Genomic DNA, 69171 nt, shown 5'->3' with positions numbered 1-69171 from the left:
AACCGAGCCATGAATTACTAAATCATTCAAATTGGTATCTTAAATGAACCTATATTTTCAGAAAATAAAATAAAAATGGGGGGTAAAATAAAATGAACAATGCTAATTCTATTTTATTGGATTTATTGTGCGTTGTTTATTGTGTTATTTAATATGAGTTCCGACGAAAATATTAAATGAATACCTGTTAATTATACTCCATGTTTAAGGCAACGATGTATGTGAAGCATAATATCAACATAAAAAACGATGTAATCTAAGTTATGTGGCTAAAACTACAGTCAGAAGGATGCAAGGCGAAAAATCAAAGATACATAAATATACCTTTGAACATTTGTGTAATAAATTGATTAACTACATGTGTAAAATATACGACACGTGTGATAAAGATAGGTACAAGTGGTAGTTATATTTTGTGCCTAGTTTACTTTTAGTTTCTTTAGAATTAAAACTTTGATTTCGTGGAGATTTCTTTATTTATTTCATTGCATGTTTGAGAAAAGCACTATAGTCATACTTGTTATGAACAAAATGCTGCACTTCATGATAAAAGCAAGCCGCTTTGCACAGTGATAGTAGGGACCAAACTGAGCGATTTGACCCGCAGCAGCGGCAGTTTCACCCCTTAGGAACAGAGATGGCGCCACTTCTTTAAAAAATATTTCAAAAAATTCTACAAGCTAAACCAATGAACCGATTTAAATGTTTAATATCTCAAATGAAAGCGCATTATATACATTACTTTTAAAAAAATACTCAAAAAATATATACTCAATACTTTTGATAAAAACGGGAATTTTAAGTTTGTTTTTTTACTCGATTGATAGTTTTTACTTGATTTCTCAAAAAAATTGTATGGAATATGAATAGTTTAATGCATGTATATATTACTGAATAAATAACAAGTATTATAGAAAAAACCCGACACCGATATCTCTCATACTTCTCGAAATATGAAAGTTTGAATGTGAGTGTAAATTTCTTCAAGATATATTCCAAATAATTCTACAAGCTAAACTATTCGACCGATTTTAATGTTTAATATCTCAAATAAAAGCTCATTATATATACTACTTATAAAAAAATATTCAAAAAACATATACTGAATACTTTTGGCAAAAAACGGCATCTTAAGTTTTTTTTCTTACTCGATTGATAGTTTTTACTTGATTTCATAAAAAAATATTATGGAACGAATAGTTTAATAAATACATATATAGTACTGAGTATAGTAAAGTATTACAAATAAACCCGACACCGATACCTTTCATTCTTCACGAAATATTTAAGTTCAATTATGCACGTTCTTACAAATAAATTCTTTAAAAGAAATCTTCAACCGCAGTAAGTGCACTGATTTTAATATGAAATGTGTCAGATGAAAAGAAATCACCCAATTTATTTTAATAAATAAAAAATTAATAAATAATACTGAATAAAGTTTTTTCCTGGTGCTGAATTACAAAAAAATATAACAAATCTAAAATTAGGAATTATTTTTATTTAAAGTGACTACATTTGTAAACAAAAAACTTAAATGTCCTCTTCGGGTTCACCGGTAGATGTAGAACTGAAAAAAAAAAGTCGTTTTGAGAAGTACTCGTACCATTTCAATACTACAAAATCACCGATCATACATGAACTGGTTGCTGTAGATTACTGTTGGATAATTTTTGTGCCTGAAGATTTACTGTTGAATTATTTTTGTGCCTAGTTGTTTACCATTAAACCTATAATTTTGTGCCAGACCTATAATCAGTGGTCAGCATGCAAAATAACTCTGGATTGAAAATTACATTAACTTACTTTTGATTTGTACAGGCACCTTTGCATGATTTACACTGGGCTGTGCATGCTAAGCTGACGCGACGACACTCACAACGCATAGTTTCGCAGCCAGATTTGCAGCCACAATGGTCCAAGAGGCTTAATTGAAACCAAATCGCTGAAACTGCCGACCATTCCGGAGTCCAACTCTCTTTTTCCTCAGTCCATCCCCAAGAAGATGGATATGGTATGGAAACTTCTGGTTTCATAGCGTTTCCCCAAATATGGCCCGCTTGGTAAGCCGCTCGAAGTTCATGTTTATAGAGAGCAGCTGATGTAGGTGGCAGGCTTGTCACAAGCTTGTTTTTTGAAGCAAACAAATATTTGTGAACTTCATTTACGTTTATGTGTTCCGTTTGGCCAAACAATAAGACAAATCTAGGGTTACTTTATACTAAAATTAAAATATGTAGTTACACACCTGACAACTGACAAAATCAAAAACTTAAAAGTTGACATACTCCTATTTTCCCGTCTTTTTATAGTGGCCAGAGAAAGGCAGCTTGATCTGAACGAATTCTTCCAGTACGAAAACCAAATTTGTCCACCTTCGTTGTCAGTCAATGGAGGGCGTCGTTCAGGGAACAAATCTGATTTGGCCGAGAAATTAGAACCTGCCAACCCTGCCACCTACATCAGCTGCTCTCTATAAACATGCACTTCGAGCAGCTTACCAAGAGGGCCATATATGGGGAAACGCTGTGAAACCAGAAGTTTCCATACCATGTACATCTTTTTGGGGATGGACTGAGGAAAAAGAGAGTTGGATTCCGGAATGGTCGGCAGTTTCAGCGATTTGGTTTCAATTAAGCCTCTTGGACTATTGTGGCTGCAAATCTGGCTGCGAAACTATGCATTGTGGGTGTCGTCGCGTCAGCTGGCCATGCACAGCCCAGTGTAAATCATGCAAATGTGGCTGTACAAATCAAAAGTAAGTTAATGTAATTTTCATTCCAGGGTTATTTTGCATGCTGACCACTAATTATAGGTCTGGCACAAAATTATAGGTTTAATGGTTATCAACTAGGCACAAAAATAATTCAACAGTAATCTACAGCAACCAGTTCATGTATGATCAGTGATTTTGTAGTATTGGAATGGTACGAGTACTTAACAAAACGACTTTTCTTTTTCAGTTTTACATCTACCGGTGAACCATATAATTTGACATCACCTAATAATAATTAGTTGCCCGTTTATTTTTGTATTTAATACACTGACAATTATCTGATTCAATTCGGCTTATATGTATAGAAACTTTACTACTAAATTGACCTACTTTTATATTATACACATAGATTTAAGATTAGATCCTAAGTATGCATGTAATATTGCTATGCCCCCACGGGGTCCATGTGGAACTACCAAGAATTTGTTATACCTATAAAACCATGGTTGCAATAAATAAATATGAAATATGAACCCAAAGAGGACATTTAAGTTTTTTGTTTACAAATGTAGTCACTTTAAATAAAAATAATTCCTAATTTTAGATTTGTTATATTTTTTTGTAATTCACCACCAGGAAAAAACTTTATTCAGTTTTTATTTATATTTTTTTATTTATTAAAATAAATTGGGTGATTTCTTTTCATATGAAACATTTCATATTAAAATCAGTGCACTTACTGCGATTGAAGATTTCTTTTAAAGGATTTATTTGTAAGAACGTGCATAATTGAACTTAAATATTTCGTGAAGAATGAAAGGTATCGGTGTCGGGTTTTTTTGTAATACTTTTATATACTTAGTACTATATATATATTTATTAAACTATTCATGTTCCATAATAATTTTTTTAAGAAATCAAGTAAAAACTATCAATCGAGTAAAAAAAAAACTTAAGATGCCGTTTTTTGCCAAAAGGGTTCAGTATATGTTTTATGAGTATTTTTCTATAAGTAATGTATATAATGAGCTTTTATTTGAGATATTAAACATTGAAATCAGTCAAATAGTTAAACTTGTAGAATTTTTTGAAATATATTTTGAAGAAATTTACACTCACATTAAAACTTTTATATTTCGTGAAGTATGAGAGGTATCGGTGTCGGGTTCTTTTTATAATACTTGTTATTTATTCAGTAATATATACATATATTAAGCTATTCATGTTCCATACATTTTTTTTGAGAAACCAACTAAAAACTATCAATCGAGTAAAAAAAAAACTTAAGATGCCGTTTTTTGTCGAAAATAATCAGTATATATTTTTTGAGTATTTTTTTAAAAGTAATGTATATAATGAGCTTTCATTTGAGATATTAAACATTTAAATCGGTTCATTGGTTTAGCTTGTAGAATTTTTTGAAATATTTTTTAAAGAAGTGGCGCCATCTCTGTTCCTAAGGGGTGAAACTTGCGCTGCTGCGGGTCAAATCACTCAGTTTGGTCCCTACTAGCACTGTGCAAAGCGGCTTGCTTTTATCATGAAGTGCAGCATCCGGGCAAAAAATGGCCATAACAAGTATGACTACTATACATACATCGGCGTGAAAAGGGGTTGTCGGCCTCATAACTATCCGGCCTCACTACGTTCGGCCGTATATATGCATTCGGCCGGCAACCCCTTACTTCCCGGCCTCTGTAGTAATGTACTATTCTTTCAAATATACACTTCATGCATGAGGCTAATTGCTCGGGCCGGTCGGGGGTGCGGGGCACGCCGGTCGGGAGCGCGCCGGTCGGGGGCGCGCTGGCAGGGCTGGCAGTTTGTATGCCAGATTTTGGACTTAATTGCTAAGGTAATAAGGGTCGTAATAGATGATTTTACTTTGTGCTCTAGAACATAATAAGCAACTTTATGTCGTCTACGCACGACTTAAAGTCGAACTTTACGAGCATGAGATGTGAAAACAATTAATTATTACTACTCCCACTTATTACTACTTAATATTAATACCCTTGAATGATCTCAAAATCCATTTTCAGATAAGTACCTATTAATGAAAATGTTAGAATTGTAATAAAGCAAACTAGTTATTTCCCCCGACACGTTTTTTGAATGGGAGTTCGCAATCTACTTAAATGCTATTCTACTATCTTGCAAATCCGAAGTGGAACCATCCTTCGTTGGCGTTCCTTCGGTCGGTGTCCGGATATATTTCCGAAGGCCAACTTTGAATACCCTTCGTTCGCGTTCGTTGGCTTGGTGTTTACGCGGCATCACGGTATTCGCTGCAATCGCTTTAGTATAATCTCACCTTTCACTATGCTCGTAGCCAATAGCGACCACGGATACTACGATCGATGTCCAACGGCTCAGCTACGACTTTGCGCAGCGGCGGTAGCAGGGAGCGGCTGCCATAGTTTCCCGGCCTTTCGTTCTGACTTATGGCTGCCACTCGCGCTGCCGTAGCCCGCGCTAAGTCTGCGCTCGTTTTTTGTGGAGGAATGCATTTACGCATGCCGCCTAGCCGGGGAAATAGGAACGGGTAGGTATATCGGACCCACAGGCCCTCGCCTGTGGGTGGGCACTTACACTTACATTTATGGTTCACACTACCGACTAAACCATCCACGGTATGCCCATCTTGCAACATTGGTGACGCTGAACCCGAGAGCGCGAGCATTCAACCGCGAACACCACCTGCTGCGACAGCCGAGGCTGTTCCCTCCCTAGGGCCGAAGCCCCCGGAAACGAAACCCCCCTCACGAAGATAGTGCCACCACACCACGCGATACCACACTTTAGTCTCTTATGACAACCTCTACGCCGAGAGCGAGGTGGAAAAACCCCGAGTTACACCCCCTCAGGTTGCCTTCATGATTTTTTATATATCTTCGCGGGCACCACGTTGTCAATCGTTAACAATATCAGTGCATATTCTATATCGACTATGCATTCAGATGCCTGAAGTGACGGCAGTGTAAGCCAATGCCTCGGAAAGCAGTTTTAAAACATTTATTTTACCTTGTTCTTAAAAAAGAAGAAAAGAGGCGAGGGTGGACAATTTACTCAACGATTCCATTTTCGCCTTGCACACCTCCCTACAGCACCAACACAATACTGGTCGTTAGATGCCACAAATGGTCGGAAATTACCTGAACAGTGATTTATAACGCTATGCTTTGTCGGGACTAACACAATACGGCTAACGGCCCCGACACAAACACGGATACCGTTAATCTGTTTAAGAAACAATTCAGAGGTAAATAAGACTAGTGAAAAAATAATAAAAATTAGCTACAAGTGCAAACAATAAGGTTAGTCAATGTTAGTGTCGAAAAGTGGGTAATTTTTTTAAATGAAAATACCAGTTTTTTTTTAATAAAATTATACTTCGAGCTTCAACCGAAGACGATTTAAAGTTTACAAGGCAGCAGTACTCGTTATGATGCTGTCTCCGTCACACATTTAGTGCCCAGAACAAAAACTAGATTTCTTATCTCACTCGCACAGTCGCACACTCCTGGTGGTAGTGGGAATCGAGGCTCGCGCCATTACATTTACGCGTTTTTGTGCGGTTGAAGTCACACGTATCTTAACGTATTCCTTATTTCGAATAAGCACAAAAAGATTTACACCATGGGAAAAGGAAAAGGTCGCGTTCTAGGGACGTCGATTACGACAGTTTATTAAGAAAGATAAAAGAAACTTAAAAAAGGTTAAAATATTGTCGACGAAGTAGTTCGCGCTCGACGTCTATAGAAAATGAAAATATAGATGAAAATATAGACGTGCATCAATCTGAAATGCAGACGCCGTTGCAGGATGTGGAACTTTCAGAACCGGGTAGGTCGTGTTTACTGCTTAGTGACCTAACGCTAGAAAAAACAATATTGTCGCCATAAAGTGAAAATACCTTCGCATCTGACTTTGATCCTTAACGTACTGGATTAAGGTCTCTTGCCTCCTGAGTGCAAGTTTAGCAATAATTTATTTTTCAAACTTCGCTGTACGTATTGGCTACGTATATCGTGTAGCTTAATACAAGTTAACTTCCTATATGGAATGTTAAATCTCCACTATAAGTGTCGAGTAACTGACCTAACATCCACCGGTTAACCATTTTCCAACGGTTAGCAATTTCGCGTGTTAGATTATGATAGGTACATTAACGGCATTCACAATATCATGTTGACATACATATCAAATACCCTTATAAGTTAGGACTTTCCAAAACAAGCAAAAACGCTTAAAAAATATATAGTGTACTTATTCAGTTTAGTGATAATTATGTTTTATAATGAATAACAGATTAAATTAAATTATGTGTTACAAAAAATAATATTGTGAGATTTGTGATTAAGCAGTATTTTTACTAGTCGCATAAGTCTTCAGCCACTTATATCCACATTATATATATCCATATTTTGCAATTGGTAAAAACTGTAGTAATAAAAGGCAGCTAATCGTTATTTTAATGCTTGCCTTAACTCTTTCTGACCACGCGTATAAATTTTCTTTAGAATGGAATCTCCTAAAAAGCACACTGCTCATTCTCATCATCATCATCATCCTGCTAGGCCTTGTTCCCATTTACTTGGGGTCGGCCTTCCCTGTTCTTTTCCTCCATTCTGCACGATTGAGTGCAATGTCGGCGTCTATATTAAGATTTTTCAGGTCTCGCTGAACCGTCGTCAGCCAGGTGGCATGTGGTCTTCCACTTCCTCGCTTCGTCGTTGGAATATCGAGGGCTACCTTAACGATGTAGTCTACTGGACGCCTCTGTACATGACCGTACCACCTCAGACGTTTTTCCGGCAGCTTTTCTGTTATTGGCGCTACTTTGAAACTACCCCGGATATGCACGTTTTTTATCTTGTCCATCATGGTGACACCCGCTGACTAGCGTAACATGCGCATCTCAGTGGTGTGGAGCTTGTTCAGGTGGGGTTTATTTGTAGCCCAGCACTCGGATCCGTACAGCATCGCTGGTCTTACTGCTGTCTTGTATACATGAACCTTCAGAGGTATTTTTCTATCACATAGGACGCCTGTGAGTGTTCGCCATTTTATCCAGCCTGTCTGAGTTCTATGGACTACATCGCTGTCAATCTTTCCGTCGTTGCTAAGTACGGAGCCAAGATACTTAAACTTTGTAACAGTTGGCAGGCGATCATTTTCTATATAGAATTTGAAGTTTTCTGGGTTATTAGCCGTTTTGTCGTACAGAAAGGACATGTGTTCGGTCTTTTTACGACTGATTTTAGGCCGTGTCTTTCTAGCGCTTCTATCCAGCTATTCAAATCGCGTTGAAGGTCAGTCTCAGTCTCTGCTATTAAGGCCACATCATCGGCGTATAGAAGGTGCCAGGGTACAATCCGTTGGCATTTTCGTGTGAGGTAATCCATTGTGACATTAAAGAGAAGTGGACTAAGTGTGGAACCCTGGTGTACACCGACCTTGAGCTCGAAGCTGTCACACACCTGGTGGGCAAATCACCTGTGTAGAGACGTCTGTGTACATGTCCATAATAAGATTGATATACGACTCTGGGATAAGCTGGGCGCGGAGAGCCTTCCATATAAGGTCGCGTGGTACATGGTCAAACGCCTTCTAAAGGTCGATGAATATCATATGCAGGTTTGTGTTGTTGACTTTGACTTTCTCAATCAGGATTCTTATAGCCTGAATGGCGTCAGAGGTGCCCTTTCCAGCTACAAACCCGCACTGATTGGGTGTGAGCTTCACGATACCATTTAGTCTGCTGTTGATTATCCTCTCCCATAGTTTAAAGGTATGATCCATGAGCTTTATTGCTCGGTAATTCCCACAGTCACGTACATCGCCTTTTCCTTTGTAAAATGGTATTACATGACTTCTTCTCCAAGCATCTGGTATTTTCTGTCCTGCCATAAGTCTGTTAAACATCTCGCTTAGCCAGTCGATGCCAGAGTGCCCTATATGTTTCCAGATTTCTATTGGTATCTCGGCTGGACCTTGGGCTTTGTTGTTTTTCATCTTTCTAATCTCTTTGATGATTTCATCCGTTGTAACTGCTGTTATTGGACCTAGGACCGGCGATGGATTTTCATGGTTTCAATTTCTGGGATTCGTAACATTAAGCAAATGGCGGTAGTACTCTGCCCATCTTTCTCTTATATCATTGTCTTCTGTTAATAGTTTATTGTTTTTATCTGTGATATATTTGGCTGAAGTTATATCTTTGCTGTTTTTATTTCGAGCTTTTGCGACCTGATGGATATTGATTTCTGTAGTGGAAGATTCTAATTCTTTGTAAAAGTCAGCATCGGCCTTGGCTTGTGCGATTGCCACTTCACGTTTTGCGTTGGATTTCTCTCTCTTGTAGTCTGCTTTATCCGCATCATTACCGGTTTCTTGCCATTTCTTAAATGCAAACTTCTTGGCCTGCACAGCATCCTTGACAGATTGTTGCCACCATTTGGTCTCTTTGAAGGGGGCTCTCTTACTCCTGGTTCTCCCTAAATGTGCTCACATAATTATCACACTGCTCATTCTCACTAAGTATTTTTGGTAAAGCGAATCTTAGTAAGATAAAAGTTTTCTGGAGCATAAAGTACACTACATGGATCATTTGCTAGATACAAAGGGTTAGAGCTCCTATCCATGACCTATTTAGACACTAATCAACCATAATTTCCAGTATAAATTTTCCAAAAAAAAAAAAATTGGGTATGCTTGCCGTGTCGACTAAACCCGAAAAACCCAAATACTTTGCATCAAAATTTAGCAATAAAACCTACTGTGGCAAAAAATACTACTGAACAAAACCCCAGGTCAACGAAAACCACTCTAAACCTGCATCGGCTGACACGTCTACTCCGCCTGCAACTGAACAGCATCGTAAACAAGACACATCACCATCCCCCAAATGTAGTAAAACTAGACTTTGAGAAAATAGCAATTAACATTCCTACCAAAAACTCTTTTGACTCCCTATCTGACCCTGATGACCCCGATGACTCTGAGGACTCAGGATCTTCGCTTTCTTCATCGATGATAAGTCAGAAAAGCCCTAGTAGGAGCTGCCCGGAATTTCGCTAAGGTATTTACGATCAATTAGTAATAATAAGCAATAAAATTAGTGACCTACAAGAAAAACTTTGCAGCGCTGATAAGGAAATTGAAAACTTGTTAACAGAGAACCGTATGCTAAAAAACACAAATAAAAAACAAGAACAAAAAATTAATAAATTATCACACATAATATGTATTACATATTATGTAATTCGACTCCTAAATCAAACTCATCTAGTAAAAGTGCTAAAAAATCAAAAACTAAACAAAGATTGAATAACAGCGACAAAGAGGGCAATCAGAGCATCCAAGAATATTTTTTAAACTCAACATCTCTAAACACACGAGAGAAACAAACCGCTGCTCCAGATGTAAAATCGTTACCGGCTCGAATTGCTCCAGAGTCAAGTTCAACTTCCAGTTCACCACAGAAGCCTAACACTCCCGAAATGAAAAAGGATATAACCAAAAACCAAAACACTATTTTTATCTTCGGCGGAAAACAATGTATAGGTTTGTAAAAAATATTAGTTGAAATACAGCATAACCATGGGTACAAGAAGAACCAAGTGACTTCTTTCTTCAAACCTGAAGCAACCACGGATCAGATCATAGATGCCATTAAACTCTATGAAATCACGGAAGGTGATAAGATTATACTCTGTGTTTGGAGAGCACGACGACAACCGACGAGTTACTGTAAAAACTTAGAGGGAAATGTTTTAAACAGTGTATTACGTCATTGTTGTTCAACTAACATTAATCATAAGTTTCTAGATATTAATAGCAGTTGGAAAAACCATAAAAAACGTTTTCTTCGCAATATGGCCCTCGAAATATCTCGTATGGTGGACCAAATAGATTATAAGTATGATTACTATAATTTTATAGACAATGAAAATGATGCTTTTTCCAATTACTCCGTTACTGACAACAAAAGCCTCTCTTGCGAAAATGCTCAACCAAGTACCTTTACTTACTATTATTTCCACAAAATTGATACAACAAATAAAAAGTCTATGTTTTTTCGACAATAATGTACATAAAAAAATTAAAAATTATATTTATCGGATTTACAAACAATTACAAGCTCGCGGCTTCATTTCAAAGAGAAACTAGTAGAGGTGGCACGTGCCTCCTCGTGCACAAAATGCTTGAGTTTAAACCAATTAATATTCCTTTCGGATTAGCCACAAAACTGTACTTTGAATGTTGTGGGACAGAAATAACTGGTCTAAATACAGTAATCTTCTGTATATATAGAATACCTGAACAAAGTAAGGTCAAAATAGAACTATTTCTGCATAAATTAGAAGTATTACTGCACTTTTCCATAGAAAAGTTTAAACGAAAAAAGATTATAATCTGTGGCGATTGGAATTTAAACATATTAAAAGATAATTTACATACAAAAGAATTATTAAGTATTTTACAGAACTTCGATTTTAACATTCATACAAAAAATCCGACCAGGCTAAACTCCTGTATATATACCTATATATTTAATTGCAAGTAATACAAAGAGCGCTGATGCTGAACTGGTATATTTAGGACTTTCGGACCATGAGTCGGCTCAGCTACTAGAGATAAAATCCAATAAGCCAAAATTATTTTCGACTTGGTTTTGTCAAAAGGGATTACAATAAGGAAAATATACAGAAGTTTGTTCAATATACGCCTAACCAGTGCAAAATGAAACTAGACACTATCCTTTACATAATACATAAACAAAATTTCAAAAAATGTCTAGTTACTGAGATATTTCATGTTTTAAGATAGACGTTTTCGAATTTTTGTACATTGAGTTATGCGTAACTCTTCGCAGTTTTTTTACGGCAAACTGGATATCTACTATCTCGAGTTATCATAGTTTCGCGTAACCACACGCAGGTAGTACGGCGATAGGCGGCTCGCGGTGAGCGGGGGGCGGGCGCGGAGGGAGCGGCTCGTCGCTCCTTGCCACGTGTATTTGTTTATTTGTGTCGTTTTCAAGCAAAAGGTACCCGGTCGCTTAACATAAGGACATTCTGGCAGGTTTTTCGTATAAAGATACAAGCAATTTTCGTCCTTATGGTAAGCGACAATGTGGTACCTTTTGATTGAAAACGTCACATTTACATTTCATTACGTACGTAATATTGACCCGGTTAAGTTAGCGTTCCGGTGTTTTTTTATGTTGTTTGTTCAAAATATGATAAATTAGTCTTTAAAATGAGTTTTTTACGAAGCCTTGTTACGAATGTGTAGTGATAGAAATGTGGTAGAAAACAAAGGTTGTGCGACTAATTATCTTAGCTAATCTCACTTTGTAATCATTGCTGAAATCCCTTTGAAAAACTGAACTATTTCGTTTTTTTTAAATCTTAACATAACCTACATAGGTACTGAACTGTTTATCGTCGTCCGCTGTCTGTCATGAACTAGTCGTCAACTGGTCTTGTGATTGTCATGTCTAATTGAATTTAAATGTCGGTCGTTCCAAATGTTCCAATATTCCAAATATGTATGTCAATTAGCCAGTCAGTCAGTCGGTCTATGTCAGGTCGCCACGGAGGTTAGACGCCCCGACAGATACCTACTTACAAAAATCTTAACGTAAATGAAAAATAAAAAGTGACAAACACAAAAATAATTGAATGAGTTATACCTGACAATATAATATAAGTAATGCACGAGTACTATCTTGTTACATACTTCTGTAGTAGTTTCTTTCTTTTGTAGAATATAACTAATAAATGCATAATAAGTAAGTAAAATTATGAACATAAGTAATTTATAAAACATATTTTTTTTTTACTCTTCTTTTTATTTTTATTACTAAAAGCAAGAAAAAGTTTCAAACAGTGCCAGTAGAGGCAAAATATTAGTTTAAACATATATTTGGATCGCTGGAGTGTGTTATTTTCAAATAGTTAATGATTCTGATTCTGATTCTGAATAAAAATTTTGGAGTAACTGACCTTAATATTTTTACTAGGTATCTTCTAATACCCACAATAAATTTACACCAAACCTGAACCAAAACCTGTGTTCCACTTGGCCAGGGTTCAGCATCAGCTCTATCTTGGGTACTGCTCTCCCAAGTGCTCATCAAGGCGTGTCGGATGACCAAAACAGCGTTTGCCTACGTTGCACCAAACCTGAGTTCCACTAGGTACAGCCGGGGTTCAGCATCAGCTCTATCTTGGGTACTGCTCTCCCAAGTGCTCATCAAGGCGTGTCGGATGACTAAAACAGCGTCTGCCTACGTTGCACCAAACCTGAGTTCAACTAGGTACAGCCAGGGTTCATAATCAGCTCTATCTTGGGTACTGCTCTCCCAAGTGCTCATTTAGACGTGTTGGATGACCAAAACAGCGTGTGCCTATGTTACACCAAACCTGAGTTCCACTAGGTACAGCCGGGGTTCAGCATCAGCTCTATCTTGGGTACTGCTCCCCCAAGTGCTCATTAAGACGTGTTGGATGACCAAAACAGCGTGTGCCTAAGTTGCACCAAACCTGAGTTCCACTAGGTACAGCCAGGGTTCAGCATCAGCTCAGCTCTTACTTACTTACTTACTTCACTGGCTCAGTGACCCAAACAGGATCTTGGCCTCCGACACAAGAGAGCGCCACTCTGCCCTATTCTGCGCCACTTCACGCCAGTTGGGTATTCCGAGGGCGGACAGGTCTTTTAGGGCTTCGTCACTCCAGCGGTATATGGGACGCCCAGACGGACGCTTTCCGCCCGGATGCCCCACATACGCTCTTCTCACAGCACGATCCTCTCCCATCCTCTCCAGGTGACCAAGCCAGCGGAGTCGTGTGGCTTTGATTTCGCCAATTATATTAGGCACCGCAACCAGCTCCTCTAGCTCCCTATTATTCCTATTATTTAGCTCTATTATTCAACTCTATATATACTAAATCCTTTTCCAGAATGTAACAAACACTTTTCTGAAAACCGCATCAAAATCGGTTCAACATACGGGTCAAACTGAGAACTTTTTTTTAAGGCGGTTAAATTTTTTGGAGTAACTGACCTTCTGCCGTTAATTCCGCCTTTTACACTTACTGGGATTAAATATTAAATAAAGTACATGCAAACAAACACACACACACACACACACACACACACACACACACACACACACACACACACACACACACATACATACATACATACATACATACATACATACATACATACATATATATATATATATACATACATACACACATACATACATGCAATACATGCATACGCTATTAAACATATGGCTCTTTCCACTAATCGATTGATCTACTTTATAACCAATGATGTAAGGACTGACGGAAATCGGGCTCCTTGTATGTAATGTGAGTTAGCACATTATAAAATGGATTATCTTGTGTAGTCTGGTTACGCGTTTTACTAGGAGCACTAATACAACGAACTCTTATAACTTAAGATAAAAGAACTACGCGTGACCACCTCAATATTCCCCATGCCCTGGTTACACGTTTTACTAGAAGTTGATACAATGTAGTCTTCTAACTTTAGATAAACGAAAACCTCAATAAGCCCGCGAGCCGTGGCCACGCGAAATATTATGAGCGCTCATACAACGAACTCATCTAACTTAAAGTTAACATAGTTACGCGCAACCACCAAATGTATGAAACAGTGGTTACGCCAAACTATGTTTATGCGTTTATTTTAAAAACTATGTACTTTTACAAAAAAAAAGTAAAGAAATATTATTCTTCACGTCTATTGAAACACAAAACACATATTAAAAATGACTTAACTCAATAAACTCTCGAAATATATGAGTTTATTAGTTTTCACGCTCACCAAAAACTTTAAAGTCGATTTACTCAAAACTGTGTTTTTTGAGATAGCAGAGATACGTCTGACACGGCAGAATTGTTAATTGATATGAAGATTACTATAACCGTAAGTATCTAACTTGTATTTATATACCTACGTACTTTTTCTACCTAATTATATTGTTTTATAAGATATCATAAGATATTGTGGGCATAGGTGATATGGGTAGCGGCCAAGTAGCGGCGCAAACTTTAGAAATGGTTTGTCCTAGTCTGATTGTCAAGTATATAGTTGACAATATGTTATTTGCATTGAACCTTAAATCTGAATGTCGATTATTGTTATACTTAATCTACTCATAGTAGGAAATCAATATACTGCTTCTCTTCACATGATAAGATGTGTGGGTACATAATATACTTTCACATTATGAGGTATACTTACCTAAAACCTAATAGGTACTTACTTTTACAGAGCTCTTTCTAATCCTAAAATACCTAACAAGTGCAGTGAACCCTAGATCCTTATGTTTTATGTTGATTTAAACTATGATTTTCGCTCATAAATTTAAGAAAGAAACGAGATTTTTGTACTTGAGAGGCTAAATAATAAAGTAAGTGCACATGATTAAGTCCCATTTCAGTCCTAAAATTATGACAAAAAGTAAAAAAAAAGTACCAACTATTGAGGTCTGGTAGAAAAGACAGATTTTTGTCTGTTCTGGGTATGTTTTTGTTTGTGCAATAAAGATTAACAGTGTTATTTAATAATTTCAGGTCCGAGTGGATACAGAAATTATGAGAGAACAGGACCAAAAAATTGAAATTTGACCGCTAGTATAAAAGAAGTGTGAGGTGTGAGAATGAGAATGTACACCATAATACTATTAACACTGTGAGGATTGATGGTTGTGCATTAAAAAAACATGCAGAATGTTATAATTAAACAATTGATTATAGTATACATATCTTTTATCTATGATAGGTAGATATGCTAACTATGCTTGATGAGTTATATTAGGTTTAAATTTTCAATGGGTCAACCTATTGACACAAATATGAATAAAAATTACATTCATGATACTCATAAATTTTCTAGGGTCATAATATTAGCATGTTTTTGCAGTTTTTGGCAAAAAAATCATTTTTGATGCAAGCTTTTATCGCTGACTTGCTGTACTTCTTCCTCTTCCTACAGGTAAGTAATACTCATCAAGAACATTCTTACAACCCCACACACAGGTTACATAGGTTTATCACAGAGTTCCTATAGCCACCTCCTGTCTCCATCATTAGATCAGTTCGTTGGTACCATAATATTGCATTGTCACCCAACTTACATATGCAAGCAAATTTTCAGCTTCATCGGAAACTGGGAATAAGGTCAAATTTAACTTGCAAGATTTGACCCGTAGAAACATTAGTTACATACATACATTGCGAGTTAAATAAAGGCTTGTAAAAGACAGAAGTATTGCCTCTGCCTTTGCAACTCTTGCAAACTTATAGTCCTACTCTTTGTTGGACGTTATGAATTACCGTTATGAAGTACCGAAGTTAGTGTGAAATTACCGTTAGGTGTAAATACTTACCAGATATGCTACAAAACCACTTATGTATTAATTAAAGAAAAAATACCACCATATTTTATTATTATTTATTACAACAACCTCAGGAAAGACTGCTGCATTTTAGGTAGCAAGTGTTTACAAAGTTACCTAGCATAATCTACTTCTATGATTATAACATTTTAAATAATTTTCCAAGTTGCCTGTGGCTTGCTTTATTTAAAATTAGCATTGCTTTGTATATGTAGTGAAGCGGTTATAGTAAAGATTACTTCAAGTTTATCAATAAGTAAGTATAACACAACTGATTTATGCATATAACTTTCACTATCAAGGCGTAGCTTTTTGTTCTAATTATTTACTACACTATTCTTCAGATATCTAGATAAAAACAGGAGATTTTATAGGCTGTGTGTGTAATGATGTTTACTGTTTATATTAAAGTCACATCCCAATTCCATCCAGAACATTGAACTGAGCAGCCTCATATGCGTTTGAACGTTTTAATCTGCCACATCATCTATAATTATATCATTACAGTTCCATAGTTGCTCTTAATGGTGCACTTTGTTCTCGACTCCTGTAAAATAAATAAATTTATAGGTTATTTAGGTGTATGTTTACTGCGATGCGATATTTACATACATTAGCCATAGATCATATGGTATATTTACGGTATCTACCTTGCAAATAGGTAGCTCCTTTTATGTCGTAGACATCATGAAAGCCTCAGTACTGCAGATTGTCCGAACACTCCGTAATTATGTTTTCTTTGAGGAACAATAAGTACTTTCACGTGATTTTCACTTCAAAAGGGTTAAATTCCAGAATTCCACCGAATTTTACACTAGGTGTATCTTCCTAAACAGGCGCGCAGCGCTGTTTGACCAGTTTGGCATTCTTGGCGCCCGTTCAAATACTTATTTTGTGTTTATGATTGTTCATTTCATATTATTTTTAGGTAAATCTAGATACAAACGTATGAGATATAACAATTTTCAATCGCTGAATCGCGACTAAAATACATTTTAATAATACCACATTTCTCAAAATCGGTGCGTCGCAGAACAAAACAACTAATGCCGAAACGCGTGACGTCACGTGACGTTTCGACCAATGGCGTTGCGTTTCGCTCACTAGCTTTTCGCGGGCAAATTTTTGAACTTTTGATTTATTATTTTAAGCAATTAATTGATAATTTAATAACGAAAATGCATTTGTAACATAATATAACGGTAACAAATATCCATATAAAAAATATTTGGTTCAAATATAAACTTCATGCATGAGGCTAATTACAGACCTATAACTTTAATACCGGTCTTATCCAAAGTATTAGAAAAAGCACTACACGTGAGACTTAATGGATAAGTACGATATTCTAACACCCAAATAATTTGGATTTCGCAAGGGAAAATCCACTACACTTGCCTGCTTCAATCTAGTGAAGTGTTTCAGAGAGCTTAAACCAGAAGCTTCCTATAATGGCTATTTTTATTGATTTAAGCAAAGCTTTCGATTTTATTGATCATTCAATTCTCTTGAAAAAAATAGAGTTGTACGGCATAAGAGGGAATGCTAACAGATGGATCAAAAGCTATCTCGAAAACAGAATGCAGTGTACAGAAATTGAAAAAATCATTTCTAGAAATAATAAGAGCCAATGCAAGGAAACTTTTAGATCGACATTTTTGGTTAAAGATACTGTAGTCCCTCAACCCCTGGCCCCTTACTGTTTTTGATTGCAATTAATGATTTTCCCAATTGTATTAGCCAAGACTGTATTATATTTGGCGATGACACTACCCTAGTTATAACAGGAGACGATAAAAATTAATATAAACAAGACTAAAGCGATGACATTTTGTAATTATAATGATAACGCTTTACCTTTAGATATAAATTATGATAACGCCAAAGTAGACTTAGTTGACATGTGCACATTTTTAGGATTTTATATTGACAAAAATTTAAATTGGAAACTCCACATAGATCAAGTTTGTAAAAAGTTAAATAAATTCATATTTGCTCTGAAGCGACTGAGGCGAACAGTCTCAACAGAAGCTGCGCTCATGGTGTATCATGGATACGTATCCTCAGTGTTAAGCTATGGACTAGTGCTGTGGGGAAACTCTGTAGACGTGGAGCGAGTTTTTATGGTTCAAAAGAAATGTATTCGTGCTCTAGAAAACACTTGGTTTTTAGAAAGCTGTAAACCATTGTTTAAAAAACTTAACATACTACCACTCCCGTGCCAATATATTAAAGATGCATGCTTACTTGTCAAAGATAACCCAAATTTCTTTACATCTCGTAGTGAGACAGACAAGTACAAGACATACAAGGGCACAATACAAAAATTTGCTGCACCAACCTCCTTGCCACTCTTATATTTATAAAAAGAACTGTTACAATATGTGTATAACCATGTATAATAATTTCCCTGACGAAATTAAATTAGAAACTAGTAATACATTTAAAATTAAGCTGACACAATGGCTCCAGGAAAAATGTTTTTATAGTATTAACGAGTATTTGACAGAAATAATATAATTAGAGATAATAATCATATTTGTAAATAGGTAGAATTCTAGATTTAAGTAGGTAAAAATAAGTAATGCTTAGCAGTACACTGCATGTATAATTTGCACACCTGCATGCAGGTTGGACATGTGGAACTACTGTATTTTTAAGATCTTGCAAATAAAAATTTATGATTATGATTATAAGGTTTGTACTGGACTATTAAATTACTCATATTAAATTTTCGCCAGCTTTCCTGATTCAGATACATCTGACGATGACGATGAGATGACGCGCTCGAGTAAGACCACAAGGTGGTTTTTTTTACATTTAAAAAAATCTGTGGACGCTTTCCTGCTCGCTAAAAAAAGAAAATATTATATAACATTTTTTTCTTCCTATCATCTAATCTTTCAATTCCAATAGGTCATGACGCTCGAGTTACTACACATTTAGCATCGTCGCCTTCCCTGCTATAGGAATAGGATTACATAAATTGGCCTACACGCCCTACATAAGTACCTTCCACTCTTGCTCCGAAATTACTGGTCTAATAAATTTGAATTTTAGTATACTGTGTATGTTAATATGTAATTAATTTTCCTCGTTAGATTACATGTAGAAAGCAGATGTCACTAAAAACCGGAAAAGTGCGAGTCCGACTCGCGCACGAAGGGTTCCGTACCATTACGCAAAAAACGGCAAAAAATCACGTTTGTTGTGTCAGTTGTATGGGAGCCCCACTTAAATAATTATATTGTTCTGTTTCTAGTATTTGTTGTTATAGCGGCAACAGAAATACATCATCTGTGAAAATTTCAACTGTCTAGCTATCACGGTTCATGAGATACAGCCTGGTGACAGACGGACAGACAGACAACGGAGTCTTAGTAATAGGGCCCCGTTTTTACCCTTTGGGTACGGAACCCTAAAAAAGGACATTGCCCGTTAGTGCTGAACGTTGTGTTGTCAGTTGAAATGGACATTGTCCACGACATCCTAATAATATGTGAAATATGTACATACGAGTACATCTATGACATAAAATGTATTTTATTGTTGTAATAAAATATGGTTAAAACGGTCAAAATGGAGAAGAAAGCTATTCTCTTGACATTCTGTCGACTTTTCAAATATAAGTAAACCGCTTTTTCTCGTCAAGGTACAGAAGTTACACCAGTTACATAGAAGGTACACCAGTTAATTGTGCACCAAGAAAGTAAAACTGGTTGTTGCTTCGAGTGGTAATTTTAAGTACGTTTTTCATAAGAATTCACCAGCGTGATTTTGTGTAATATAACCCTGGTATCGAGTGAACCAGCCATACTATACTGAACTGTCACCATATACATGAGAATAACATCGCCCTCTTGACAATGATCATATATTTATGGTCAGGCTTTAGGTACATATTATTGTTAGGTTCCGACATCGCGTTCGCGGTTAATTTTAGTTTTATGTTTTATCTTTATATCAAATTGTATGTAAATGTGAACGCGCCTTATTAGTGGGAGACCTTTAAAAAAAACTAACGCGCGATGCGCGGGAAAAATGTGACAGATGTCAGAACTGAAGAGGTCATGAAAAAAAAAACTGAGGACGTAGACGACGCTGTGATATTTACCTAATTAAAAAGAGATTTGTGATTTATCTTATGCCGGCATTAGCTGTAAACTATATATGGATGGATATTGTGTGAAGCGGAATTGATAATGTAAAACCAATAAACCAAGGATCCTAAAGAGAGTATATAATTTGAACCCAAGCTTTCTCTATAGTTCAGCAAGTGGGGATCGTAAGGCTACTCTCATGTAAATCGCCTAAATCACGTCCACATCCCGGAGAATAGCAGGTAAACGGTATTTATTTTGGGATACTTTGTAATGGAGTGTAACGATTCAGCATGATAATGATTCTCAGATATTGGATATTGGGAACAACTAATGGAAAGAAAAGTGATTATAAGACAGACTACTAATTGTTTTGAGTGCTTTTATCAATATAACAGATTGAGGTGCAGGCTTGTACTAGTGTTTTAGTCTGTTAATTGCAAGAAATAGTTTTTTTTTCCTTACTGCATTTTCTTACATTCCAATCATGCATTATAACTTGTACCTGTCATTGGGACTGTGGAAAAATTAGAAACTAAAATTGTACTTGTTTTGTGTGTTATTAACCGACTTCAATTTCATAGAAGGAGGAGGTTCTGTATTCGGTTGTGGCTTTTTTGTTTTTTTTTTATGTATGTTCACCGATTATTCCGAGACCCGTGGTCCGATTTGCGTAATTCTTTTTTTGTTCGAAAGGAGCTACTTTCAAGTTGGTACCATATTAATCTGGTTCTGATCTGATGATGGGATCCCTGAGAAATTGAGGGAACTCCTCAATTTTTAAAGGCACATGTATGGTGATTTGGGTGGTTTCATAAGCAACTTGAGCATTTTCTCTCGAAAACGACCAATTTGATGAAGTGGACCTGATGATGATGATTGTTTTGAAGATAGTGATGATGGTTTTTTTATGTAGGATGTTCAGCGATTACTCCGAGACCCGTGGTCCGACTTGAACAATTATTTTTTTGTTTGAAAGGAACTACCTCCAAGGTGGTCCCACATTAATCTGGTGCTGTTCTGATGATGGGATCCATGAGGAATTGAGGGAACTCCTCAATTTTTAAAGGCACATGTATTGTGATTTGGTCGTTTTCTTAAGCAACTTGAGCATTTTTTCTCGAAAACCACCAATTTGATGAAGTGGAGCTGATGATGATGATTGTTTTGATGATAATGATTTCAGCGATTACTCCGGCACCCATGATCCGATTTGAGTTATTCTTTTTCTGTTTGAAAGAAGTTATCTCTCCAAGGTGTTTTCGTAATATTTTTGGTTTTGATCTGATGATGGAATCCGTGAGGAATTGAGGGAACTCCTTAATTTTTAAAGGCACGTGTATGGTAATTTCGGTGTTTTCTAAAGTAACAAGCATTTCCTCCCCAAAACCACCAATTTGATGTAGTGCAATTGTAGCCTAACCACGAGTTTGACACTAAATATTCTTCATAACTTACTTTGTACACTAATATGCCAGTACGAGCGAGATGCATAAACAGTAAGTTACGCACACGATAGCGAATATATCAATGTCAAACTCGTGGTAAGGCTACTGATAACTTCCCTCGTATGTGTATTATGATTTTTGATGTCGGTAGTGTTGGAAACAACCAAAGACACTGAGAGGTGAAGGTAGAGGGTATTAGTGTTTGGGGGGTTTGAGGTTGGGGGTTGAGGGGAGGTAAGTTGATGGGTCGGGGACTGAGGGGTTGGGAGTTAAGGGATTGGGGGTTAGGGTTAGGAGTTAAGGGGTCTGGGGTTAGGGGTCGGGGAATGGCGGTTGAAGGGTTGGTGGTTTAGGGTCGAGGGGTTCAGTGATCATGGGTTGATGTGCTGTGAGGTTGAGTGATCGGGGGGTTTGAGGGATTGGGTCAGTGGCGGGGCGGAGAATGGATTTAGTGACAGGAATGATTTCCCAGGCGGACTCGAGGAAAATTCTAATTATTTAATAAAGTTTACGAATTTACAGTTAAACATGATTATGTTTTTCATTCATGCGTCACGCTCTTAACAATGTCTTAAAACTAAAAATGGAAAAATAAAAACTTTTATAAAAAAAAGATAAACCGACTTCAAAAAGGATGAAATAAAATATTATCCATTTTAGGGTTCCGTGTTTAAGTATATGCGTTACCAACTGATATGTTTGAAGTCGGTGCCAAGCCAAGTACTCCAAGTAGTAACAATACCAGTCAAAAATAATCAGCTTTATGTCTATAAATCCCATTACAACTGTACAAATATTATAAACGTGAAAGCAATTATGTCTGCCTCTTTGTTACCTTTTCATGGCTAAACAACTGAACCGCTTTAGCTAAAATTTTGCATGAAGGTTCCTTGAATTGTTTTATATTTTGAAATGTAGTCCTCTGGATAAGCGACAGAAAATAACTCAGTCCCAATCCCACACTTGCGTGCTATGACTGTTCAAGAATTACTAAAAAATGCTCTTTAAAAAAATACGACGACAAAACGTATTAGATTTACACTAACGTGCCGACAAGCATGGTACGAACTGCGCCAAGAAGGTTCAACAGTGTGTTCTGTTCTGAGGTATACAGAAAGTTCGTTTCTTGTCGTCGTGTACGCTGCGTCTTACATAGGCGAACACTCGCGAACGCGAAGCGAAGCGACGCGGCACGGCGCGGCCGGCCCAAGGCGTTCGCGTTCGCAACGAGATCGCCCACGTAGGACACTTCTATATCTATGTATCTTTATCGAATTGCACTGCCAAATTAATATGAATATATGGTTTAAAATTTGGCTTGGCAGCGACTTCAAACATATCAGTTGGTAACGCATATACTTAAACACGGAACCCTAAAATGGATAATATTTTATTTCATCCTTTTTGAAGTCGGTTTATCTTTTTTTTATAAAAGTTTTTATTATTTCATTCATTTTGTAGAATTAATAAGTTTTATTTCATGTCAACAATTTCCACACATGACATGCCTGCATGCATAACATTGTCTTATAAAAGATGAAGATAATTTATTTTGGGACAAAGAGTCTTGTTGTCTAACTTGATCAGTTACAGCAAAAGCAGTTTTGACACATTTCAATCAGAGGTAAACATATCACAAGGTGCTTTGGTGTTCCCATATTTTAGCAAAAAACAAAAGGAAAGTAAATTATTGTAACTTCATGATTGACATTATATGTTGTTATTGCTCAATTAAAACGTGCAATGGGTCAGGTACAAGTTACCCACCCATGTGATTGGAGGGGTAACTTGTACCTGACCCTGATTAAATTTCATACCGTCCAGGCGTCCAACATCCAGGTTCACACAGTTGAGATTCTTCTGTTCCATAAAAGATACTTAATATATTATGATAACATATGTACAATGTATGTGTGTGTGTGTGTGTGTGTAACAGATTATTTCTGGTAATGGTACATTACTACAAATTTGTTCTAACACTTCTAACATTGCCAGTTTAAAATCAGTTGTCCGGTGTTGGATTGAGTCTTAAGTTGCCCTATTTATTTAAAATTTGATAATGCTGCATTGGCAAGAAAGATGCCATTGAAAATGAATTAAACAAAAGAATAGTCAAGGAAAAGGGTTTGTAATAATAAAAAAACATAGTAAGTGACAGCCCCTGACTGAAGAAGTGAACTTTGTATGTTGGTGTTCATGTGAACACTAGTGACTCCCCTGATTGAAGAAATGATACTTGTATGTTGGTGTTCATGTGAACACTAGTGACTATTATTTGTTTTTTTTTTTGTTTATATCTGTCAAAAGGTATTAATCTTTTGTTTGAGATGTATATGAGTAATATGTTATAGGAATATATGTATATAATGGTTGTATGTATTTATGTAAAAAGAGTAAAAGACTAGAAAGTGCAAATACAAAATACTAGAGATTAACATATGATTGGAAGTTTCAGGATGGATGACGGAACTGACCAAGGAGGAGGGTCAGTACGTCAAGGATTGGATATTGATGGACTTAGTCGAGGGGAAGGGCAAAGACATCAGTGAGGCCAAGGACTAGGCCATGAACATTCAATCCGGAGTGCATTGGGTTCAAGGATGGAGAATCCGGCACTAATGGATATGGATAAGGATGGACTTAGTCGAGGGGAAGGGCTAAGACATCATGGAGGCCAAGGACTAGGCCATGAACATTCAATCCGGAGTGCATTGGGTTCAAGGATGGAGAACCCGGCACTAATGGATTTGGATAGGGATGGACTTAGTCGAGGGGAAGGGCTAAGACATCAGGGAGGCCAAGGTCTTGGCCATGGATCTAATTTTCAGATAATGCGGAGTCCAACGGGTTCGAGGATGGAGAACCCAGTACTGATGGATATGGATGAGGATTCAAGGAGTAGTCAGTCACTGCAGTGCCATCAGAGCAACTCAAGTAACAGGGTTCAGGGACTATTGAAGATTATCATGAGGATCTGAAGGAGGATCATCACTACCTAAGAGAATACATTGAGGAATAAGTAAACAATTAGAGACTTGTGCTGTATTAGATTATAAGTATTCTTAACAAAGTCAGGGATCCGGATAAATATAAGTTACCATATTATACCAATGTGATTTCAGAGTTTGATCCGATGACAAAAGTACAGACTGTGTTAGTTTGGTTAACGAGAGTGAAATGTGCCGACATATATGGTTGGAATGATAAATAAGGCTACAGTTGACTGTGTGTTACCCAAACTAAGCGGGGTAGCTAATACTTGGTACCAGAGGTCACATACTCTTTTATTTGATTTGTTAAATCGGTGTAAAATGAAAGATAAGGAAGATGTAGGCAGACTACATTATTTATGGAATTGAGGTTTGGTCAATTAAAGTATACAGACACAGTAGGTGCACAGGCAGGACAGTGAAAGTGCTCAAGTATTTTAGTACTGTCAATATGGCGAATGTTCGTAGCATTAATATAAATACTACTTCTACATTCAATCACCCTGGGGCTACTTGATCCAGCAATTTTAACTCTAGCATAACTTGCTTCATCTACAAAGAAATAGGTCGCCTCAAATGACAATAAATCTGTGGTAAAATACACACTTTGTGATTGCTCAGGACATTTGGCAACTGAACTTTTTTGTTGGAAATAAAAATACTAATAACATGTGAAAACATACAAACAGCTACTAAAAACAAAAACGTTAAGTTTGCGTAGTGACTAGTAACGTGATGACCCAAAAAGAAAAAAAAACATGTCTCATCAATCAGGAAAGGAAGTGCTTCTTTATTAGAGTTATTACAACAAAAGTTCTAGGAATCCTAATTCTAATAATAAATAAATTCTCTGGATAAATTGCCTTTGTAGAGAGGAGTAGAAAAGAGTTTGACGCTTATAGACATCTCTATTGTAAACGCTGAGGTTCAAGGAATCCAGGAAACAAATGAAGTACAAAGTGTAGATGATTACGTTTCAGCCATTCAACTTTATTAGTGCACTCTTTTACTGAAAATCGGATATCATTATCACTAAAACACCGAATTAATTTATACAAAAACAAGACCGCTTACATCTTGTAGTATAGAAGGGCACTAAGATAAATGGTTAATGTATTGTATCTTGTGGCTTGTAACAGTTACTACGAATTTAAAGTAAATACAATGTATATATACGTGAACGGCTCGCTGCGGGGGTGAAAAAGACAATCGATATTACCTTGTAGGTACCTGTTAGGTATGTATGAAATTGGAAACGGACGTGGCGCTCTCTTAGTTTGTATCTACCAATATAACTAGGTACCAAAAAGGAACCTTATTAATTCAATTCCGTACATTTATTTCATGTAACCAAGACACATATTTTATTAGTAACACTAATAATGATGAGATGAGATGAGATGATGTATTATTGAGATCCTTATCCAGGAGTTTAGGTACTCCTTTCATCAAATCAGATAACGACCCTGGACGCCTTTAGCGTCGAAGTCGCACGGACATTAAGGCAGCAGTGCTCAAAATTGGATCAGGTACTTGTACAAACAATAAATAATTTGTATTGTATTGTACTGTATTGTACAGCATAGGAATGGCTTTTCTATTTGGCTTAAAGACCTAGAGTTCACTGACAGTGCCGAGATGGTAATCTATATAGAAGACTCCCAACCAGTTGTATAAAGGCCCTACCGTATGTCACATACTGAACGACAATTATCAAGAGATATGGTTCAGGAAAATGGTCGACAGAGGTATTGATATTGGCCCTATTGTATTAGGACTTGACTGGATCTTGAAAAGAACTATTCACAAGATACTCCGAGAAGCCCAGGTAAAATGTGCAATAGTTTATATAGATATTTTTAGTTCATGTGGATTACTGTGAATCCCAAGTAGGTACTATACCGAAGGTATATAGAGATCGGAGGTGCTGCAGTTTGAAGAAAGAGAAGAGAGGGGGGTCTCATTCTAAATTGAGTAAAAGTTATTTCTTTGTCAACAAATAGACTTCCTAGGTTTTGGGGTGAGTACTCAGGGAAACCAGCTTGTTAGTAGGAAGACAGATGTAGGTAGTCTCTGAGTTTCCCAAACCGCCTAACCAACCTGAACAACGCTAGTTTCTCAGAGCACCTGGGTATTTCAGGCATTTCATTTAGGAGATCAGATACCATTTTTTTGGGGTCAACAAAAATACGTCGCCTTGTACAAAATATGTATCGACTTGTCTCGAGTGGGCTCATCACAAAGCTCCACAAAGCGCGATGGTGAGTAAACCTTTCCACACGGCTGATGCAGACCGCTTGGGCCTTTTTGTGAAGGACAAGAAAGCTAATAGGTATTTGCTATGGTTAGTCTGATGGATCCACTAAATTTGTGATTATAACAGCTGTAAGGGACACCACGCCTGGGACAACCGTTCGAGTCATAAGAGAGCACATAAGCTGCTTCGGTTTTCCAGTTCGCCACTCATCACCGATGAAGGTTCGGGTTTGACAAGTAAGTTCTTTCGAGATTTTAAATCATCATTCGGTATGACGCTCATTGTTAACGCGGTAGCAACCCCGAGAGCCTTGGGAGAGGTTGAGAGATTCAACAAGACCATTTTGGGACGCGTTAGCTACGTCGGTAAAGCTTGGGAGGCACATATCACCGATATACTGGTACGTATACACAACCAAACATAAGACTGCACAAAATAGTCCCTTGGAAACTATTAATAATTAAATAGAGTTAGACATCACTGGAAGAAAGTATATTGGGCTCTGCTATTATTAATGATACATCCAAAATCCCCAAGTTATCAAATGTTAGGCTCTAGGCGCTGGTGATAAAATTAAAGAGCAGCAATCGAAAGACGTAATTCAATAAACAGGAAAACCATCAAGGCAACATAAAGAGGGTGATTTAGAACGGGCAAAGATATACACATGTTACTTCATAGGTAGGATGGGTAGGGACTGGAGAGGGAGCGTGCCTCGAATATCAGGAAGAAATTATACCTACTCGAATAGATGGCGCCACACCTGTGGCCTATATGCTGAGTGCAGATGGCGTTGGCGACACCGTTTTATATTTGACAGTTTTGGCACGTATCGGTGTGGGAGCGTGGGTCAGTCATATGGCGTTCCATAATAATAAAAATAATAATAAAAATCATTTATCCATTATATATATATATATATACATTATTTTTGATGTTTTAAACAATTTCATTTTTGGTTTTGATCCTGTGTCGATGGATGGCGGTGGGTTTCCTGTGACTACAAAGTTTACTATGACAATAATCCTCTATGCTATCTATTCTCTTTGATACGGGTAGTACGACAGGGCCCACACAATGGAAAATCGCAAAAACTCGTGGTGAAGTACCAGAGGCCCTACCGTATTATGAAAGTTCTTCCTAACGATAGGTTTCTGATCCGAAGGAACGGTAGGAAGTATCAGGCTATTATATTTATTGACAAAATACAAACGTGTGTGGTGTTTTCTCGAGATTTAGAATCGGATGCATCATGCATCAAATCATAGCACTACTAAAAGCGAGTAAGCATGTTTGCACATGAAGATAGGTTATTAGCAAAAATACGTTTGCATTGTAGTATCTACTAACTACTATTAATAATACATTTTTGTAACATTTGCATAATATTACATAGACTGTATGTCTTATATGTTATTTTCTATTGTATTTACCTGTTATATAATCGTCGTTATGATTATCGTCTGAAATAGACATCGCTTCTGTTTAATGATTAATTTATATTTTTGTTTTCATTTGTTATAACTTATAAATTGTATGTTGATGTTATGTTGTCATTAGACGCAAAGTTTAATGTTTATAGTATAGTGAATTTGTTTTCATTGATTTCATTATAGGTAGTTTTAGAAAAAGCAATCTAAGCGAAGGGACTCGCTTAAAGAGAATGGCCGATGTGTTTACGGTACTACCTGTCGTATAATCCAATGATTATCGTCTGAAACAGACGTCATTTTTTTGTTCATTGATAATTTATACTTTTGTTTCAGTTGTTTTAACTTATATTGATATTGTTGTCATTACAAGCAAAGTTCAATGATTATACCTATATTGAATTTGTCATCGTTGATCTCTAAAAGTGAGGTTTATATGATATATAATCCGGCTTTGTCGAGCATGTGGTGTGAAAAAACATTTACTGTTGAATAGTGTACAAGTATATATAATTATATTTATAATCCAAACTATCCATCATATCCATACTAATATTATAAAAGCGAAAGTGTGTGTCTGTCTGTCTGTTACCTCATCACGCTTAAACCGCTGAACCGATTTTATTGAAATTTGGTATAGGGGTAGTTTGAGTCCCGGGGAAGGACATAAGATACTTTTTATTCCGGAACTCACCCCTTAAGGGGATGAAAAGGGGGGTGGAAATTTATATGGGGAATTAATAACCGCTAAACCGATTAAGATGAAATTACGTATGGATATAGTTTGAGTCGTAGGGAAGGACATAGGATAGGTTTTACCCCAGAAATCAACCCTAAAGGGGGTGAAAAGTTGGGTGGAAATTTGTATGGGACCCAATAAAACCGATTTAGATGAAATTTGATATGGAGAGAGTCTTAATTGTTGGGAAGGGTGTAGAATAGTTTTTATTCCCGAAGTCATTCTCTTTTTTTCTCTTCTCTTAATTCCACTCAGACGAAGTCACGAGCAGAAGGTAATAAATAGATTTTTGAACATTATTTTGCTAACAATTTAGTACGTATACATTGTGCGGTGCAGACATTTCCAAATCACTACGAACCAGGTCAGGAGGTCGGTAATATTCGCTGCCCCTTCCGGATATTTATAGATGCAATAGACTTCCGTTCACGTAGGGTGGCTAGTCAGGTTCCTTATCAAATTGACCGACAGAGGACGAGAGCTACCTAGTTTTATTGCACATTTATATTACCTTCGTCAATTTATTGAGCCCTCGAGTCTTTTGTGCGCAATCTGTTCGATAATCAACTTAGTAGTAAAAAAAATATTGGTATAGGTATCATTAGATAGATAGATAAATTATTTATTTGTACAGCTGCAATTAATTACACACAATATTAATTTACAAACACATCAGAAGAAAAAAAAAACTAATTACTACTTACACTAACAAAGAAATAAAATTATAACGAAAATACCCTAATAAAAATGAAACCGAAATGGTGTAAAATTTTGTGCAAACTGTGTGCGTTGCAGCAGGACAAAAGGGTCACGGCTCAGTGATACGCTTCGCTCTTTGGAGCAAAGCACTGATTTTCTGCCGGAACCCAGGTCACAACAGATAATATATATACGATGTGCTTACGTAAGCGGAATGAAATGTACTGTGTAAAGTGTGATTATATGTGCATGTCATGTGATGATTACTTGATTAAATATTAAGACAGTAGGTAAATGACCCGACCGATCAGCCCCACCATGTTATATCCTGAAATCTGCAACCAAATAGCCGAATGGAACCCCAGCGGTTTGTTTTTCAAGAAGTATTTTTTTAAAGTGACTTTTAAATGTCTTTTTAGATTTAAGCTGTCTTAAAGGCGGGGGGATATCATTCCAGCATTTGGTCCAAGAAAATGGAAACAACCGCTAAAGGCAATCGTCCTATGACGTATACTTCTAAAATGCAACGTCGAGTAGATCTTGTGGCGTGTCGATTATGAAAAGAAGAAATATTTATTTTAGACTAAAGATACTCGGGTGACTTGCAATTTATAACGCCAAAGAGAAGACAAGCAAGGTGTAAATGTCTACGTGATGCCATATTCAGAGTTGAAGATTTGTTCAAGAACGGTGTGATATGGCTCCTTGGAGGAACTTTGTAGCAATATCGATAACACGCGTTTTGAACTCGTTGTATTAATCGACGAGTTTTTTGTTGCAAACGAGGCCCATATACCACATCGCCGTAGTTCAACTTTGACAATATGAGCGATTCGCATAATGTCAAGCGGACTTTTTCATCTAGAAGGTTTCTTACTTGATACAATACTTTCAATCTAAAGAAACATGATTTGGCTAACTCTGCTATGTGTTTTTCAAACCTTAACTGGTCGTCAATTATTATACCCAGGTTTCTGGCCTCCTCTACTCGCTCAATAAATGATCCTCTAATATTTAGTTGAGGGCTACCATTTAATATTCGAGAAATCTGAGTTTTACTGCCCAAAATCATAAACTTTGACTTAATAGGGTTTAGCAACAGACTGTTTTGTTCAGCCCAAGCGGAGATACTTTCGAGGTACTCATTTATTTTATGAATTGAGTCAGCAAAGTCACAAGGACGGGCTGAGTAGTACATCTGAACATCATCCGCATACAAGTGATATTGACAATGCTCAATAACTTTAACAATGTCAGCGCTATATATAATAAAATGTAAGGGACCGAGAATGGAGCCTTGTGGGACTCCGCGATTTAGGGGTCTAAAGTCAGACACCAACAAAATGCCATCGTTTTTAGCAATTTTAATTGACTGCATACGCCCAGCAAGGTAACTTCTAAGCCACGAGAGTGACCCGTTTACACCGTAATAAATTAACTTAGATAGAAGCAAGTCAATATTTATGCAGTCAAACGCACGAGAAAAATCCAACAATACTAAGCAAGTACCCTTGCCTGAGTCTTGGCCATAAATAATATTGTCCAGAACGTCAATAAGGGCAGTTACAGTCCCCATACCCCTACGAAATCCTGACTGTAATTGAGGTAGGATATTGTTGTTTTCTACATACTTATATAACTGCTCATAAACAGCTTTCTCTAATATTTTTGAAAGAAAAGGTAAAATACTTATAGGCCGAAGTTCTTTGAGCTCAGTAGGGTTATCCACCTTTAGCAGAGGCGTAACTATGGCAGACTTCCACAATGATGTCACCTCACCGTTCAAAATAGAGCGATTAATTATGTCTGTTAATACTGACAAAGTACGAGGAAGAGTAAGAAGCACCATATCTGTACTGATTCCATCCACGCCAACTGCATTGGTGGTAACAGACAGTATATATTTTCCCACTTGACCCTCTTCGACAGCTGAAAACAGAGTTACTGAAGCGGTTTTGTTCAAATTCCAACATAGTGGACAAAGAAACCCTATCACTACCAGGCACATTCAAAAAACTATCATTAATTATATTTGGATTATTGAAATGATCGGGAAGTCGGTCACGAGTGTTATCTGTAAACACATTATTTTTAATATTTTTCCAGTGTGTGTTTTTAGTATTTGTCCAGTGTGATTTTGAGTCTTTGTATTATGGTGATTGTAGTAACTTTTCTTTTCATTGAATTTACTTTGTTTTACTAGTTTCTTTAATTCATTATAATATCGTTTGTGACTTTCCGTTTTAGACTTCCTGTATGCTGAATAAGCCTCGTTACGCTTTCTTATCATAATTTTAATAGTGTCTGTGATCCAGGGCAACGAGTGGCTATGCCTAACTGTGACAGATTTGAGTGGTGCATGTGAGTCATATAATGATAACAATAGGACATTAAAAGCCTCAACCATATGTTCAACACATTCAAATGCCAACACTGACTCCCAATTAACAGCATGCAGATCCCTATTAAATTCCGCCATGTTAATATCCTTAATGGGCCTATAGGTAAACGTCTTAGGCGTTATTTTGGGTCGTTTTGTTGACAAAGTGATTGTTACCATGGCATGACCAAGAAAACCTGTTATGTTAGAAACGCATACATCGGTAACAAGTGCGTCGGTACATACAACATCAAGGAGTGTCTCATTGCCTACAGAAAAGTGAGTTGGTACCTTCACCACTTGTTGTAAGCTCAAGTAGTTAAGAAAACAAGTTAATTTCGTGGCATTACTGCTTGTAGTTTCGAGCATATTGATATTAAAGTCTCCAAGCAAAACAACATAGTCGTGTTTAGGGCATCTAAAAACGTATCTACATTAATCCAGTTAGGACGATACGCCGTACCTATTATATAACTTCGACAGTTAATTGTAACCGATAACCACAATTGTTCAATATTAGCAACAGGGTGGGTAGATCGGCGCGCGCGCATGCTAGTTCTGACGTAGACACCCACCCCGCCACCGCGGCCTCCGCGCATTCCAGTCGGGCGCGGGGCGTTAATGAATTTTTAATACAGTTGCTCAAAAAGTGCTACTTTTCGTGGCTGTTTAGCGTGCGGAAAGTTGGTTTTCGCGAACTAGTGCTTTTTTACTTTTCCATTTTTTTTTAATTTTTACTTGTTCCAATTCTTGACTACTTGTTGATGAGTGTTAATATTAGTTTCCTTTAAACGTCGTAATCAACATAAAAACTTACTGTTAATGTAAGAATACGAAAAATATGCATATTTCATATTTTATTACTTACCTCTTCATCATTATAAGTATTATAACACGTTTATTTTTTAATTTCGAAAAACCGTTCTTAAATAAGTGGTCTGAATTGAAAGGAACGCCTGTCAAAGAAGAGGCGTATTTTCTTACTGCAAGAATGTTTTAAGTTTCCAAAGGCAACATTCGATATTGTTTTTATAAATATACGATACACAAATAATCATAAATAACGATATTTAGGTAATAATAGTACAATGTTTTAATATTTACAATTGTTTCTGTCTTATTGAACATGCATTTGAAAAAAAAACTTTCATTGAAGTGGGTTCAATAATAATAACAAAATCTATTCTAGTCGAATAAAAGCTAGAAAAGCACTTCTTCATAATGTCAATGTCAATGATGTCACAGAATTAATAATATAAAAGTTTCGAATTCCATTCCTTACTTGTTGCTTTTCTTATTTTTTCGCAACTGTATTAAAAAACGTCGTTCGATACACGTGCGAAAATGTCATTCTTGATGACATACTTTCCGCACTAGCTCAAAAATGGAAGGCAAAGTCGACGTTGCCGGTTATAAAGCAGGTCGCGAAGTGCGTAGTTTATGGTCAGTCAAAAAATTAAAAATGTTTTTAAACAGATGATCAGTACTTATTATTATAATGTTGGTACCGCGACTATTAAGGTGTCTCAAATAGGTTGGCGTATTTTCAGCAGAAAAATACACTTCCATTTTTAATTAAAAAAATAAAACGGCGGCAAAGCAAATCTTTTTACTTTTTTCTGTGAAAATATATACATCAGAACGTTGCTTCTGTAAAATATTTCTATTATATTTGCATTTATTGCGCCATTTTATATGACTCGGCTGGAAGGCTACTTGCTGGCTTCGGATTCAATTAAACGGACTCCCAAGGTCGCCCGTTTAAAACGAATCCTCAGCCAGCAAGTAGCTACTTCCGAGCCTCGACAATAATGTACTATATATCCGGGGACGAGCGGTGCGCGTTTTTCCTGTCCCTGTCTGATCCATGATTCATTTATTGCGACAATATCAGCGTCAAATGTATCCATAGCAATTAAAGAATCATCATGCCCAGTTGCCAGTGAACCCGCGTTAAAAAGACCTAATTTTAGGTATTTAGTTTTAGTGCCCGTTACTCGTATTATCTAATATTGTTTTGTAAGTTAATTCATATGGTAAATGACAACGCGGCCGTATAGCCTCAAACACTGATGCAATTTTACTCGTATTACTGAAAAAAGTATTTAAAAGAGTATAATAATTATGTGCGTTGAGAAGAGTGAGTGTTATAAAGTGAATCTGTCCCTGTTTCTGATGTCCCGCGATTGTAACTGCTACAACGCACTTCAGTGACAAATTCAATAGTAGTATGCTCTTATAATCAAAACAATAACAATAATAAATTGAAAAAAAATATGTAGAAAACCGGCAAATGTAAAAAGTAGCAAACGAAATAGCGACGTAGATTGTGTACTTTACAAGCAGTATTTAATGTGAAACAGTGTTTTATCGGCCAAAAAAATTAGTACCAAGATAAGGTCGTATATGCAATCAAATATCAAGTGTACCAAAAACACGGCTCAAATCCAGTTCCGTTCGAATTCGGTGTCGCGGTGATTCCGTGCCAGGACGTTGACGTACGTAAATCCTACCATCGCGAGTCCATACATATCGCCAGCCGTAGTGTTCCTTGAGCTGCCGCGCCTTCTGGAACAGCCGTCGATTGACGAAGGTGAGCCGCTCGTTGACGTAGAAGCGGCAGTCGGGGCCCGGCAGGCCGGTGCCCTCCGTGGTCGCCCCGCGGCGGACCCTCGCCGCCTGCAGCAGCCGGTCGCGCACGGCGCGGCACGCCAGCCGCACCACCAGCAGCCGCGGGCGGGCCGGCTGGTCCTAGGTGCCCTCGTCTAGTCGCGGCGCCCGCCCTACGCGAGTCGCATCAACGATGTCGTGTTCCGACAGCGTAACTCCGAGCTTCTGGCCCAAGGTAGTTACTATATGCACTGTATTTTCCCCGCTCTGTTCCGGTACATTCGATAACTCGACATCGTTGAGTAACATATCCTGGTCACGATCGTTTAACTCTAACCTTAACTGGGCTACGGTATCCGCCAGTGAAGCCTCGGTGTTTTTACCTACACTACACTTGTGGTATTATTCTCTAGAGCTTCCACACGGGCACATATATTGTCGATGCGCCCATCACATGCGTCAATTTTTGTTGTCAGGGAGGCTACCGTTACGCGAAGAGCCTGGATATGCTGGCTCATCGCCCGCATTTCTTCCCGAAACAAACGAAGTTCTGCTACCAACTGTTGAATGTCGGAGGCCCCACCAGTCGTGTCGAGCCTAGTGGTGTCGTTCAAACGCTGGCTGTCCGTGAACGACACTTCCATGACCGAGTTGTCATGCTCGTTGGAGAATGCCCCGCGAGGGCGTGCGGCACCCCTATACATGTTTACATTGTCACTGTCGCCGCGCAGCGGCGTATTTGTATTATCAGACTTAGGTTTGGCACTTTTGCATTCGACACACTTCCATGAATACATTTGCAGGGGTCCTATAAAATTAAGGAATTCCTCAGCGTAATTAGTGCAGGGGAGACAGTACGATTTTCGGCAGTTATGGCAGTTTAAAAATCTGCCATCGGTTACCTTGTTGAAACACCCAGCACAATCTGCCATTGTAAATTGTGTTTAATGTGTAGGTGATAGGGTGTAATTTATAGTGGCAGTCACTGACACACTGCTATTGCGCGTGCGCAGACTCTCCTCACAGCTGATTTGTTGACAGCCGGTCAGCCGACCCGCGCAATGGACGTCCGTTGAGGCGACTACACTTCGATTTTACACTGTGATTTCTAACAACACGGTAACTTTAACGCACTAAATACTATTATTTTTGTTTCTAACGGATAGAAGCTGTTTAATTTTACACAGTTTGCGTTTATAAACCGACTTTTTACCAGATTTTTGATTCTGATGAGATGATCTCATTATGTTCATAAGCGATAAGTCCGCCTACCAATTTATATCTTTTCTCAATTTCTGTATATATTTTTTATGTAATGTGTACAATAAAGCATTTTATTATTATTATTATATGTATCTCCTTGGATTTCACGGGCCTATAAATCCAGTTTTTTTGTTAGGCTTGCGTGGGGATATAGATCCAACACGTAGAGCCCCTTGGAGAGCTTTAATGTCATGTAGAACGCCTGCTGGAACCCGTTCACAGGCGCAACAATAGACACCCATGAACCGGCCGCAGCAGGCATTGGGCATTATTATTATTTGTTTGTCCTTTCCATATCTCGGGACCATGGGGTATTGTTTTAATTACAACCTTCCGGCTCCATCATTACACACCAACATAACATTTTGTATCTTTAGTGTTTGCCACGAAAATGGAAAACGTAAACTGCGATCACATTTTCCATCGTTCTTTGGCAACGACACCACTGCAGCTACCGCGACCGCACGATACAGCGGTATGTGAACATCATATTTCGTTCAATTACATATCTCAATTGATAAGAAACTTCGTAAGAAGGCAAAATTAACACCCCAGAAGTGTACCTATGTTTAATTTAGTATTTAGGTGATATTTTGTTCCTTTTACTTATATTTGTCACATCTTTTATTATTATTACTAATATTTTTAGGAACGTAGAAGACCCCAAAATCATAATGAAGCCCGCGACCTCCCGGATAATTCCTCGGGGGAGGAAAATACCCACCACAAGTAGTTAATATTAACATTGTTAGGGCCTCCCCCGAGCTTCGAAACCCCGAGCAACAAAATGCAACCGGCAATGAAGTTGAAGAAGACGATGAGGTAATTATAAAATTATCATAAAACATCTATTATTCAAAAGCCTAGTCCTTATTATTCTAATATATTTTTCTCAAACATGCAATGAAATATTGATATTACGTTCTTTATATTAGGCTGGGAAGTATCACGTCTCGGGCGCGTTTAGACGAGGGGTCTGTAATGAAATTTCATACGAAGTTGCAGGCCTAGGCCGGGAAGTAATTTTTTTTTTAATTTTAAATCATGAACAGGCTAAACAGCTGATTCTTTTTTCATCCTTATAGGTCTGTACCTCCTAAACCGTACGTTGTAGCGCAAAAATAATCAAATTTTCATTCCCCTATATGAACCCTAAAATAATGTATAAAAATCACAATGAAAAAAAAGGAAAAAATAAATAAAAAAAGTCTTTATAGGGCTGTAACGTAAACCGTTCGTCGTAACGCAAAACTAATACATTTTTTGTTCCATTTCAGGAAACCCCTAATTAATATAAAAAAAAGAATAAAAAATATCTTTATAGGGCTGTATCTCCTAAACCGTGCGTAATAGCGCAAAAATATTCAAATTTTCGTTCCCCTCTAAGAAACCCCTAATTAATATTATTAAAAAAAACTGAAGAAAAAAAATATTTATACGGGTGTATCTTAAAATTTTCGTTTCCTTTGAAGGAACCCCTAATTAATAAAAAATAAAAAGAGAAAAAAAAATCTTCCTTGGGCTGTATCTCCTAAACCGTGCGTCGCAGCGCAAAAATAATGAGATTTTCGCTCTCGTTTTATTAAACGCACCCCACGCACTGAATAACCTATCACATCAGGACATGAAATAATAATAATCATCATCATCATAATTGTATTATTATTTAATAGCATGTTTGAGAAAAGCACTTGTAGGAAATGACTAGAAATATAGCCCGAATGAAAACACGCAGTAAACGTTTCGCCATTTATTTCAGAGTCATTTCCTACATCTGGCGACCGTGACAGGACGGTTGTGTAAGAGTGGCTAAGGTGCGCACAGCAGATGGACAAATCACACGCGCCGTTCAACGCCTGTACCCGCTTGAAATACAGTCTGGCGAGATCTGAAGAAGAGTTTTGGGCCTCCGTCCCAAAAGGTGGGAGGATGTTGCGAACTCCTTTTTGATTTGTGTCAAATATTTAAATTTGTATTTTTTATGATTTTTACAATCAATGTCACTCTGAAATAAATGGCGAAACGTTTACTGCGTGTTTTCGTTCGGGCTATATTTCTAGTCATTTCCTACAGCACTAAACATACATCGGCGTGAAAAGGGGTTGTCGGCCTCATAACTGTCCGGCCGGCCCGCCGGAATATTCTATTCGGCCGGCAACCCCTTACTTCCCGGCCTTTGTAGTAATGCACTACTACTCTCTTTTTAGATTGGGAACTTGCTTCAGGGGCTTGAAGGATTCGATGCGTCCCTCCCCCTCGCCAATGAGCATTATTTATTATTTATGCTATAAACCCTAAAGAGGTAGTATCAGGCCTATGGAACTCTCCGCGCGAGCTCGTACCAAAACAAATAATCAATTATGGTTTTTTACTCTTCCGACAAATGAGGAAAAGTCAGTAGACATTCTCAATACAGGTACTTACACCTAATGTTATTATTTTTACGATAGTTACAAGCTACGTAGATACTATTAAACTGTTTTAAAGACGTAGGTAATGTTTTTTATGACACATTTATAGTTAGATATCTACCTAAGATACCTAGGTATTCGAAAGAAGCGTCGGCAACCCTAGCGTTGTGTCGGCGCGCGCGGTGCGGGGAGCGGCACGTTGAAGGTCACTCCATTGTATTTTTGTGTAGGTATCAAAACGGTAGGTATTTGCGTTTTCTTTGCGAGATAAGTATCTGTTCGTAAGAACTATTATATAATCTGAATATAACAAATTAATTAAATTTTGGCCCCTTTTTTCTATTTTAAATATATATTTCTTTTTTTAGGAGCCAGAGAGGGATCTCAACCAATAAGTTTTCCTTCTTCCAGGTAAAATATTTCTTTTTATGTATGCCACCACATCGTCGGGTGAGTGATACGTCTGTGCCATACGCCACTTACATTGGTTTGCAGGAGAGCGAAAAGAAGCAAAAAAAAATATTTTTCGAAAAGTTTTACATTTAGGAAATATTGAACTTATTCATCATTTAGGCACATACGTTTATTATTTATAGTACCATACAAATATTTTGAATATAGTGGTGATAATGAAATAAAAGCATTTTTATTATTGCCATATCCGTTTTTGATGAGTAAGTACATGATAAACGTACAATGTATAGGCCAAGCAATAAGAACTATAAGAAGGTATAGAGGGAAATGCTAGGAACACAACTTTTAACTTCGTAGCTTTGTTTGGACTAGTTAGGAGATGAACATATCAAAAGTCCCCGACCGTAACCCTGGTGCTGAGGGGGAGAGGGGTTTGAAGGTTAAATTTTTCGGTTTTTCGATTATATCTCAGAAACTATGGGTCTGAGCGAATTGGCCACTTATACAAAATGAAAAGAGATTTAATTTGTTACAAGTTTTATTAAGTAATTTTTTTTTGATATCTTGTATAGTTTTTGAGATATCCGCTCTTGAAGGCTTATTTAGGGCTCTTCTTTTTATCTTGATTATCTACATTAGTAAAGCTGCTAGGCCGGATTTGGTAACGTTTTCGTATAAATCGGGGGTGCTGAATTCATTTATGGTATCATATGGTATTAAATTCAATAGATTGACGCGCCGATATGAATGGTCAGTTCAACTCTATACACTTTGCGCGTAATGTATAATGCTTATTGTAATAGTGTCATCACAGTTGTTTGTTTGCCAAGCCATGTTTTGTTATCTCGCTCGCACTCGCACTCAATGATCGCTCGCTCTCGCTCTGCGATTCTTTCGGCTATCTTCGGAAAACTTCGGGTCGGGCCGCTCGGCCGATTGCGTTTAAGTTGTCGCAAATTTCACTAATATTCTTACGAATATGATTTTCTGAATCTGCAATAGATTTAAAACTCTAGTGCGTCCGCGTAGAGCTTATAATGTTTTCTTATAATACGAGAAGGATGCGGCTAAATCAAGTAATTTGTTTGAGATTTTGAATGTGACGTAAACAAAACTGTTTTTTATTATTGTTATGAAATGTTTGGTTGACTTTCGCGGTTCGCGGCAAACTAAGTACGAGTTACTTGTTTATCCTTTAATTTAATTGCGAATTAGTGCATACCGTACCGAGACTGAGTGTAGAAATTAGATTTGTGTATATATAGACTGTTTGAACTAAATTATAAATATACTTAAATGAAATTGTAAATAATAGTAAAATAATTATAGAAGTTTGTCGGTCCTAAGCCTGGAGTTCCATGTTATTTTGGTAAAGTATGAAGGGAAATCAATTTGAATGCAGGTATGGTACATCTACCTGCGAAACTTACATACATAATTAATTACATACCTGTATCAGTGTCATATTAATTTTATCCAAATAATAATAAATTATACATATTTTATGATTTATAAGAATTAACAAAAAATCTTTCACATAGCTGTGACAAAACGCAACGCCTAATAAATTAAATAAATCGATCGCTGATACGGATTACGGATAGGTACGAGACGCGCTAGAGTCACTACGTCACTAGAGTGCTGTTAGTGCTGTAGATGCGCTGCGTAATGTAGGAGATGCTGTAATTTGACCATCAGGCGCGTGCCGGAGCACTGTTTCACGTTCGGGTCATGTTTCGAGTGATGAGTGATGTGATATCTCAGTGTACTATTACGTTTTCGAAAAAGTGATGTGATATAGCATTACTTTTTGGAGCACTGTTTCGCGCATGTCTAATAATTTTCTGTTAACAGTGTAATTATCTATATATATAAACGTAAAAGTCCTGACTGACTGACTGACTCACTTAAATCAACGCCCAGCCCAGACCATTGGACCTAGAGAGCTGAATTTTTCACAATAGGTAGCTTTTATGACGTTAGTATCCACTAAGAAGGGGTTGTTCAAAATTCATCCCCTAAGGTGGTTAAAAAGGGGATGAAAGTTTGTCTTGGGGTTCAAATTTTATAATATAAATGTTTATTAATTATAATAAAAAAACAAGAAACCTCATTTCAGCGTTTTTAAAAATTCATCCCCCAAGGTGGTGAAAAGGGGTTGAAATTTTGTATGGAGATCAAATATTTTTGTGAGTGTGGGACTTGAATATTTGTATAAAGGCATATTATTAGAATACAAGAAAAGTAATTTCAGCGTTTTTAAAAACTCATTCCTTAAAAGGGTTAAAAAGGGGTTGAAAGTTTGTATAGGGTCAAAATTATATTTTAAGCTAAGAGTTTGAAACTTCGTAAAAAGGTATTTCATTAAAAGAGAAGAAAGCTAATTTCAGCGTTTTTGATTAAAAAAGTTTTTTTTAAATAATGTAATGGGAATCAAACGAGCAGACGAGCCGCCTGATGGGATGCAGTCATCGCCGCCCATGGACATAAGCAACACCAGAGGAGCCACTTATGCGTTGCCCACCTTTGAGAACCCTAAATACCTGCTTAATTCATCATAATTCATCCCTTAAGGTGGTGAAAAAGGGGTAGAAAGTTTGTATGCAGGTCAAACATTTTTTAAGTGCGCGACTTGAATCTTTGCATAAAGGCATGTTATAAGAATACAAAAAAAGTTATTTCAACGTTTTTAAAAATTCATCCCCTAAAGTGGTTTAAAAGGGGTTGAAAGTTTGTCGTGGTCCTAATTTTATTTTAAGCTAGGTACTTGAAACTTCATAGAAAGATATATACTTAAAAGAGAAAAAAACTTATTTCAGCATTATTGATAATTCATCCCCCAAGGTGGTAAAAATGAGGTTGAAAGTTTGTATGGAGATCAAATATTGTTTTGAGTGCGGAACTTGAATCTTTGTATAAAGGCATATTATTAGAATACAAGAAAAGTAATTTAAGCATTTTTAAATATTCATCCCCTAAAAGGGTTAAAAAGGGGCTGAAAGTAAATCTATTACAAAGGCTTTGAAACTTCTTAGAAAGGCATTGTATAGGATTCCAAAAAAGTTATTTCAACGTTCTTAAAAATTCAACCCCTAAAGGGGTTAAAAAGGGGATGTAAGTTTATATGTGGTACAAGATAGGAACTTGAAACTTGGTAAAAAGGGCATTATATTAAAATAGACGAAAACTGATTACTTACACTGTTTTTGAAAAGTTTGTATTAATAGTTTCGGGAGCGAATATTTTTTTTAAATAGTGGACTTGTAAATCTTCTAAGAGGGTCGAGAGGGATTATATCGGGAACATTTTTTTTTCAGTTAGGGTCTTGAAACTTCGTAGTTTGTGAAAGACAAATTTCATGCGTTGTATAATTATTAACAAATGATTAACCGTCCCTACTGATATCATTTGCTGCATAATGTTCAATATTATGCTCATGTAGAATATATAACCACCAACATACAAATCCACGCGTACGAAGTCGTGGGCAACAGTTAGTTCTATAATAAAATGCGGATATGGCACACTTTTGAAAATAATTTCTTTTAAACCAATTAGTGTCAATTATAGCAATTTTTTTGTTATTTTAGAAATCATTAAAAACCGATTATGCTCAATAATGGATATGGCACAAACGTATAATTCTCAGCCGACGACATACGGATTTCGAAACAATTGTAAGTGGGTGGATACACGCATGAATATTAAGTTAGTTTTCATATCGGAAAATGGATAGGTAATTCAATTTTAATGGAGTACCGTAGCGCAGAGTTATTGAGCGCAATACGCTCCGAGTGGCTGTAATAACTGCTACGGTAAGTATTATACATACCTACCCACTATGGGCTACGAAGTTTGTAGCTACACTAGCTACCAGTAGCTCCCAGAGTAAGAGACTAGGCGTCCATACGCAGCATACGCTCACCACCAAATCCTTTACCAGGAGGATTTGAACTTAACAAATTATTGATCTCAATGTACCTACCTGATGTGTAGGTATATTCAAGATATAACCTCTAGCGGCCCACCATACAAGAAAAAATGGCAGTGGAATTTGAACCATTACTAGGTGTTGGAAAATAGTGAATTTGTTAAAAAAAATTATCGAAGGGAATAAAACAAAATGCAACTCTATTCCATTTTATAATGATTTAAATTTAATTGGGTGGTAATTTCATAAGTACTAGTATTAGGACCTTGGGGCGCTAAAGGTTGAACATACCTATATCTGTTGGTGCCAGCGAGATGCACTGCGAATCTATAAATATTAACTGCGTATTGTAGACGGCCAAATTGCGTACGTAATATAAGCTACTCGGACGTAATCCTACTACGTCTACCAGGCCAACGGGAAAGGTAACCTTAGGAATGATTATGCAGTGATTATGAATGTTGGCCTTAAACGTTTTATAAAATTGAATTGTTTGTCCGGCCATCGAAAGACGGCAGTTCGATAGGTGGAAGCTTAATACTTACCCTTAATGGAGAAACCGGTTGCATTTATTTGCGGTGATGACATTTTTAGTGTTTTTGTTGCATTGCGAACGCGTTTAATTCGCGAATATAATTATATTCTCGAACGAATCTAGGGCTGCATAGTCAGGTTCTGAACCAATAATATTAATATCGTCGAGAATTGTTCCGAAAATAACGCGTAATTCTTCGATTGTTTCACTATCAGCCAGAAACTTCTCTTTGTGTCTCGAATTAAAACTTAAAATATTTTTGAAGCATCACAAATACGCGAAACACGTTCAAAGATTATCTCTTGTATACTCTTCAAAAAAAATTTTTTAAAATCAAATTTTAGGCCAAGCAATAAGAAGGTATATAAGTAGACTGTGAATATCCTTTATATCATGTCTGAAAATAATTAACCGGATATATACAAAAATAAGAAAGTACATCAAGTTGAATAAAACTATAATTTTCTGTTATACTATACCAAAATAAATACATACATTAGACCAGAAAATTATACTATGTTATACTATACCAAAATAAATACATACATTAGACCAAAAAATTATACTTTGTTATACTATACCAAAATTAATACATACATTAGACCAGAAAATTATACTGATATTCAACTTCATGTACTTTTCTTATTTTTGGATATATCTGATTACTTATTTTTAGATATAATATAGAGGATATTTACAGTCATTGTATATAAATCTTGGACTAATCAATTCAGCCATTTTCAATTTAGAGCAGTTCAAAATATTAACTCAGGATTGTGAAATTTTTGAGCGTTTTCTACTAATTTGTTAGACCAAGTAGTGAAAATGTTAGACTATGTTATATATTTGTAATTTAATCACAAAGCCCTTTCATTTTGTACTTCACATGGCATGTTTACAAGAAAAAAGTCACAGTATCCCCCCCCCCCCACTGTCTCAGAAAGTGACAAGTTCTTATTTCGTACTCAGTAAACTCTACTGAACACAACGATACCACTTGTCGGTAGAATACTGTCCAGTCACATCGAATGGTGTATTAGGCCCTCTGGCCGCTGTACTATTAGACAAACCGAAAGCTGATGAAATTTGCTACAAGTTTTTCGATATCTTGAATAGTTTTTGGAATATCCACTCTTGAAAGTTTATATTAATTGGGGCTCTCACTTTTATCTTCAATTCTATATCAGTGAAGCTACTAAGCCATGTTTGGTATCGTTTTCGTATTAAATCGAGTGCCAAATTCATTTATGGTTTCACATTGACACTATTCCGAAGTCAAAACATATAAACTTTTTACAAATACCTTTTTTTAACTCCTCTTCACGCTTAAACCGCTGAACCGATTTAATTGAAATTTGGTATACAGATAATTTGAGTCCCGAGACAGGACATAAGGTTCAGCTTCTTCGCCGAAACTGAATTCCTGAAGTTTATACTATTTAAGTTTAGGTTGAAGTCAGCGGCGGCTGGTGATTCTATATTATGGGTGTTCACTATCACAGTAAAAAACTACACATTTAATTAACCGACACAAAATACGGTCATTGAACTCTCTTATAGAATTTCGCTATTACGAATATCTTGACGACCGATAGACGCTAACTGCAGTTCATTTTACAAATGGATTCTAGGTTGTGAATGTTGTTTTAAAATTTTATGGAAATATGTGCTAAATTGTTAACACATCGGTTTCGGTCCAAGCAAACTCACCGCACAGCCGTCGCCCGGCCCGCCCGCGCCCGCTCCAAACAAGACATATGTACTTAGGTAGGTAACACGATAAACTAAAACACCTAGTTACTTTTATCACAGCGACATAACACAACCACGGTGTTTTTGCATATTGATCTTATTTAATGACATATAAGTTTTTGTTTTTGACGAACATTGTTACGAAAGTTCAAGGTTTTCCTTTTATATTGAACTCGAGTAGATTTTGTAAACTTTTTTCACATTCTCCCGTTAAATTCATTCATTTTAAATACCTCACAACAAACAAATTATGTGCACTTACTGCTTAAACTCTTGGTTAATTATTTATAATAAAAAAATGCCAAAATTCCATTCACGCGCGTACTTTAAAATTGACTACTAACTAAGGTCTGTTTACAAACAAGTGACAATATGGCGCGCACAATGCGCGCGCATTCGACGAGAGGGCGCAAGGTCAAACGGGCTACGGAGCGCCGCTCCAATTTTACCTCTTTCTTCATAGAAAATCTTCTGTTTCACGTGCGGAACTGTAGCGAAACTTCTCTTTCGCTCTCATTGAATTTCCTATTGATTTTATGTACTAAATCTTTTTCATAGGAGCGCAATCCAAAGCGCTCCGCTTCGCGCGTTACCTATGATTCCTATGAAATTATAGGAGTAGGCCGAGTAGTATAGGCCGTCTATAAACTTATAATGAATAAAGGTAATTATTTAATTGGTATTTTACTTTTGTACGATAGATCTTAAAGAGTAATATATTAATTAGGCACTATAATTTCATTATGATTATTTATGGGAGTGCACTGCACAAGCGCTCCTTAGAGGAAGCCGCGCCTGGTTGAAGTCATGTTTGGTATCATTTTCAAGTAAATCAATCATGTAGACTGTATGTAGTATTGTGTACAACAAGCTTTAGTTTATACCTTTGTGTAACAACCTTAATTCGCCAACGTCAAATGAAAATTTTAATATCTTTCAATGTCATCTTATAAACTAAAACATTAAATGACTAGATTTTTAATTATGCTTTTAATATAACATTTTGGCGACGACGACGGAGCTATGACCGAACGCGTTGATCGTTTCCAATTCGATTCGTTCGATAACAAAACTGAAGACTGGAATTATTATATCCAGCGCTTCGAAATTGAATTACAAATTCACGGCCTCAACGAAGAAACTTCCGAGGATAAGCGAAAGCAACTTCTTCTTTCTCGGATTGGACCTGCAGCTTTCAAGGTACTCGTAGATTACTATCGACCAGCCGTCGTTACTACGAAGTCGTACGATGACCTAAAAAAGGTACTTAACGAATACTATGGCAAAAAAACGTACGTTCTCTCAGAAAGAGTCACTTTTGCAACTAGACACAGAAAAGCAGAAGAAACAATCACACAATTCACCCTCGAGCTAAGATCATTAGCGGGATATTGCGCATTCGGGAACAACGTGGAAGAACGCATAAGAGACCAATTGGTAATTGGCATCAACAACAGCACATGGCAGCAAGAACTTATCAAAGAACACCCAACAAACAGTGCTAAACTCTCCGATGTTATAGCCACAGCAAACAAGCTTGAACAAGCAGAACTACAGAGCCAACGTTTAACTAACAACCCTCAGATGGGTACTGAACAACAAACCGTTAACAAAATAAGACCCAAAACTCATCGGCCTACCCAACAACAAACTCCTAAGGCAAAAACATGTATGTTTTGCGGACGAGATTTTCACACAAACATGAATGACTGTCCGGCAAAAGGAAAACGATGTAATGCGTGCGGCAAAGAAAACCACTTTTCAAGCGTCTGCATAACCAGCGGTAGACTCAAGTGTAAGAAAAACTTTAGCTTTCATAACAACAATATATTTCTTAATCACAATATTCCGTTACAGTTCAACATCCAATCACCTCTCTTCACAATCGTCCACCCTTCACCCCTGCCCGTAACCGAATGCCCGCTAACCGCCATGCCAGTCGCATTTTTCTTTTCTTTAAACTACCTTCCATTTACAAATGTTAACAATCAATAACTTTACTTTTAAATTTATTAAATTATAGATTGACAATGATTATTCAACTCTTTATTTCATGAAATCTTTTTTGAATAATTAGTAATTTTAAAGAATCTTACACTCGCCCATCCTGACATTGTGCATGTCCTCATGCACAGTCATACTAATCACGTTTATCATCTAATCTTAAACTCGGCATGTTAAATCATCGGGCATTCAGAAAGAAAATTATTAATACTTCATTACTCATGTAATACAATTGCTTTGTCTATACATATTTTCTTGTTATCTATTGAATTAATCTTTATATTAATATGTTTATTTCAAATCTATTAATATACATATATCCATCTAAATACACAGTTTTTTTCTATATAAATCCGACACATCACATTCCTTTTTTTGATTGTATCAAATATAGTTTTATTTTTGCATCATCACTTCACATTTCATCATACTTAACATATCCTATTCCTAACTTTTTTTAGGTGTAGCACATTATTTCTCTTGTTTTTTCATTCTGTTTTTTTTATCGTGCTATTACATAATCACTATCTTGACACAAACGTGTCTCACCACATTTTTATTCATTTCCGTTTTTTGACTCATTTTAACTGTAACACATAATTTCTCGTTTTGTTTTTCATTCAGTTTTTTTTATGTGCTACTTATCAGTCTCATATAACTAATCACAATACTGGAGCCCCCTTCATGTCTCCAAAACTGCCTCATATAACTAATCACAATACTGGAGCCCCCTTCATGTCTCCAATACTGCCTCATATAACTAATTACAATACTGGAGCTCCCTTCACGTCTCCAATACTGCCTCGTATAACTAATCACAATACTGGAGCCTCTTCATGTCTCCAATACTGCCTCATATAACTCAAAGCTTCAATAGTTAATTAACTCAAAGATTCAATTATTTAATAAATCAAAGATTCAGTTACCTATTCAATAATATCAATATCTCAGATTTAAGAACCCTTTAACTCAAAAATTCAATAATTCACTCAAAGATTCAATAATTCAATTACTAAGTTCAATATTTCAATAAATCAAATAGTTCTATAACTAATTATTCAATAACTCAATAACCCAACGATTCAGTTATTCTGTAACTCAGATTCAATAGCTCAACGATTCAATTATTCAATAACTCAGATTCAATAACTCAATAACTCAAAGGTTCAATATTTCAATAACTCAAATAATTCAATAACTCAGATTCAATAATTCAATAACTTAAAGATTCAATAATTCAATAACTCAAAGGTTCAATATTTCAATAACTCAAATAATTCAATAACTCAGATTCAATAATTCCATAACTTAATGATTCAATAATTCAATAGCCTCAAAGATTTAATAATTCAATAACCCAAACGTTGACATATTTCAATAAGTCAAATAATTTAAGAATCAAATAATTAAATAACTCAAATAATGCAATAACTCAAAGATTCAATAACTCAAATAATTCAGTAACTCAAATAATTCTAACTCAAATAATTATATAACTCAACGATTCAATAATTCAAGAACTCAAAGATTTAAGAATTCATTAATTCAAAGGTTCAAAAAATATTTCCATAACTCAAATAATTCAATAACTCAAATAATACAATAATCAAATAATTTAACAATCCAAATTTGCAACCCTGCCAGCCCTAAGGGATCAAAAAAGGACCCAATGAAACTAAGAATTGAGCGTTTGTCCCAATGTTGTATGTCTTTGTTGGGATAATTAATTTTGAAAACATCTTGATTGGGGTAAAATACCATGCCTAAGGCTTTGAGATCAGTTTTCATGGAGAGCTGTGATCATCAGCGTAGCATGATTCTGGAGAGATACCAGTTAGCAGTTTGGGATCATTGGCTGACCACTTGTGCAGATGAAAATCTGCATGAGACAGCAAATCAGTAAATTGGTCTCTTACCTCCAATGCATCTTTGATGGAGTCTGCTCCGAAGAGGGCATCATTCACGTACATTGCAGTGCGGACCACCTCTGCTGCTTTAGGAAGCTCTGCCTCATACCTTGCTGCCAGCTCCTCTAAGCATCTTGTCGCCAGGAAACTCGATTTTTTTTGTCCATAGGTCACGGTCTGTAACTGAATGATAATTAGTTCATTGTTGTTATTGTGCCATAAGATATTTTGTAAGTGATGAAACTTGGGGTCTATTCTTATGGCTCTGTACATATTTTGGATGTCAGACATCATAACATATTTGTGAACTCTGAATGATATTAATATATCAAACAGGTCTTTTTGAGCTTTAGGGCCATTTAGTAACAAATCATTAAGACTGTCGTATTCTTTGCCTGCCCCAGTATTTCCATTGAAAACTACTCTAACTTTATTTGTTTTCCTGTCCCCTCTAATGACAGGTAAATGTTGCATGAAATACAATTGTTGCTTATTAGAGTTTGTTAGGGGCAGCACCTTAGCATGACCAAGCTCTATATATTTATTTATAAATTCTTTGTACCTTTCATGCAAATTTTGGTTTTGAATGCAATTGGAAAGGTATTGCCAAGATTAAGTTGATCCATGGCCTGCGCAAGGGGAAGAGACACCTGAAACTTGTTATCAATTAATTGTACCGAGCGTTGAAACTCGGCCTCACAGGAGTTCTGCTTTGCTGTAACCTCCGATTTCATTTCAGGAACAATTTCTGTTTCCCAAAACTTTGTTAGGAGGTGCTCAATATTATTATTGGCCTCATGGGTGGCCACATGCAATGAAACATGATGGCAGGTTGTTGCTCTATTATGACATGGAGTATCTTCAGATATTACTATACCAAATTCTGTACCGATGAGATAAAGTTCAGTATTTGAATTTTGGTTTTGTTGGGCAATAATATTTTGCAAAATATGCTGGCAGAAAACAATAATGAAATATCACCTGGAATTGACCAATCATTGTCTGCTAGTAGAACAGAATTTGGTATTGTGAATTTACTTGTATCTATTTTGTTTTCTGGCAATTGTGTTGTGATTTGGTCCACAAGTGAACATGTTACTTGCAAGCTGTAATCTGAATGCAGCGACTCAAATTTGGCATTTACTGCCTTCGATGTAAGAATAGATTGACACTGTAGGGCTGAAATGTTGAAATTTTTATTCACTGGCTGCAAATTCAATGCTTTGCCAAGCTTATTTGTCATGAAAGAAACTTGGCTGCCACAATCAATTAAACCTCTAGCTGTAATATAGGATTTACCATCTGGCCCTAATACTTTTACCTTAACGGTGGGCAACAGATCAGTAACGTCAGCATTTGTTGAGTTTGCATGGCAACTGGTAACTTTTGGCTCAGATTCAACATGTAACAATGTGTTGTGAGCTTTACATGTCGAGCATTTGAAATGAAATTTACATTTATTTTTGTGCATACCTAAACATATGTTACATAATTTGTGTTTGGTAGCAAGCTCCTGTCTTTCATTGGGTGATTGTGCTGCAAAAATTGGGCAACAAAACAGTTTGTGTGATATTGCTTTGCAACATAAGCATGAAGGTACTGATATATTGGCCACATTACACACTTTAGCACTTTTAGTTTGATATGTATGCGACTTACCTTCACTTTGTTGGCTTTCTTCAAAGCTGCTGGCTCTTCTCTCCACAAATGACAAGAAGTCTTCGAGATTTGGCATCTTGTCACTGTCCCGTTCCTGATGATAGGCTCTGCATGAAAACTGATCCACCTTTTTTAAGATAATAGTTAGTACAATCAAGTCCCACTGGTATATTGGCTGACCTAGGGCCTTAAGGGCACCTAGATGCTGACGAGTATTAGCCACCAGGTCGCGCAGGTTACTGGCAGAACCTTTTGCAATGGGTGTGCTATCTATTATAGCTTGGATATGATTTGTTACTACTAGAAACTTATTGTCATACCGCAATTTAATTAGCTCTCTGGCTTTAACATATGATTCATTGGTTAATGGAAGACCTTCAATTAACGATAACGCTTCACCTTTCAGGTATTTTTTCAAGTAATATAGTTTTTGGACTTGTTTTAACTTGTCACTGGAGTCTATTATCGCATCGAAGAGCTCGATGAAAGCGACGTATTTCGTGTAATCCTTCCCGTCGTACGTAGGGATGTCAATCTCCGGCAACCGCACTCCACCATGATAGCTGGTTACGTCCGTGTCCTCCACTTTTGTTTTTAACGATGACGACGACGTATTGGTTGTGGGCGTTTTTGAGGTAATCTTTCGTAAGCGAGAGATGATTTTTATGGTTCGCTCCTCGTGATCATCTTGATCTTCAAAGTCTTCATATGAATCCTTTTCTGTTAATATGGCTAGTTCCAGTGTCAATTCATTGTACTTTTTCAAGTTTGCTTCAGTTTGTTCTAATCTGATTATTGCTGATTCTTGATCTAAAGGATTGTCCGGTTCGTTTAAAAGTTTCTCTATTTTAGTTGTAAATCCTTTACACCACGCGATTTGCGCTTTTAGCTTCTTTATTTCGTTCATTTTCAATCAATCTTTAAGTAGTATGGCTCCATCGATACTGTCGATGATTTCGCCAACGTCAAAGTGGGATCCACGTGGGATCGAATTAATATTTCTTGATTTTCTTCAGCCAGTGTACGGTAAATAAAATTATGGGCCTCTAGGGCTCTACCCAGACACGGTTAGAGGTAGAAATACCAAATGTTCTTAGAGCACGACGTTGTTCGGTAGTTATTGTTGTTATTGTCTCGTAAAACCGATAGCTGGATTTTACGAGAAGCACGTGAACTACCGGCCGTTGACTCCAAAATGGTGGTTAAACACGCTTTGAGATTAATTCTCCATTCACTGCACACTACCAAATTATATTACTGTATAATAAAGCTATCGATATTACACTTTAAACAATTTTAATGAGCAACAAACAAAGGAATTAATCACGAGGCTACTATCAAGATGGCGTTCGAACCGGAAGTCCCTTCGTTCATTTTGATGTTCAATATTGCAAACAATTAGGAAGTTGAAGAATGAAGTCTAATGTCATTTATGACATTGACAGCGGATGTCAGATTCGAATGACGTTTCACGAAGTTTTGAGTGAACGGTCGAGTTGCTTGACGACCGCCATCTTGGCGACATCGAGTCGGGATTAATTTTTTGTTTTTGCTCATTAACGTTGTTTGAAGTGTCTAATCTAGATACGAGTTTATCCACCGTTTTGGCGTCAACGCCAAGTAGCTCCACGTGGCCCTTGTATAGTCGCTATCGCTATACAAGAGCTCATAACACAACTACCGAACAACGTCGTGCTCTAAGAGCATTTGGTATTTCTACCTCTAACCGTATCTGGATAGAGCCCTAGAGGCCATAATTATTGTAGTGTATTGACGCTTCGAGCGCTTACGTCATGGTGACGTCACTGACAGTTAGGGTCAGTCGATATTATACCGTGAGCAGAGCCGGGCGTACCGCGTGATGTTTGTGTTGGCGAATCGTTGGAAATACATTACATCGTATGATATACTGAGGTAAATACAGTACATTACATGTGGCGACGAGGAAAACAAGAAAAGAGGAAAGGGAAGACAGGTTAGTCGATCTCGATTAATTATCAAGTTTTGTCAGTGTGCAAAAAATTGGTTTAAAATCGAATCCACTGTTTCAAACAAGTGATAAGTGAGAGTACGCACTGGTGGTACACCTTTCACACTCACTTCTAAAAAAACAAAGAAATAGTTATTTGTTATACAAGGGTGCAAAGTTGTATTTTACCCGCGAGTGTGGAATTGAAACACGAGCAAGCGAAAGGATTCTATAGTTGAACCACGAGCGAAGCGAGTGGTTCTAAAATAGAATCCTGAGCGTAGCAAGTGTTTCAACACACGAGAAGTAAAATACATTTGCACCCGTGTGTAACACAAAACTTTTCACCTCACTATAGCGAGGAAAGTGCAACATCCACAGGCGTTAGATCATCTTCATCACTGAAATCACTCATTTTTTTACGATATTATAACAAAAACTGGAAATTCTGTATTTTTACGTGAGAAGTTTTTAAGTAAAAAATTTGTTGACAATGTTGACATTTCTGACGTATGAAATGTCAATGATGCGTTTTGAAATTGCATCGACTCAACTTGTGCGTTCAGAATTATATTTAACATTATTATTAAAAAACAAACGTTTCTTATGGAACTTTAAGGTTTATGACATAAAATCATTAAATAAAGCTAAATTTGGTATTTTTTATTAGATTCTCAAACCATTTATTTAATGATAATTAATATCAAATGAATCATTATTATGAGCGTTTTACGTTTTGTTATCTGTCAAGCTACTTAAACATGCTCCATCCAAGGTCAAATTACTTTCCCCACTAGTGGATAAAATGCGTTTTTCCCCGCTAGTTTTAAAGGATAAAAGACAACTTTCCGAGCTAGTGAGGAGAAAACAATATTTCCATTCGGTAACGCCATCTAGCAATATGATCTTTGAAGCGTTGAACGTTACAATTATAATTGTAGGCTTTAAAGTTGGATGTGCGACTAACAACAATTAGATCTACCTACAAATAAAAAAATCATCTCGGAGGCAGCCAGTGTTAACAGCACTGTTTAAAGCTTATAGCCTGCCAGGAATCAACACTGCAAATAATTGCATGTTGACTTCCACTTTTAAACGTAGGTAGGTAGGTACAATGACACTACATGCATGGTTGTCATGTTCACGCTGGAGCTTTATTATTGCAACTTAGTTCCATCAGAACGCAATTGTGCGATGCAAATGTAATACATAGTTGGTTTATTTCAAACTGAGCCAATAGCTTCGCTCAGCAAATCTGCAACCACCTTCTTACATAGGATGTCGTCCCAACCTCTTTGGGTCGCAGGATTGCTTGGCGGTTCCGCACCCTGACAAAACGATGACCACCTGACAAATGCCTCCACAGCAAAAGGTATCTAGGAATTTCCACCATTGTCAGACAATATTCGAGTGACTAGTCCCAATATACCATGTGCCGAGGCTTCACGACACCGACGAACCCCAAGACCCCCGTGACAATGATTGTTAAAAGTAAAGTTATTTATTTTGCGTAATAATCTGTTTTTTTTTAAGTTCATTATTTTAATTGTACAATAAAATACGTAAAACATAGTCTTTATCAAATTAAAAACTTTATTTTCAGTAATTAATTATTAAGAATTCCTACTCGTAAGTGTTTTGGAACGATGCGTGCTGACGTTTTTCGGGGGTCTATCATAAATCGTCAATATACCGTTGAATATCGTTTGAACTTTTTTTTGTCCCTTTCTTTGTGCTAACGACGTGAATGGGACAGAGATAATAGAATCTAAGTATTTCGAACTTGTATTAGGCCCCGCATGTTTGAATATAAAGGTCACTTGAATGTCATTTTATCTCACTCAGTGAGCAAAAGTAATATTTTGTTGTCTAAACCTACATCTAAGCAGACTATTAAATAGGGTATTTGACTACTAGTCAAATCAGTATCTTTTTTCGAACTGTCAAAACGTTTTTGCTACTATGGAATTTATATGAAACACTAGCATGTGACGTCACAATCAAATTAACTACTCTTTATAGTTTAATACGGGTTTTGAAATATCAATCTCTAAAAATAACTGCTTTCTACCTTTCTCTATTATTCTTTTGGTGCTTTATTTCATGCATGGTGTAAAGTAATTTATTTTAAATACAGTCAAATACCCTATTGTACCACTTAATAATCAAATTGATAAATTTCAGACATTAGTCATATTATGTAACTATTATGAGGCCGGCATCATCGCTCAGCGACGAAGGCCTTTTTTCCTAAATAAAGATTTAAAAAAAATGCGATTTTGCTCCCTGTTTTAGTAGCAAAGTACCCTTGTTCGAGCTGCTGAGGTGAAAAGATTAATACGCAACAAGTCCTGTTTCTACACCGTCGGCACACTTGAGTGGGAAAATAAAATAGTACTTACCTACATCAACAACTTGAATTAATTGCGCAAGTCTTGTGCACACAGGGGCGCCAGGCGCGCCTGTGTGGCGCGTCGCGTTAGACAGGTGCGGGTCGCGGCACTCGCAAGGGGGCCGCCGGCGCGCTCGCACCCCGCTCGCCTGAGTCCTGGTCCTGGGACACCCCGCGCCCGTGCGCCCGCTAAAACTTCGCTATTTTATTTTCCCCAATAACGTTAAACTCTTTATTTTCTGTATAATAAAGGACAACGTGAAATAAAATTCTTTACATTTTTTTCAAGTAGGCAGTGAGTTGATATTAAAAACGATTGTAATATAAGTGAGTGATTGATTCAATAAGCTGGACAGCCACTTAAACATACCGATAGTTTTCAACAACATAATTAACTTGAAAAAAAAAAAGTAACTGCACACTGGTAAGTTATTGAATTGTGGGCATAAACTGCGGTATTACTTAATTGGTGTAAAAAAGATTGTACGCAACATTCTATTGCACGTTTTTGAGTTCGAGGCATTTGGGAATATATTTTTCTCAAACATGCAATGAAATATCTTTCTTATGTGCGTCAAAACAGGCTTCAAATTATCACGTTTCGGGCGGAGCAACTCGAGAGAACTGTAAAGGAATTTCATACGAAATTGACGGCCTAGGCCGGGAAGTAATTTTTTTTTAATTTTAATGTAAGCATGGCGTCTGTGTTCATGAACAGGCTAAACAGCTGAATTATATTTTTTATTTTTTTTCTAGTGGCTGAATGGTTATCGGACCAAAAATATCCGCGTTAACGCCTATTACACACGAACTGACATTAAGTATACTAATCTGTATAGCCCGCTCCATACTACGCGGCGCGAAGCCGCGAACGCGAGTGTGGGTCGATTTCGCTGATTAGCGAATGCTCGTGCGAATGGGGCCTAAGTCACCAGAGACCATAGACAATATTTAAAACCCTCTGCATTTATAGTTTGTCAAAGGACTGTCTCATTTCAAACATAGACAGAGGGAATCATACTATCTTTTATCCTAAGGTGGTGAAAAAGAGGTTGAAAGTTTGTATGGAGATCAAATTTTGTTTCGAGTGCGTTACTTGAAACTTTGTATATGGGCATATTATTATAATACACAAAAAGTGATTTCAGCGTTTTAAAAAATTCGTCCCCTAACGGGGTTAAAAGGGGTTGAAAGTTTGAATCCATTACAAATGATTTGAAACTTCTTAGAAAGGCATAATAGACGATAAAAAAAAGTAATTTCGACGTTGTTAGAAATTTAACCCCTAAAGGGGATGAAAGTTTGTCTTGGGGAGCAAATTTTACTTTAAGCTAGGAACTTGAAACTTTGCAAAAAGGTATTATATTAAAAAGAAAGAAAATTACTTCCAACGTTTTTTTAAATTCATCCCCCAAGGTGGTGAAAAAGGGGTTAAAAGGTTGTATGGAGGTTGTGAGTGAGCGACTTGAATCTTTGTATATTATTACAATACAAGAAAATTAATTACAGCGTTTTTGAAAATTCATCCCTTAAGGTGGTAAAAAAGGAGTTGAAGGTTTGTATGGAGGTCAAACACTTTTTTTGAGTGCGGAACTTGAATCTTTATATAAAGGCACAACGATGACTGGTCACCACAAAAGTACGCAATACCCTACTCAGAAGCTGAAGGGCTTCTCTTTGCAGAGGAAATACTGGGGCCGCCTCAACAGAATCCGCACAGGTCATGGCAGGTGCAATTATATGCGATACAAAATAAATGGGGATAGAAAGAGAGCCCGTTGTGACTGCGGCCTTAAAGACCAAATTACGCAGCACATTGTTGAACGATGCCAAAAGAGACGTTTCCAAGGCAGCCCGGAGGACCTCTATACACCTACCAATCAGACACCTGACGCGATCGTTTGGCTGCGTTGGATGTCGACTTATAATAACTTATAATATTAGCATATATACTAAATTAATTTTTAACAAGCAGAATGGAGATCAAACATTTTTATGGCATATAAGCTAGGAACTTGAAAATTAAAACGCAAAAATGTAAAAGGGCATTACCTATATTAAAAAAAACAAAACTGATTTCCCCGTTTTTGAAAAGTTTCTATTAATAAAGTTTGCATCGGAAGCGAACATTTTTTTAAATAGTGGACTTGAAAATCTTTTAACAGGGCTGAGAGGCATTATATTGATAACAATTTTTTTCTGTTAGGGGCTTGAAACTTCGCAGTGTGCGAAAGTCAAATTTCATGCGTTGTATAATTTATTAACAAATGATTAACCATCCCTACTGATATCTTTTGCTGCATAATGATTTCATGTTATGCTCATGTAGAATATATAACCACCAACATACAAATCCACGCGTACGAAGTCGCGGGCAACAGCTAGTGTTTAATAAGTCCACTATCGACATCATATAATAACATAAGTTCATAATATAAGTTACGCTGACGACATGGTGCCGTTGAGCTCGTCGATCAGTGCTATGAACAAAGTGTTAAAGGTGTGTGACACGTATGCGGAGTCTCACGGAGTGCCTGAATGAGACGGCCGCTCAATCCATAACAGTACCGACCAAAGTTCATTCCTCACCACTCTGTCATAAGCCTTTTCCAAATCCACGAAAGCGCAATAGACCTTCTGACCTATGGCCAAATACTTTTCGGCTATGCATCGCAAGGAAAAGACTTGATCCGTACATCCCATACCCTTTCGGAATCCCGCTTGTGCATCCCATACTTTCTCATCGGTTTCTTTCACTACTCTTTCAATCAATCTTTGCATACAATTTGCCGACGACGCTGAGTAAGCTACTGCCTCTGTAGTTTTTGCAATCCAATCTTCTATCCCCTAATTTTAAGGGTGGGGTAAAACTTTCTTGGACTCGCGGCTTTAACTTGCTAAACTAATTATTAAAACTCGGCCCAAACCATCACGGGCCATGCTCAGTGGAGAGATTGTAGGGTCCCGTAGTTTTGCCAGTCACAATGGACCCGATTTGAAAGGGTTTTTTATAGATGCTATAGAACTTCTTATATATATTTTCACGGCGCTTACGTACTTTTACTAAGAATGGATGACTCTTTACGAATGCTCAAAAACGGCTTAACCGATTATATCCAAAACAATTTTATTTTTTTCTTCAAAGAAGCCTGGAACCCGAAGAATGAGAACAGTAAAACAAATTATTTATAAAAAAGACCAGCCCTCATAAAAGATCCTTTAAGCTGGGATCCCAAATCGAATCGCACTTGAGTAGTCATCGAAATCGATTTGGCAAATTCAATAACTAACATGAATTTATATATGTGTGTATTTAGGTATATCTAAATAGAATTAATTTACTTTTAGAGGTTCATCACAAGATTAAGTATTTTCACTGGTAATCTTTCCGTATAGATAAGGCCTCAATTGGTTATTTCTAGACTTATTAAGTTTTATTGTCAATAACATTGAGTGTGCTCCATCTGTTCTAAGTTCTAACTAAAAGTTATGGACTTTTATACTGGAATTTTATAAAGTAAACATTTTTAAACGTTGACATCGAATTAATACTTAGGTACTTATATTTTAATTGCGGTAATAAACGTCCTCCAAAGGCTCCAAAGGTTCTCAAATCATTACCGAAAATTATTTTGGCGAAAGTCCCTTTGCAACCAGTTTTTCGCATAATTTCATTTTGCTTTTAATAACCATGAGAACGAATAACGATCGCCAGCTATACCTAGTCGGCTCATAAGCACAGATTAATAAATAGTTACTACGTTCATAAGTTCTGTCATATACATAGTATCAAATAAAATCAAAAGTTTAAGTTTATTCCGTATAATTTGTACAGCGTTTGAAAGCTTATAAACTAGAGAATCTAAATGTATAACATTTATTCAAAATGACCGCCATAATTATCTACACAGGCTTGAAGTCTTCGTGGCCAGTCGTCAATGGATTCACGCACCACTTTCATGTCGATATTGGCCACTGCCGTAGCAAGAGATTTGCATGAGGTTTTAAGCACACCTTTTCCTCTAAATACTGCCATATTTTATAGTCTAAAGGATTAAGATCTGGGCTAGAGGAGGGCCAATCTTCATGCCGTATAAAGTCGATTTTATTGGAGGCGAGCCAGGCTTGTGTAGACTTTGCCTTATGGGCTGGAGCAGAGTCCTGCTGGAAAACCCAATGCTGGTTTAGAAACATCGTATGGGATAGTGGTTTCACAATATTAGTCAACACCGTGTCTTGGTACACTTTGGCACTAGTTTTTACTCCTTTCTCACAAAAATGCATACTAGTGACGCCCGCATAAGAAACTCCCAGCCAAACCATCACAGATGAAGGGTGATGACCTCTTTGAATACGGGGAATGCTATTAGACGCTTCTTTACTATTGCGAGCGTACACTCTATTATTTTGTTTATTACAGTTTTCTTCTATGTCAAAAATTTTCTCGTCCGAAAACAGTATACAACGGTGCTTATTTTTAGCGTACTTCTTCAATAAAGCTTTAGATCTTTTAAGCCTTAAAGCTTTAAGCCGACCATTGAGAAGATGGCCAGTTTTTCGTTTATAAGCACGAAGTCTCAGGTCTTGATTAAGCACTCTTTTCACCGTGTTTTTGCTCAAACCCATCTGGAGGGCCATAACTTTTTGTTTCCTAGCGGGATTTCTGGCAATGCGTGCCCTAATTGCTTGTACAACCGCTGGAGTCCTAGCTGTACGCGGACGACCGCTTCTTTTCTTGTCATTTAAACTAGAGACCTCACTGTATCTTTCTATGGTACGATACACAAATCTTAGAGAGAATTTTAAATTTTCAAGTAGCTTAAAAATTTTAGTCGGCGAGTGACCACAACGATATAGTGCAATTATTGCGGTACGGCTATCTTTAAGCGTCCACTCCATGTTGAAGAAAACAGAAAATTGCAAAATTATACTACTCAAATATTTAATAAAGATTCGAAATTCAAATGCAGAACGGTTTTTGTTTTAGGAGTTCCAAATTTAAATTTTAAAGGCCAGTGACAGAACTTATGAGCCGACTAGGTATGTTTAACAATAACTTAAATGGACACTCTTTGCTAGTATGTACTTAAATATTATTATATTTTGGGTAGCAGAATGACTTGGTAATCTTGATACAAAACACAAATTGTTTACTTTTGTACCTATATTGTGTTTGGGATTTAATTATAATTAAAACACGGATAGCAACGTAACGGACATGTATTTCACGGCAAACTGACATTTGATATATTCTTACGAGCTACCTACATTTACCAAAATACTACAATCCCTCCACCAATATTTATCCAAACAATTGTACTTATTTAGATTTAAAATAAAATAAAAAACAATAAAAAATTATTGCCAAAAAAACTAACAAATAATAAGGCCTTCTATACCCTCCCCCAACAATTATGACACTTAGTCTAAGTTTTCAATTCTGTGCAATTTTCAGCCCAATTGAATGTCAAGACATGGTTCAGTTTCGGTTGGCAGGATTCAAGTGACACATTACAAAAGAAAACGTAAACACGTTTGAAAACACAATTCAAAATAAAAACAGTTTTAGTACGTACTTAATCACTAGAGAATACATTACTACCTACTTAGTAATAAACTTAGTTTTATAATTTAGAGCTCCATAAAATTTTATAATTAACGTCTTTGTTCCTAGTACTCCTTATGGGCCGTTGCCGCCTGTTGTCAAGGCCGATAAGGCCATGACTTTCAGTCGGAGCGTCAGGGTCAACACCGTTGTCGTCCGCCTCCATAACCTCCAACCGTTAGGTTACCACCGGGTTGATGATGAAAACTAATACTTGTACCAATATTTTAACTTTATTCGTTCGTTACCAACATAATAACAACCAATTTACAATAAATATTCCAAGACGTCTACACTGTAACTCGTCTGTACACGAACTGCCCCTTGTCACAGTGTACCCGCCTTTTAATAACAATTCAAGATGGCGGAAACCAGTGACAAGTAAGGGTCAACTGATACTCTTTTTTAAGCTAATCGTAAAAGTAAAAATGATCAAAATATAAGCTATTAATAAATAATGATCCTTACAAACAGTGTTGCTAACAGACGGCCATTCTGATGTAGGAATGTCCCTATTCCGAATTCCGATTAATGCTCGGCTATTCTACAAAAGGCGTATGGCCTCATACAATTATTTTGAATCTCTACAAAATTAGGTTTAAAGAATTTTATTACTCATAAGAATATTACAATTCACTTACATGAGTACTTATACTAATAATTAATTATCTTGACGAGTACACTTATTTGTTATATTATATTATATTACGTGCAAAATTAAGTTTTTGCAAAATAGACAAATTGACACTCAAAATTAAGGATTTAATTTCAAAAAACACGTCTAACAAGACTAGTCTTCTAAAATGTAACTTTAATCCTATACATCATTAATAAGCAATAAGCATATAAAAATGAAACTAAAATTAAAAAAGACTTTCTAGGACAATGTATCACTTTTATAATCCAATCCATTATTTCAAAACTTGCACACTCAGCGTCGTCGATTTATTTATACAATTTTTCAGCGTAGAAGTCGATTCCTTGCAAGTGTGCACAACACCTTTAACGTGATCACACGCTCCTTCTTTGGTGGACGTCACGTCACCGTAGACGAGGTCACACACTCCTTCTCATGTGTCTAATTCACCGTAGACGAGATCATCTATACCTTCTTATGCGTACTCGTCACCGTAGACGTGATCACTCATACCTTCTTATGTGTACTCGTCATCGTAGACGAGATCACACGTTCCTTCTTATTTGTACACGTCACTGTAGACGAGAGCACTTATGCTTTCTTATATGTACTCGTCACCGTAGACGAGATCTCACATTCCTTCTTATATATACGCGTCACGTCACCGTAGACGAGATCTCATACTCAAAACGCAACTTGAATCATCTGATTATGACCTGGCACAATCAATTGCTTTAAACCTTTAATGAAATCAAGACTATTGTAGAGATTATTTCTAGAAAGTTTCATGATAGTATAAAGGCTCTCTCCTTTTGTGAGTTTATTAGCTCGAACAACGCTCAGGAAGCGTTTAATAACCTCTGTGACTTATTGAGACTTCTTTTTGATCTGTGTTTTTCCATCATTAAATTATCATCATCATCGACAAAAGGGGATTAAGTGATTATTTAAAGGTATCCGCCAGTCTTGTCACGTTAAACGACAGGTACATTTCCAAAACAGAAATAATGATGATATTTCAGTACAAACATTCATTCTCATTTTGTCACTGATCACCGAATTCACGGCATATTTCAGCATAAACATTCATTTTCGTATCATCACTGATCACCGAATTCACGGCATATTTCAATTCAGATATATTTTCTTGTTTAATCACTGATCACCGCAGTATACGGCATATTTCAGCATAAACATTCATTTTCGTATCATCACAGATCACCGAATTCACGGCATATTTCAGTTCAGATATATTTTCTTGCTTAATCACTGATCACCGCAGTATACGGCGTATTTCAGTACCTGAATTGAATATAAATGTATTAAATATCACACCAACATAAATACTACATATAACGCAGACTATGTTGCGCTTATTCTGATAGGCATAGGCATAGGTCAGCAAGTTTGAGCTGGTCACGAGTTTTTTTTTAACTATGTATTCACAAATCGCCAGAAGTTTGCGATAGCAAATATATATCTTCTAATAATAATAAAGCAACCTGGAATAACATGTCCTCGCAGGTACCAAATAGAGATCAGACAACAAATATACCTTATTATTAAAAAAATGAATAGTAAGAACTATAATAATTATCAAGATGTATGTACTATCCTAAATAACCATTTCATTTATCAAATATGTTAACAACCAACAGTAAGGCAGTACTTAATGTTGAATATTGTCCATATTACGATGTTCCTATTGTCAACAGCAGTTGAGCAATAGTAAACCCTTTGGTATTGACGATATTTCAAGACTTCCTTTCAAATTATTATTGAATACTTAAGACTCGTGGTTTTATTTTATTGATTTATTTCATTTGTTGGTTTAGTAGTCATATCGATTTAAGCTTGTAATGGATTAATATTGCTACACGTTTCAGATATTTTCGTACATAAACGACATGGCTACCAAGTATTTTACCTAATTATTAAATCCACATAGTCCACAATTTATTAGTCATTTAGTCATGTATTATATCATGTATTGTGCTATAACGTTTAATAATGAAAGTTTAACATAATAAGTCTTACACCTATATAAACAATGCATGGTTTTGATTTTATATCTTCGGGTCCAACCCGTAGTCAACATGAATGCAAGCATATGCCGAGATAAAAAAACCTCTTGATAATAATAATAATTATGAGTAACAAATTATGTTGTTTGGTTTAGGCTACCCATTATTTGACAATATTTCATTCATATACTTAATAAACGGAAGTGTAAACGAGTAAGTCCCGTTTCAATATTAAGATTATTCGATAATTTCTTTTAAATTATATTACTTTGACGGTTACCCGCTTTAGGTCATTATTAAGTATAGCCATTAAAGACTCATGAATACTCAACCAAATTTAAGAACATCAAATAAACTAACGAGTGATTCATTACAAGAACAAATTCCTTGTCACAAAAAAAGATGAATTTAATTAATCACTTTATTAAAAGTATTTAATTTCCAAATATAATCGTATTTTTTTTAGAAACAAATTGTAATAGGTATTACGGTGCATTTGTTATCCTAATTCGTTATTCAGACTAAATTTCAGATTCCACAATTAATGCATGTAATTATTTCAATATGTATGCTTGGAATATGTTTTTTTTTTAAATTATTTTGGCTTTACGAAAACAAGACTTTATTAATATTACTGTCGTAATTCACGTATAAAACCCTGGGCAAAATAAAGTATGGGTATATATGTCGAATACAATAAAATTTATCTTGCATATTATTTTTAATACTATTTTACTATATCGAGATAGGTATTCGTAAAAAATTATTCAAATTAAGAACCGTTATTAAATTAAGAATTTTTTGTCAATTTATTAGTTGTATTGAAATTGACATTAGGATAAATGGTACTTTCTTCTGAATTATCAGTTATAAAACACACTACATATTAGAATATAAAATATGAGACTATAATTTACATCATGTTTACTTGTCAAGATAATATTGAACAGAAACAGCATATTGAAAACGAAGCACCTTATTAATTACTATTTTATATGTACATAATTACATTTCATTTCATTTTTTTTTACATGTCACTATGGTGATTTAAATAATGGAAGAAATGAGATTCTCTTATGAACGAAACTTATAAGATCATGTTATTTCTTTTGCAAAGATTTTATCATATCTCCTCAGTAATAAGCAGATTTTTCATATATATATGGAACGTCTCAACTATGGCTAACGCGCTCAAGTTCAAATTGAACATTAAGAAAACAGGTATCACTAATGTACGCGTATATAGATTTCCTTTATATTTATGAACGAGCGATAATAACGCTGCGTTCCTTTTATTAGTCAAGTGTATAACTCCTTCGTCTTATTTTTTGTAGGTGTACACAAAAATACAAGTACGAGTAATGTATAACACATGTAATATGATATTTCATTCACATTATCTGTAATTTATTCAGTTTTAATCTAAATTGCACTTGAATGAGAACTCCACATATTAGCGTGTAGCGACGTTATTAAGTTTTTCCTTTTATTATTATTGTTTATTTGTATGTTATACATATTTACATGGTTGACTCATTATTTTAGTGTTGTAAATATGTTTATGAGAGTTGTAATAAAAGTCTAGCGCCTTCATCCACGCACTTCAAGGTCTCACACGTTCATCCACGTGCGGTAACTATACACATCGATTTCACAAGATTTATGTTCGTATTTACTGATACTAGCGTCTACACGTACGCCATCATTTCTATTTATGAGAATTACTCAATATTGCTCTGACTGTACATATGACTCTACATGTGACTACATGTGACTACATGTGACTACAAGTGACTCTTGACTACAAGTGACTCTACAAGTGACTCTACAAGTGACTCTACAAGTGACTCTACATGTGACTCTACATGTGACTCTACATGTGACTTGACTACATAACCGACTACATATTACGCATAATAATATATTCTCTATATTTGTCTTTCATCTTAAGTTAGTGTTTTTATAATATGGATGTTAAAGTAAAATCTTATTTATTAAAATCTTATTTAATAAGCTGTTACTGAACCGGTGAGCTCCATCTTAGGCCCTGTCTTCACTTTCCATCAGGTGTGACTAGGGCCAATCGCCGATCAGTTTATAATAAAAATATATATATAAAAGCACTTACAAAACAGTACAAAAAATATATAAACACATTATAAAAAACCTAACCTGGCCGCCGGCAGCGGGGCAAGGCCAATTTTTTTACGCATTATATATATTATATGATTCCAATTAAGGTCCCTTATTTTTTTTATTTACGTATGAATTAGTATTATTACAAAACATAAATAATAAAATGTAGTTACTGCCATACGACATTCAAAATATTCTCAATAAATAATAGAAAACGGGTAAATGAGTTTTTAAATTTTCAAAATATGCGAGTTAATCCAATAATAATATCGACTTCCCAACGACATCCTATGAATGATGCACGATTTATTTGCATATGAATATTGGGTTACATAAGTAGGTGTATAGGTACATTGACACAAAAATAATTGAATGCTCAGCGCATAAAGTTACGAGATATATATATCATGAGGAGTGTACAATATGGAAAATAAGACATATGCTCTGCTCCATAACTTGGAGATTTAACATACCAGAGTTGGCAAAATTAGAATAAGGTTCGTTTTTCGACAGCTACATCATTAATTCCTTATGAGAATATTTGGGGCTTATTTTAGTTTAAGAACAGATTGCATTCGGGACAATTATGACACTGACGCAAATCGCGTTTAACCACTTGGAACTCGAGGCATTTCTTATTCAAACGCAGCATTAATTAAGAGATATTCAATTGACAAGTTATCATTTTAGTTCACTCATCGGTTTCACGTTATACAATAGGGATGATGACACATGTTAAATTGTATAACAAAATCTAGTAAAATAGATAGCAAATGAGCAATTAATCGCAATAATATGAATATTAAAATAATATATGGAAATGATAAGAAAATACAGGATCTAAGTTTCAAAATCTAGTTTTTTTCAACATCTAAAAAGGAATAAAGTAAGGGTACTATTCAATTCCTTACATTTTATCCAAAAAAAGATTGTATAGCAACGATATGCATAAACGCAATATTTCACAGACAAATCGCAATTTTACTTATTTTCCATACATTCAAGTTGGGCTCACAGTGACCTTGACGTCACGTTCATAATATCGTTTTGTTAGGACCATTTCGCGAGTGAAGTACGACTGTCGGACTTTGACTATCAATTCTGACTTTTGTATTGCTTTAATGCAATGGGTCCCATATAGACATTGGATGAATTGTAATTAAACTGACATATATTTACTTGTTAATATTTATGACATGTAAAATTTGTAATTTTATCAATAAAGGAATATGAATATGATCCTAAAAATAAACCTGATCGATTGATACCATTAAAGAAAATTTGTCATCTAGCCTATTTTAGTACCACAAACTGACCTCAAAGATGCAGAAGATCGTACATTTTTAATGTGTATAAAACAATATCCTACTATAGTCTGCTATTACACTACTGCTATTTTGCTACGCAGAAAACTAAACAATGAATCCTTAGCCTGAACTTGAAATAATCGATGTGTTACAGCATCGTACAATCGATTTTCATAAAATAAAAATAAGAAACATTCTAATGACACGATCGACTTTTCAATAACTCATATGCTGTATTCAAAAACGCTAAATAGACAACTGTAGATTTTAAAATTTCATTTTTTTATTTTTTTATTATTACTGAGAATACCTGTTATTTGTTCGTACGTTCTTTCTTCACATACATATGCCAAAATTACTACATTAAATGATATTATCTTAGACGACGATAGATTATCTAACCAGTTTTATTTAAAATGAAAGAAGGTAAAAGAAATACATAAAAATTATGACTGTCTTACCATAATTTAACATACTTTCCGGTAAATAATGTTTTACTCACTGATACCAACGAAAAAAAAACCTTACATACGTGGGGCGTGGCAAAACAAAATCTTATCGATTTTTGTTGGATCCAGCTTCTGATTGTTAGGTTACCACCGGGTTGATGATGAAAACTAATACTTGTACCAATATTTTAACTTTATTCGTTCGTTACCAACATAATAACAACCAATTTACAATAAATATTCCAAGACGTCTACACTGTAACTCGTCTGTACACGAACTGCCCCTTGTCACAGTGTACCCGCCTTTTAATAACAATATAAGATGGCGGGAACCAGTGACAAGTAAGGGTCAACTGATACTCTTTTTTAAGCTAATCGTAAAAGTAAAAATGATCAAAATATAAGCTATTAATAAATAATGATCCTTACAAACAGTGTTGCTAACACAACGGACAATCTGACATTATTCTCTCTGTGTCCTCTACTACTGATTGTCTCTGCGGAGAGCTGACCGATAAAGCGACACTCTCGAAAGACGTCTCCGGAGTCGTCTCATGGGGATTCGGCACGCCGCCCTCCGCCAGCTCGGCAGTTTCTTGCTCTTCAGGCAGAGGTACGTCGGTCTGCGCATCCTCGACGTTGTCGTCTTGGGAGTCGTCGTCGTTTTGTAATGCCGGAACGTCGCCTTCGCAATCTGACTCGTTGGTGTCGTTACAGCCTTTGTAATGTAATAATTGATCGACGTGCTTCGTTACTTTTACTTTTAAATCCGTTATTTTTACGATAAACATTCTGGATCCGATATGATTTTACTAAAACATTATCACCCCGTTCAAAATCACATTTTCTCTGCCCGCCGTATTCTTGACATTGTGAGATCTGTTTGGAGATAACATTTTGATTAGTCGAGGAAGCCAATGACAACGGAAGGTGCGGACACTGGGCGTCGGCGTCGGCCGCACGCAGCAAGTCGTGTCGAGAGCGTAACGATCGGCCTAGCAGTAGCTGAGCTGGTGAGAATCCAGTGGTACAATGAACCGAGTTCCTATAGTCAAACAATAATTTACTTAATTTAATATTGAAACTTGACTGAGAAGGATTTTGCGCAAGTAATAGCCTTTATGCCTTTTTTACGAACTTAACACTATTTTCGGCCTGGCCGTTCGAATTTAGGTGATAAGGTGCAATAGTTATGTGTTTTAATCTCATTTAATGTACAAAATTCTGTAAACAACGTAGAACAAAAATTTGAGGCATTATCTGTAACTAGGGTGCGAACAAGTCCAAATCTACTAAACATGTCTGCTAATTTCGTAGTTACACTAGCGGTGCCCGTCTGTGTCATTACATAACACTCGACCCACTTGGAATGCGCATCTACGGCGATTAATGATTGTAATATTTACTTATATTTTGTATGACATGTCAAAAGTGCTTATTAATTTATTATTAAGCCTACTTGAATAAACGATTTTTGAAGTTGAAGTAATGAAGTTTATGTAACTTTGTCAAATCTTAAGTCTTCTAGTGCACCTGGGTGGTATAATATCCTTACCCATTTTCTAAAATTATTAAGTCCATGGTTCCTCTTTTGACACACCTCACAAACCTGTGCTTTGAACACGGCGTTTTCCCAAATCCTTTAAAGGTGGCTATGGTCACTCCTGTGTTTAAGGGTGGAGAATGGAGATAGAGACAATATATCTGACTATAGGCCTATATCAGTTCTACCATCAATCTCGAAAGTAATGGAAAAGCTTATAAACGTTAGATTAATGAACTATTTAAGAAAATATGAAATTTTGTCGAAAAAACAATATGGCTTCAGACAAGGTATCTGCACAGAGGATGCGGTGACTGCACTTTCTACCGAAATTGTTAAAATGGTGGACAACAATAAAAAGTGTATTACCGTATTCCTTGACCTCAGAAAAGCCTTTGATACTGTCTCTGTCCC

General features: G+C 36.3%; 1 protein-coding gene and 1 pseudogene across 1 annotated transcript; both read right to left on the bottom strand.

The window, feature by feature from the left end:
* Window positions 1-8812: 8812 nt before the first annotated feature.
* Window positions 8813-35949, bottom strand: LOC134753751 (uncharacterized; annotated as a pseudogene).
* A 12821-nt stretch (window positions 35950-48770) lies between these two features.
* On the bottom strand, window positions 48771-51602 carry LOC134755111 (uncharacterized). The gene is made up of 2 exons (XM_063691589.1): window positions 50696-51602; window positions 48771-49213 (listed from the first exon to the last, which is right to left on the bottom strand). Exons 1-2 carry the CDS (start codon window positions 51600-51602, stop codon window positions 49140-49142), a joined length of 981 nt encoding a protein of 326 aa, XP_063547659.1. The 3' UTR covers window positions 48771-49139.
* Window positions 51603-69171: the final 17569 nt, after the last annotated feature.

Source organism: Cydia strobilella, chromosome Z (assembly GCF_947568885.1).
Source record: "Cydia strobilella chromosome Z, ilCydStro3.1, whole genome shotgun sequence".
In the NCBI taxonomy this organism is placed as follows: domain Eukaryota; kingdom Metazoa; phylum Arthropoda; class Insecta; order Lepidoptera; family Tortricidae; genus Cydia; species Cydia strobilella.
Note: the sequence above shows the minus strand (reverse complement) of the source record. Positions and strands in the feature narration are given on the sequence as shown.

Coding starts and splice junctions, on each gene's coding strand:
- LOC134755111 (XM_063691589.1), bottom strand. CDS start 51,602: ATGAACGAAATAAAGAAGCTAAAAGCGCAAATCGCGTGGTGTAAAGGA. Junction 49,214..50,695: donor AGAAAGCCAACAAAGTGAAG/GTAAGTCGCATA, acceptor ATTCAGTTACAG/ACCGTGACCTATGGACAAAA.